At 47.0% G+C, this 64,545-nt stretch overlaps 1 protein-coding gene, 2 long non-coding RNA genes and 1 pseudogene across 4 annotated transcripts; 1 reads left to right on the top strand and 3 right to left on the bottom strand.

Moving 5' to 3' along the window:
• Positions 1-22,268: 22,268 nt before the first annotated feature.
• LOC123080623 (disease resistance protein RGA5-like) lies at positions 22,269-26,566 on the bottom strand (annotated as a pseudogene).
• Positions 26,567-28,127: 1,561 nt separating this feature from the next.
• On the bottom strand, positions 28,128-30,225 carry LOC123080622 (uncharacterized). Its single transcript, XR_006438498.1, has 2 exons — positions 30,055-30,225; positions 28,128-29,477 (listed from the first exon to the last, which is right to left on the bottom strand). It is a non-coding gene; the product is annotated as an uncharacterized lncRNA (long non-coding RNA).
• A 192-nt stretch (positions 30,226-30,417) lies between these two features.
• On the bottom strand, positions 30,418-34,824 carry LOC123080621 (disease resistance protein RGA5). The gene is made up of 3 exons (XM_044503553.1): positions 33,895-34,824; positions 31,633-33,413; positions 30,418-31,069 (listed from the first exon to the last, which is right to left on the bottom strand). The coding sequence occupies exons 1-3, from the start codon at positions 34,719-34,721 to the stop codon at positions 30,939-30,941; spliced, it is 2,739 nt and encodes a 912-aa protein (XP_044359488.1). The 5' UTR covers positions 34,722-34,824; the 3' UTR covers positions 30,418-30,938.
• Positions 34,825-46,339: 11,515 nt separating this feature from the next.
• On the top strand, positions 46,340-48,659 carry LOC123075582 (uncharacterized). Of its 2 annotated transcripts, XR_006436167.1 has the most exons (3): positions 46,340-46,559; positions 46,633-46,757; positions 47,693-48,659. It is a non-coding gene; the product is annotated as an uncharacterized lncRNA (long non-coding RNA). The 2 variants fall into 2 exon arrangements; XR_006436168.1 differs by lacking the exon at positions 46,633-46,757.
• Positions 48,660-64,545: the final 15,886 nt, after the last annotated feature.

Below are 64,545 nucleotides of genomic sequence, written 5' to 3'. Positions count from 1 at the left end.
CTTGGGATGTCAACAGACAGGGTCCTTACAATTACAACTAGAGATCTTATTTTCATCCTATACATTTGGCCCTCCAGCATTTGAGAGCAATCAGCAAACAATACCTGAGGAAACGATGAAGATAAAACACGCTAATCTAACTGGCGAGATTCTAGAAGAGGCAACGACAGGGCGTAGCAATACAGCAACACTCGACAAAGTATTTGCTTTAATAATCATCAATCAAAATATGAGCTGTAATATAACAGATTTAAAAATGATCCCTTCCATATATTATGATAGCTTGTCCGATAAAAATGCAGGAAGTCAAAGAATAAGGTGTGTGTTGGGGAACGTAGTAATTTTAAAATTTCCCTACGCACACACAAGATCATGGTGATGCATAGCAACGAGAGGGGAGAGTGCTTTCCTAGCACCGAAAGTGCATCTTCACGATCCACCGTAAGCGGAAGCGTTATGACAACACAGTTGATGTAGTCGTACGTCTTCACGATCGACCCATCCTAGCACCGAAAGTACGGCACCTCCGCGATCTGCACACGTTCGGCTCGGTGACGTCCCACGAACTCACGATCCAGCAGAGTGTCAAGGGAGAGCTTCGTCAGCACGACAGCGTGATGACGGTGATGATGAAGCTACCGGCGCAGGGCTTCGCCTAAGCACTACAACGATATGACCGAGGTGGATTATGGTGGAGGGGGGCACCGCACACGGCTAAGAGATCAATGATCAACTTGTGTCTATGGAGTGCCCGCTGGCCACGTATATAAAGGATGGAGGGAGGAGGAGGCCGGCCCTCATAGGGCGCGCCCAAAGTGTGGAGTCCTACTTGAACTCCCTAGTCCTAGTAGGATTCCACCTCCCACATGGAATAGGAAAAAGCGAAGGGAGAAGGAGAAGGAAGGAAGGGGGCGCCCCCTTTCCCTAGTCCAATTCGGACCAGTCCATTGGGAAGGGGCGCGGCACCCTTGAGGCCTTTCTCTCCTTTCCCGTATGGCCCATTAAGGCCCAATACGAATTCCCGTAACTCTCTGGTACTCCAAAAAATACCCGAATCACTCGGAACCTTTCCGATGTCCGAATATAGCCTTCCAATATATCGATCTTTACGTCTCGACCATTTAGAGACTCCTCGTCATGTCTGTGATCTCATCTAGGACTCCGAACTATCTTCGGTACATCAAAACACATAAACTCATAATACCGATCGTCACCGAACGTTAAGCGTGCGGACCCTACGAGTTCGAGAACTATGTAGACATGACCGAGACTCATCTCCGGTCAATAACCAATAGTGGAACCTGGGTGTTCATATTGGCTCCCACATATTCTACGAAGATCTTTATCGGTCAAACCGCATAACAACATACGTTGTTCCCTTTGTCATCGGTATGTTACTTGCCCGAGATTCGATCGTCGGTATCTCAATACCTAGTTCAATCTCATTACCGGCAAGTCTTTTTACTCGTTCCATAATGCATCATCCTGCAACTAACTCATTAGTCACATTGCTTGCAAGGCTTATAGTGATGTGCATTACCGAGAGGGCCCAGAGATACCTCTTCGACAATCGGAGTGACAAATCCTAATCTTGATCTATGCCAACTCAACAAGTACCATCGGAGACACCTGTAGAGCACCTTTATAATCACCTAGTTGCGTTGTGACGTTTGGTAGAACACAAAGTGTTCCTCCGATATTCGGGAGTTGCATAATCTCATAGTCATAGGAACATGTATAAGTCATGAAGAAAGCAATAGCATACTAAACGATCAAGTGCTAAGCTAACGAAATGGATCAAGTCAATCACATCATTCTCTAATGATGTGATCCCGTTAATCAAATGACAACTCATGTCTATGGCTAGGAAACTTAACCATCTTTGATTCAATGAGCTAGCCAAGTAGAGGCATACTAGTGACACTCTTTTTGTCTATGTATTCACACAGGTACTAAGTTTCCGGTTAATACAATTCTAGCATTAATAATAAACATTTATCATGAAATAAGGAAATAAATAATAACTTTATTATTGCCTCTAGGGCATATTTCCTTCAGTGTGATTGGAACTATTGAAGTGTATCAGTGGTTCATTTAGGTCAGGTGTGCTTACAGCTCTCATCGTGCCAGTGGTGTAGGTAAGACTACACTGATGGATGTGCTGGCTGGGAGGAATACCAGTGGATACATACAGGGCAACATTACAATATGTGGCTATCCAAAAAAGCAAGAAACTTTTACTCGTGTGTCAGGGTACTGTGACCAGAATGATATCCATTCACCAAATGATCTCTCTTTCATTCTCTGCATGGCTACGATTGCCAGCCGATGTTGATTGCTCAATAAGCAAGGTGATTACTCTACTATATGTTAGGGCTGCTGTAGGCCGGTGAGGCTGGTTCGGGTTTAGTCCCACCTTGCTTGCGGGAGGAGGCCACAACCAACTTATAAGGGGGAGATTTCCTCCCTTCAGTCTAGGCTTTTGGGATGGAGTGGGCTCTCTGCTGAATGCTGGCTTGTGTGCGCATAAACGTCCAGAACATGAGCAGAGTCTGGGCTAGGTCGAGTTGGACGCTAAGATCTGGTATCAGAGCCAGGTTCGCCATGCCTTCCTGAGGGGCTTCTCAGGGGGATGGGATGTTAGGGCAGCTGTAGGCCGGTGAGGCTGGCTCGGGTTTAGTCCCACCTTGTTTGCCGGAGGAGGCCACAACCAGCTTATAAGGGGGAGATTCTTTCCTCCCTTCAGTCCAGGCTTTTGGGATGGAGTGGGCTCTTTGCTGAATGCTGGCTTGTGTGCGCATAAACGTCCAGAACATGAGTAGAGTGTGGGCTAGGTCGAGTTGGACGCTAACATCTGGTATCAGAGCCAAGTTCGCCATGCCTTCCTGAGGGGCTTCTCAGGGGGATGGGATGTTAGGGCAGCTGTAGGCCGGTGAGGCTGGCTCGGGTTTAGTCCCATCTTGTTTGCGGGAGGAGGCCACAACCATCTTATAAGGGGGAGATTCCTTCCTCCCTTCAGTCCGGGCTTTTGGGATGGAGTGGGCTCTCTGCTAAATGCTGGCCTGTGTGCGCATAAACATCCAGAACATGAGCAGAGAGTGGGCTAGGTCGAGTTGGACGCTAACATCTGGTATCAGAGCCAGGTTCGCCATGCCTTCCTGAGGGGCTTCTTAGGGGGTGGGAAGTTAGGGCTGCTGTAGGCCGGTGAGGCTGGCTCGGGTTTAGTCCCACCTTGCTTGCGGGAGGAGGCCACAACCAGCTTATAAGGGGGAGATTCCTTCCTCCCTTCAGTTCGGGCTTTTGGGATGGAGTGGGATCTCTGCTGAATGCTGGCTTGTATGCGCCTAAACGTCCAGAACGTGAGCAGAGTGTGGGCTAGATCGAGTTGGACGCTAACACTATAATTTGGATACGATACTACGGCACAAGCTTATATTGTAGAAGAACATGATTAAAATCAGATTATTAGTCAGTCCCTTCTCCTTATTATACAGTTTATTAATTGTGTGATGTACTAACTAATTCATTGAACCAAATTTGGTAGAAAGATGATCATCAATTAAGTCATGGAGGTTGTGGAGCATACCCCCTTAAAGGATTCATTGGTTGGATTATCTGGTGTGAACAGACTATCAAGTGAGCAAAGGAAAGGCTAACAATTGCATATTTGAGTTGAGTCACTTATTTTTGGGGCGGAGGGAGTAATTTCTATTTAAGCCCTTATCTTTAATAATTAATGTTTGCAATTTTCGTTGTGTTTTAGGATGAACAAATAATTAATAAAGGAGCTAAGCACACCTCCTGAAGATTCAAATGACCCATCCTTTCCAACGCAGTACTCGCAAACCTTCCTGACACTATGTTTCACTTGCCTGTGGAAGCAAAGTCAATCATATTGTAGAAATCCCCCATATACTGATGTCAGGTACTTCTACACTATAGTAATGCACTGTTGTTTGGAACAATGTTTTGGGGCATTGGCAGGAAATGGTAACAAAATACACTAAAGAATCAACAGGACTCCAGTCCCCACGCATCGAAACTTACCGGAGATATTTCACTCTTGCAGGCAGAATCAACAGGGCTTGTTCAACGCCATGGGTTCCATATACGCCTCAGCTTTGCACATGGGGGTACAGAGAATTCCGCGATGGTTCTGCCAGTTGTGGTTGTTGAGCGCATGGTCTTTTATATGGAAAGAGCGGCTCAAACTTGCCATATGCATTAGGACAGGTACAGTTGCTTGGCATAAATGTTATTCGGTCACTTTATTTATATGCTAACAAAAAAGACCACAAATCAGATGTAATTATGCTCATAGGAGGCCCTGCTAAAATGTTCAAGACCAGATTGAATTCACAGAAAAGATGATCGAACCAATTTTTTTCTTATAAAACACTAGTAGAAAACGGGCCTTTAGTCCCGGTTCTGGAACCGGGACTAAAGGGCCGGGACTAATGGCCCCCTCTTTAGTCCCGGTTCTATTACGAACCGGGACTAAAGGCCCTCCACGTGGCCGCTGTCTGGAGCTCCACCTTTAGTCCCGGTTGGTAAATTTTTGAAAAAAAATTAAACTTATTTTTGAATTTTTTTCCTGATTTTCAAATTTCTGAATTATTTTACAGTTTAATCTCTAATCACCCCCTCATCACTACTCAATTTAATCTATAACCTCTATTCTCTAATCACCTCTCATCATTCCAAATCATCTAACTTCTCGGTCGGTCACCCATCCTCACTAGTAGGAAATGGGGCTTTTACCCCGGTTTGTAAGGGCCTTTTGTCCCGGTTTTCGAACCGGGACTAAAGGGTCGTTACTAAAGCCCTAACCCTTTAGTCCCGGTTCTTACACGAACCGGGACAGAAGGTCCTCCACGTGGCCGCTGCTGCCAGCCCAGGCAGGGGGGCCTTTGGTCCCGGTTGGTGCCACCAACCGGGACCAATAGGCAGGGCCTTTTGTCCCGGTTGGTGTCACCAACCGGGACCAATAGGCATCCACGCGTCAGCATTTCAGGGGCTGGGGTTTTTGTTTTTTTTGAAAGGGGGGGGGGTTGGGGGGTTTGGGGGTTAATTTAGGTGTTTCATATATTGTGTTAGCTAGCTAATTAATAGAGAGAAGTGTCCTCTCTTATCTCCGTGCTTGGTCGACGCTACGTACTATATACGTATGGAGAGGACTAGACACGCTAGCAAGTAATCAAATGAAGGAAACAGAAGATCGTCATGAACATATGCATACAGAGAGAAGTGATATCGACCACCTCTCCTTCTCCGAGAGATTGGTCGAACAACAAGTTCTCGTATATCTATCCGACACTACCGGCTACATATATACAATAATTATCTCTTACAATACAATCTCCTAATTAAATTGTAAGAACACAGGGTCCACATAGTATTCTCCGTTTTCAGCGATCACGTGGTCAAGGAAGAATGCCGCCAATTCCTCTTGAATTGCTCGCATACGATCTGGTGCTAGGAGTTCATCCCGCTTCCGAAACATCTAATTTGAAGAAGGGGGTCAATACATATATATATGAATAAATGAAACTCAACAGAAATGATGGTAATAAAATAAAATTGTGAATATTATTGCTTACGCACTTCATATTGTTCGTCAGAGTAGCCCCGCTCACAGGTCGTGTAGCGGATGGACTCGCAAACGTAGTATCCACAGTAATTATTCCCGGCTTCCTGCCACAACCACTTTACAAGAAATAGAGGTCAATCAAACTGATAAGCAAGCATGCTAAATGGTATTGATGAAACTAGCGCTTGAATCACTAGGAGATGCGCGGAACATGCTACTATAGTACTTACTTTCGGGTGTTTAAATTGCAGCTTCTTCGGCAGTCCCGGAGCTTTTGTGGTGAATTTTCTCCAAACCCTGCCAGACAAAGAAAACAATTACTTGATATCAGGAAATGAACAAAGTTGCTGATATGGTGGATAATGATCGATTTAACTTACTTCTCGAGCATTTGAGTCATGTTCGCATAGTCCTGGGGATCTTTTCGTCTCGAGTCTAAGACGGTTACTACTCCCTGCTCAAGCTTAATCTCTAGGAGAATATAGTGGAAGCTGCGCATGCATGCATAAGTCATCAATTACATTACCATAACCTGGACTAATAAGGGAAACCGAATATGCACAAGACAGTAACACTCACTTGAAGTTGTAAGGAAAGAGTATTATATCTTTGTTTTGATTTAATACCAACGATCGTAGCAAGTTGGCCTCGGCTTCTTTGGCATGTTTTTCAACCGTATATGCATCTATGAGATTTGTGTTAATGAACCCAATATCACCGATTTGTCTTTTCTTCAATTCGGCGATCTTCAATCTGCATAATATAGTGAGGATAATTATAAATACATGCAATGAAAGAGCTGACCTATATAGAGAGACTTAATGACAGAAGTAGTACTACTTACAGACAGTAGCAAGTGATCGTTGTTTTATCGAGGGCCTTTTGATTGTAAAACTGGAAGAAATCCTCAAATGGAACATTCAGCAGATCAATTCCAACGAGGTCATGCTCCGGTTTAACTCTCAGCGTCAAAGTATTCATCCCATCAGACTCTCTGCAGGTTTTCATGTACCAATCATGTAATCTTCGCATCATCGTTGTTAGAGATCTTTCATCTTTGACGAGAGGCTTCCCGTAATGGTATTTGTGTTCGTCGACCTCCATGATTTCATAATGTACATCGTCGGGCAGGTAATCTCCAAGATTGCTATAACCGGCCACCATCCTCGGATCATTAGCGACGATGTCTTTTGACACCTTGAGCGGGGGGCACGATTGGTTCGCTTGTTCGCCGAGCTGGGCAATTTTTTTCCCAGCTCGTCGTTCTTTTAACCTTTGATCACTGACAGTACTTCCCGACCGCTCCGCTTCGGCATATGTCTTTGCAAGAATGCGCTCATAGTTGCCTCTCGGCGGAGACTTTGGTGGTTTTGTCAGGGCAGCCAGAGTGCGCTTTGCTTTCACCGGATCTACCTTCTCCTCCGGAGGTGGATGTTTCTTTGCTTTCACCCCTTCAAAGAAGTTTGTCACTTCGGCTCGCACGATCTTCCTGGTTTCCTCCTCGGTCCTCTCGTATGGTAACTTCTCTGGAGTCTTCAGAGAAGGACCGAATCTGTATTGCCTCCCGCCTCTGGCAGCTGTACTGCTAGACGCCGGCAGAGCAGACGGAGCGGCTGCGGCTGTCTTCTTTCCTTGCTTACGAGGCGGAGGAGAAGGACTACGACGCGCCGGAGCAGCCGGAGCGGCGGCGGGTCTCTTCCGCCCTTGCTGACGAGGCGGAGAAGGAGGAGGCTGGCTGCTCTGGCGCGCCGGCGCAGGCGGAGAAGGAGGCGGAGTGCCGCCACGCGCCGGAGAAGGAGGCTGAGTGCCCTGATCACTCGCCGGAGGAGGAGGAGGCGGAGTGCCGCCACGCGCCGGAGAAGGAGGCTGAGTGCCCTGATCACTCACCGGAGGAGGAGGCGGAGGAGGAGGCGGAGTGCCCTTACTCGCCGGAGCCGTCCAGTTCGGAAGGTTGATGAGCTCCTTCCGCCATAGGCATGGAGTCTTCAGAGCAGAACCCAGCCGAGTCTCCCCTTCACCGGTAGGGTGGTCAAGCTGGAGGTCCTCAAATCCCTCCGTTATTTCATCCACCATCACCCTAGCATATCCTTCTGGAATCGGCCGGCAGTGGTAGGTTGCGCCGGGTTCAGGAGGTAAAACAGAGCCAACAGCCGCCTTGACTTTGAAGTTCTGCCATTCCGCCATAAGGTGGCAATGTTGAGACTCCGTGATAGCATCCACGGGGTAGCTAGCAGGAGCCGTCAAGACATGCTCCAGCTGAAGCAGCTCGGTGGAAGCCACGCTGCTTCTCCGCTGAGATGGCGGTGTAGCTTCGGGGGTAGTTTCGGCATGTCGATTGCCGTCTCGTTCCTCTAGCGCTTGAACCCTTTCGTGCAGCTTCTGAATTTGGATCTGCTCCACTTTTTTCCTCCTCTCCTGGCTTTTGTAACCGCCCGCGTCTGGAAAACCAGCCTTCCACGGAACGGAGCCTGGCGTGCCTCGTGTCCGTCCAGGGTGCTCAGGATTCCCGAGGGCCATTGTGAGCTCGTCGTTCTCTCTGTCTGGAACGAACGTCCCTTCCTGCGCTGCATCGATATATTGCTGAATCTTCTTGACTGGTATTCTCAAAAGCTCGTTCGTCCAAACGCACCTCCCTGATACAGGGTCCAAGGTTCCGCCAGCCCCGAAGAACCAAGTCCGGCAACGGTCTGTCCAGTTCATTGTCTGTGGTTCGATCCCTTTTTCAAGCAGATCATTCTCAGCCTTGGCCCACTTAGGTCGGGCTTTGAGGTAGCCACCTGACCCCGTGCGATGGTGAAGCTTCTTCTTCGCAGCATTCTTCTTGTTTGTCGCTGACATCTTCTTACTCTTTTCCGATGTCTTGTGGGCCACAAATGCGGGCCAGTGATCTCTGATCTTCTCATACCGGCCGATGAATTCTGGTGTCTCTTCTTTGTCGACAAACGTTTTCAGCTCATTCTTCCACCTCCTGAATAGGTCTGCCATCTTCTTAAGAGCATGAGACTTGATTAATTGCTCTTTAACTGGCTTCTCCGGATCCTCCTCTGGCGGTAGGGTGAAATTTGCCTTCAGCTCAGTCCAAAGATCATCTTTCTGCATATCATTGACATAAGACACCTCAGGGTCTTCCTTCTTAGGCTTATACCATTGCTGGATGCTGATCGGGATCTTGTCCCTAACTAGAACCCCGCACTGAGCAGCAAATGCATCCTTTGTCCGGATGGGTTCAATCGGTTGGCCGTCGCGCGCGATTGCTGTGATCTCAAACCTTTCATCCGAGCGCAACTTTCTCTTCGGGCCTCGTCTCTTTACCGCAGTTGTGCTCGATCCGGAGGGCTAGAAAAAAGAAGAAAGACGAGTGTTAATTAATATGTGTACATACCAAAACAATGAATGCATCAATTAGCTAGTCAGCACAGGCTTAACTAATATATTTACCTGGCCGGACTCTGTTCGGTCACCGGAGCCGTCACCACGGGCTCCTTCTTGCACCAGCATTGGGCCACTAGAGCCATCATAGTCATGTCTTTCCTCCTCCACTCTTCGATCACCGTAGCCTACTTCTTTACCCTGTTCTTCCAGACCATCATTGTCGTTAAGATACGACAAGATATCACCTCCAGCTAAGATTATGTCCCCCAACACCTCTTCTGCTTGCTCGTCTCGTCCGTGCTCCATTGTTTCTGCAAATATTACAACATGGCAATTATTACACAAACATGACAGCAGGTGGATATATTAGTGCAAACGTAGACCTAGCTTATTCCGGGTTTGGGGTGGCCTCAGCAACGCTTCAAGGGTAGGGGCGCGGCGGGAGGGGGTAGGAGACCGACATCGTTTTTTTCTAGGGTTTGGGTGTCCTCGAGAGTTTTGGTCGAGCGAGAGGGCCGGGGGGTGCTCCCGTGGTATAAGTTATCACGGTCGAGAGGGGGTATAAATATCGACCGTCCATCATGTCGAAGTTATCTGGGAGGGAGTTATATATATCGACAACGACGACATACATACATGGGAAAATAATGTTATCGGGGAGGGGGTATATCGACCCCCCCCCACGTGTTGAAGTTATCGGGAGGGGGTTATATCGACAACGACGACATACGTACATGGGAAAATAATATTATCGGGGAGGGGGTATATCGACCCCCCCTCGTGTTGAAGTTATCGGGAGAGGGGTATATCGACGACGACAGACCCGATAAAACATAAGAAAACGAAGAAGAAATAAAAAGAGGAGAAGAAGAAAAGGAATAGAGGAGAAGATCGAAGAAAAAAAGAAGAAAAAAAAGGAGAAGAAGAAAGGAATAGAGGAGAGAAGAAGAAAAAATAGAATTTTTTCTATTTTTTCTTCTTCTCTTCTATTCCTTTCTTCTTCTCCTCTTCTTTTTCTTCTTTTTTCCTCTTCTTATTTATTTCTCCTCTTCTTCCTCTCCTCTTCTTCTCCTTTCTTCCTCTTCTTATTTTCCTTTTTCCTCTCATTCATAAATAAATGTTCAAATAGAAAATTTCGAAAAAAGTTAAAGGTTTTGCCTAATGCATTGTTCATATGAATATACAAACATTTGCATATTCTACAATAATTAATATCACCAAAAAAATCTATGAACAGAAAAAAATCCTAACTTTTCTAAAAATCTATCTTTTGCATATATACATGAACATATATATATACACAGAGAACATATATACATACATATACTCATACATGAACATATCATCATATATATGAAAAGCATATATGTGCAGAAAAAACAGGGAGAATTAGAAAGGGCAGTGCCGGCCCTGACCAAGGCGACGGCGGCGCGTCGGGGCAGGGGCAGAGGCGACGGGGCAGTGGTCGGGGCTCGGGCCAGGGGCGTCGGCGGCGAAGGGCGGGGCAGGGCGACGGCGACGACGGGGACGGGCCGGGGCGGCGCGCGTCGGGGCAAGGGGCGCAGCTGACGGCGAGGGCGCGGGCAATGGCGACGGCGACGACGGGCACGGGCGACGGCGACGGCGACGGGGGCGGCGGGCGGCGTCGGCGTCGTCGGGGCGGCAACTGCTAGGTAACTCTGAAAATTTCCTAAGTGTTGAACTTATATAGCAAAGCCTTTAGTCCCGGTTCGTAGCACCAACCGGGACTAAAGGTAGGCATTAGTCCCGGTTGGTGCCACCAACCGGGACCAAAGCCCTCTTTTCAGCAGCCCAAAGGGCGGGAAGCGGCGGCCTTTGGTCCCGGTTGGTGACACCAACCGGGACTAAAGGGGGGCATTGGTCCCGGTTGGTGCCACGAACCGGTACCAATGCACCCTTTAGTCCCGGTTGGTGGCACCAACCGGGACCAAAGGCCTCTTGCTGCCCGCGTCGCGGCCAAAAGTTTAGTCCCACCTCGCTAGCCGAGGGGCGCCCGCACCAGTTTAAAAGCCCGCTGCGGCTGCTGTCTCGAACTCCTCTCTATAGCAGGCTTCTGGGCCTAACTTTGGCGCGCTGCCCGTTGAGCCTTCTAGCCCTTCTGGGCCTGTATTTGCAAACCTGAGGGTTGGAAGGCCCAGCGGCAGCGCCCCAACAATTTTTTTTGCTGTATTTAGTTTTTGTTTTCTTTTTTGCTTTATTTATTTTGTTTTGTTTCTACTTACAACAAAAACTTATTTATTTTATTTTATTTTGTTTCTAATTACTTATTTATTTTACTTTATGATAATTCTTTTTGCTATTAAAGTTTCTATCAAAAAAGTTCTTTATGAAAATTCTTTTTGCTGTATTTAGTTTTTTTGTTTTCTTTTTTGCTTTATTTATTTTGTTTTGTTTCTACTTACAACAAAAAACTTATTTATTTATTTTATTTTGTTTCTAATTACTTATTTATTTTACTTTATGATAATTCTTTTTGCTTTTAAAGTTTCTATCAAAAAAATTCTTTATCAAAATTCTTTTTGCTTTTAATGATTTTGAACAGAAAATACTTCGATAATTTTAGTTGCATCAATTTTATATGATTTTAGTTTCAATAATACTAGAGGTTTCTTATAATGTTTTGAACAGAAAATACTTTGTTAATTTTAGTTTCATAAATTTTATTAAAGTTTATTTTATTTTGTCGGAACACAAGAAGTCCGGAGTTGTAATAAGTTATTAAAAATAAAAAAGAGGCGCAATGCTCGTTGATTTGCTTCAAGCCTTTCGGAATAGTGTAGACTGCACTGCACATAGCTCCATGCAGTCTACCTTATTCCTCAAGGCTTGAAGCTAAGCAACGTGAGCATTGCGCCTCTTCTTCATCGTCTCTACACTCAGGGCTTATAAAACCACTCCTAGTGCCTCTCAGCTAGTGAGGTGGGACTAAAAAACTGCTTAGTAAGAAACTCTAGTACCGGTTCGTGCCATGAACCGGTACTAAAGGTGCTCGTGGGGCCACAACCTCATTAGTACCGGTTCGTGGCACCAACCGGGACCAAAGGGTGGAATTGGTCCCGGTTCGTGCCACCAACCGAGACCAATGGCCTTGCACAGCGGCGTGCTGGTGAGTTTAGTCCCACCTCGCTAGCTGAGAGAGAGCCGCACCTGTTTATAAGGTGCGGTGCGCCTGAGCTGTCGAGCTCCTCTCTAAAGCAGGCTTACGGGCCTAACCTCTCTGTACATGCCTGTGGGCCTACTGGGCCTTCTGCGGGCCTGAATCCTGGCCCATGGATGGGTTTCTAATCGTATTCAGGCCGTGGTGGCCCAGTAGGTGGCATAATTTTTAATTTTTGGCCTGTTATTTTTCATGCATTTACTAATTATTTTGAGCTATAAGACCCTAAAATTGAAAAGCATTTCAAATGAACTCTGAAAAGGTTGAAAGTTGGCATGGTATCATCATTTCATCCACATAGCATGTGCAAGAAAGTTGAGAGGGTTACGGCAAAAACTAGATGCACTTCGTGTACAAAACGGACAATGGTATCATACTCGTCTGTTACAAAGTTGGCATGGTATCATCATAATAGTTGCGGGAGAAAGTCTTCACTTTTTCTTCGCTTGTGTCATTTGCTTATTGCGCCGTAACCATGGATAATCTTCATCGTTTATCAGGATGCTTGGGTCAGCCTTGACTTTGAAGGGAGGAATTTCATGAAACTTTTCATAATCTTCAGACATGTCTGTCTTGCCCTCCACTCCCACAATGTCCCTTTTTCCTGAAAGAACTATGTGGCGCTTTGGCTCATCGTATGATGTATTCGCTTCCTTATCTTTTCTTTTTCTCGGTCTGGTAGACATGTCCTTCACATAGATAACCTGTGCCACATCATTGGCTAGGACGAACGGTTCGTCAGTGTACCCAAGATTGTTCAGATCCACTGTTGTCATTCCGTACTGTGGGTCTACCTGTACCCCGCCTCCTGACAGATTGACCCATTTGCACTTAAACAAAGGGACCTTAAAATCATGTCTGTAGTCAAGTTCCCATATGTCCATTATGTAACCATAATATGTGTCCTTTCCCCTCTCGGTTGCTGCATCAAAGCGGACACCGCTGTTTTGGTTGGTGCTCTTTTGATCTTGGGCGATCGTGTAAAATGTATTCCCATTTATCTCGTATCCTTTGTAAGTCAATACAGTCGAAGATGGTCCCCTGGACAACGAGTACAACTCATCACAAACAGTGGTGTCACCTCTGAGACGTGTTTCCAACCAACTGCTGAAAGTCCTGATGTGTTCACATGTAATCCAGTCGTCACACTGCTCCGGGTGTTTGGAGCGCAGACTGTTCTTGTGTTCATCGACATACGGGGTCACCAAGGTAGAGTTCTGTAGAACTGTGTAGTGTGCTTGAGACCAAGAATATCCGTCCCTGCATATTATTGAGTCCCCTCCAAGCGTGCCTTTTCCAGTCAGTCTCCCCTCATACCGCGATTTAGGGAGACCTATCTTCTTAAGGCCAGGAATGAAGTCAACACAAAACCCAATGACATCCTCTGTTTGATGGCCCATGGAGATGCTTCCTTCTGGCCTAGCGCGGTTACGGACATATTTCTTTAGGACTCCCATGAACCTCTCAAAGGGGAACATATTGTGTAGAAATACGGGCCCCAGAATGACAATCTCGTCGACTAGATGAACTAGGACGTGCGTCATGATATTGAAGAAGGATGGTGGGAACACCAGCTCGAAACTGACAAGACATTGCGCCACATCACTCCTTAGCCTTGGTATGATTTCTGGATCGATCACCTTCTGAGAGATTGCATTGAGGAATGCACATAGCTTCACAATGGCTAATCGGACGTTTTCCGGTAGAAGCCCCCTCAATGCAACCGGAAGCAGTTGCGTCATAATCACGTGGCAGTCATGAGACTTTAGGTTCTGGAACTTTTTCTCTGGCATATTTATTATTCCCTTTATATTCGACGAGAAGCCAGTCGGGACCTTCATACTGAGCAGGCATTCAAAGAAGATTTCTTTCTCTTCTTTCGTAAGAGCGTAGCTGGCAGGACCTTCATACTGCTTCGGAGGCATGCCGTCTTTTTCGTGCAAACGTTGCAGGTCCTCCCGTGCCTCAGGTGTATCTTTTGTCTTCCCATACACGCCCAAGAAGCCTAGCAGGTTCACGCAAAGGTTCTTCGTCACGTGCATCACGTCGATTGAAGAGCGGACCTCTAGCTCTTTCCAGTAGGGTAGGTCCCAAAATATAGATTTCTTCTTCCACATGGGTGCGTGTCCCTCAGCGTCATTCGGAACAGCTAGTCCGCCGGGACCCTTTCCAAAGATTACGTGTAAATCATTGACCATAGCAAGTACGTGATCACCGGTACGCATGGCGGGCTTCTTCCGGTGATCTGCCTCGCCTTTGAAATGCTTGCCTTTCTTTCGACATTGATGGTTGGTCGGAAGAAATCGACGATGGCCCAGGTACACATTCTTCCTGCATTTGTCCAGGTATATACTTTCAGTGTCATCTAAACAGTGCGTGCATGCGTGGTATCCCTTGTTTGTTTGTCCTGAAATGTTACTGAGAGCGGGCCAATCATTGATGGTTACAAACAGCAACGCGTGCAGGTTAAATTCCTCCTGTTTGTGCTCATCCCACGTACGTACACCGTTTCCATTCCACAGCTGTAAAAGTTCTTCAACTAATGGCCTTAGGTACACATCAATGTCGTTGCCGGGTTGCTTAGGGCCTTGGATGAGAACTGGCATCATAATGAACTTCCGCTTCATGCACATCCAAGGAGGAAGGTTATACATACATAGAGTCACTTCTTCAATACATAGGGCCGCATGTATCTTCTGCACCTCCAATCCTAGAGGGCATACGACCTTCTTTGCTGCGTATGTACTGTCGGGCAATTCGTTATCCTTTGGAAGCTTCTTCTTCAATATTTTCAATAGCTTCTCAAATCCTTTGTCAGGCACAGCATTCTCTGCCTTCCACTGCAGCAATTCCAGTACGGTACCGAGCTTTGTGTTGCCATCTTCGCAATTGGGGTACAACCCTTTTTTGTGATCCTCTAACATGCGATCGAACTTCAGCTTCTCCTTTTGACTTTCGCATTGCGTCCTTGCATCGACAATGACCCGGCGGAGATCATCATCATCGGGCACTGGTTCCTCTTGATCTTCAGCAGCTTCCCCCCTTGCAGCATCATTGGGCACATCGTCTGGTTCCTCTTGATCTTCAGCAGCTTCCCCCGTTGCAACATCACCGTATTCAGGGGGCACATAGTTGTCATCGTCCTCTTCTTCTTCGCCGTCTTCCATCATAACCCCTATTTCTCCGTGCCTCGTCCAAACATTATAGTGTGGCATGAAACCCTTGTAAAGCAGGTGGGTGTGAAGGATTTTCCGGTCAGAGTAAGACTTCGTATTCCCACATGTAGGGCATGGACAACACATAAAACCATTCTGCTTGTTTGCCTCAACCACTTCGAGAAAATCATGCACGCCCTTAATGTACTCGGAGGTGTGTCTGTCACCGTACATCCATTGCCGGTTCATCTGCGTGCATTATATATAATTAAGTGTGTCAAAAACCATTACAGAACATCATGAATAGATAATTAAGTGACCAAATTAAAGTTCATCACATTAAAACCAAAGTACATACATAGTTCTCATCTAACAACATATATAGCTCTCCAGAGCATCTAATTAATTAAACCATACATTGAAACTATGTAAAACATTTCAATGCGAAAACAAATGCGATCATAATCGCAACCAAGGTAACAATTGATCCAACGGCATAATGATACCAAGCCTCGGTATGAATGGCATATTTTCTAATCTTTCTAATCTTCAAGCGCATTGCATCCATCTTGATCTTGTGATCATCGACGACATCCGCAACATGCAACTCCAATATCATCTTCTCCTCCTCAATTTTTTTATTTTTTCCTTCAAGTAATTGTTTTCTTCTTCAACTAAATTTAACCTCTCGACAATAGGGTCGGTTAGAATTTCCGGTTCAACCACCTCCTAGATAAATAAAATCTATGTCACGTTGGTCGGCATATTGTCATAAACAATAAATGAACCAAATAGTTATAAAAAGATAATATATACCACATCCGAATCATAGACAGGACGAGGGACGATGGGGGCATATACCAAAACCATCGCACTATGTAATAAGAAGGAATAATAAAAGTAACAAAATTAGACAAGTAACTATCTAAAATAAGAATTTTTTTTCCTTTCAGAAAGAAGATAAGAACAAGAGGCTCACCACGGTGGTGAAGACGGGGACGGGACGTGACGGACCGCTAAACCTAGACAAATCTCGGGGGAAATGGAGCTCGGAGGTCGAGTTTCGAGAGGAGAAAGATTAACTAGTGTGGCTCAGACATTTCATCGAACACCTCATGTGCATAGGAGGTGAGCTAGAGCACCCAAATGCCCTCCCCTCGCCGGCCAGAAAAAACAGAGCACTGTGGAGTGCTCTACTGTGGCGATGGGATATATATAGGGAACTCTTTGGTCCCGGTTCGTGGCACCAACCGGGACTAAAGGACTTTGGTCCCGGTTGGTGCCACGAACCGGGACCAATGCCCCCTTTAGTCCCGGTTGGTGCCACCAACCGGGACCAAAGGCCTTGTGCTGCCCCGCGTCAAAAGTTTAGTCCCACCTCGCTAGTTGAGAGGGCTCGAGAGTGGTTTATAAGCGCTGCTGCGCCCACCCTCTCGAGCTCCTCTCAACTGCAGGCTTTCGGGCCTAACTGTTCTCTTTGCCTGTGGGGCCTTCTGGGCCTTCTGCGGGCCTGAATCCTGGCCCACGGATGGGCTTCAAGTCGTATTCAGGCCGTGGTGGCCCAGTAGGTGGCATAATTTTTTCTCTGTTTTTTGTTTTCTCTTTTGCTTTATTTGTTTTGTTTTGTTTCTACTTACAACAAAAAACTTATTTATTTTATTTCTAATTACTTATGTATTTTACTTTAATTATTTTATTTTTATTTATTTTACTGCTGCTATTTTTATTTAATTTATTAAGGTTTATTTATTTTAGTTACTATAGTTTATTTTATTTATTAAGGTTTATTTTTATTAAGGTTTATTTATTTTATTTACTATAAAAAATGAACATAGATGCGCCTATAGAGAAAATTCAACCTAAATTCATAATAAATTTCTATGAAATTCAAAGAAATTTACTGTGAATTTAGGTCAAATTCCCTGTATAAGGGCATCTATTTTCACTTTGAGAGGAGCTCAACAAGGCAGAGAGGGACGAGCTTATAAACTGGTGTGAGCGCCCTTCGGTTGGCGAGGTGGGACTAAACACTGGCCGCAACTAGGACCAGCCCTTTAGTCCCGGTTTGTGGTATGAACCGGGACTAAAGGGTGGTGGGCCAGGAGCGTGGCCCATTGGTCCCGGTTTGTCCCACCAACCGGGACCAAAGGGGCCGGACGAACCGGGACCAATGCCCCCACGAGGCCCGGCAGGCCCCTGGCCGCACGAACCGGGACCAATGCTCGCATTAGTCCCGGTTCGTGACTGAACCGGGACTAATGTGGATATTGCCCTGTGACCGAAGCCCAGTTTTCTACTATGCCTGTCACTACTCCAGCCTGAGCACCCTTAACTTCCGAGTTCTATTCCCCCTAGTTTCCAAGTCTGCACTTGTTGTTTTCCTGACAATAGTAAGATGTCAATCCTATTAACCCTCAGGAGTTTAGCTTGAGCATGAAGTCACACGTTTCACTGTTTGAGTTTGAAACTATCATTCTAAAAAACAATAATCATTTAGTAACAATAATATTTCTTGAATAAGTAGTTTGACCATAGTTTCACCATAGTTTGACCAGATTTGACCAAAATTCAAAAAAACTGAAATAACTATTTAGTAACACTAATATTCTTGAATAATTATTTAGTAATACTAATACTTCTTGAATAAGTAGTTTGACCAGATTTAACCAAAATTAAAAAAACTGAAATTTGAGCATAACTTTTTCCCTTTTAGAATTTGAGGATTCTAAAAATTTGCAAAACGGCCTACGGCGGTCAAAATCGGATGCGGATTTTCGTGCTGAACATTTTGATATATTGTACGTTTTTTTCTGACATCATATGCAAAAGTTATAGCCGTTTTACTTTTTCATAACACTTTTTTGCAAAACATGTCCAAATTTAAGTTTTTTAATTTTCCTAACTAGTAGATGTAGTAATATAACTAGATCTCAAAGGATTTATTTTTTGAAGTTTTTATCTTTTTTGTTCAAAACTAAAATGGCGATACACCGCGGGGGGGGGGGGGGGGGGGCTAGGGCGTTGGGAAGGCATTAGTCCCGGTTCAAATGGGCCCTTTAGTCCCGGTTTGAGATACGAACTGAGACTAAAGTGATCGCGCCCTTTAGTCCCGGTTCGTATCTCAAACCGGGACTAAAGAGCTCATTTGAACCGGGACTAGTGCCTTCCCGACGCTCTAGCCGCTGGAACCGGGACTAATGCTCATATTAGTCCAGGTTCGTAATGCAACCGGGACTAATGTACACATTGAGCTGTGACCAAAGCCCTGTTTTCTACTAGTGAAAGTGGAAAGAAACAAAAGAACACAAGTCCCCATGGCAATGTCCATGGCTAGATATCTCTCTCTCTCTCTCTCCTTGTAAGATTGCGGTAGTCTGGGGAGGAAGAAAGCTGGTATCTCCGTGCTGTTCTGTGAAGGTCTCTACTCGTGGTGTGTTTTCTCGTTGTTCTGGAGAAGATGAGAAGGTGTGTAGCTGGCTTGAGATTAATGGTGGTTTGTTGGGTAGTTGAGAATTAATGATAGTTTGTTGGGTGTAAGGAAGAGATAAATGGCACTATCTCTGTTTATTTTTATAAGACGTTTTAGACTTTCAGACACTGTTTAAAACAGCACATAGCAAGTTGTCTGAACGTCTTATAAAAACAAACATAGGAAGTAAAAGACTTCAATTTAGCCACCAACCGGACCGAGACATAACCGGCATGGTCATGTGCAGCTGCAGCCTGTGGGCTTCTGCACTATGCTGCTGTATATATACAGCGGGGTCCAGAGCTTTAATACTGGCCACTGTCAAGAGCGTTGGGTTTTAAAGCTGAGCATGGTACGTACCAATGTCAAGAGCGTTCACATCATGATCAACCAAAGAGATTCCTGCTTGACGCAACTCTCTGCAAAATTGCAGCTCGAGTTAAACGGATCACATATCACATACTACAAACTAAAATTAAACTTCAAAAGAGCATGCCTTGTTACGGAGACGTACTGCATGCGAAGAAAGCTGCAACATTCACTGGGTACATACGCCCATTGAGTTTTCTTATTTCCGAATTGTAAGGCTGGTTCTGGAATGGCGTGGAATGTTTACTGAGGTAAAAATTGTACCTGTCTCACATTTCTCAAACGTGAGTTACTATAACTTGTACTACTTGGGATGCCAACAGAAAGGGTCCTTACAATTACAACTGGAGGTCTAATTTTCACCCTATACATTTGGCCCTCCAGCATTTTTTTTCGACAAAGGGTGGATTTTATTAACTCAAAATGAAGCATCAAGGGGATACAAACACATTGAGCACACACCCGGCCTCTGCATAACCAGGATGCACACAGCCAACACCAACACACACAAAAGAGGAAAAAAAACGCAGAACTATAGTTTGGACGCAACCGCCCCCGCGTCGTCCGGACGGACGGCACGGGCGGCTCCCGATCCAGTTTCTTCGGGACCTCCCCACCTCTCTCGCTTCCCTCGCCGCCGCCGGACGACGCTGCCGGGCAAAGCCTGTGTGGCTGACGGCGGCGGCGGGGCTCCGGGCGATGGCTTCTACGCAAGGCGCTGAACGGCGCGCGAGGTGAACAACAACTCAGCAGCGATCTTCATGCAACGTCCGAAGGCTAGAGCGATCTGCGCATGGACATGCAGCGGCAGGCGATCTGTGCACAGGGACATGCATAGGTCAATGGCTAGAGCGATCTGGGATTCTGAACTGGGCAGCATGGTGATGCCTTGGCAATGGCCTGGGTGGAGATGACCATCCATTCTCCTCCAGCAGCCTGCGGTCAAGATCATGCAGGTTCGGACCGAAGCTTCCTCCCTCCAGCATTTGAGAGCAATCAGCAAACAATATCTGAGGAAACGATGAAGATAAAACAAGCTAATCTAACTGGTGAGATTCTACAAGAGGCACCGACAGGGCGTAGCAATACAGCAACACTCGGCAAAGTATTTGCTTTATATTCATCAATCGAAATATGGTATGTAATATAACAGACTTAAAAAATAACCCCTTTGATATATTATAATAGTTTTTCTGATAAAAATACAGGAAGTCAAAGCACAAGGTGTGAAAGAGAACTGGTTGGGACTATTGAAAAGGGTATCGGTGGTTCATTTAGGTAAGGTGTGCTTATTATAGCTCTCATGGGTGTCAGTGCTGCTGGTAAGACTACACTGATGGATGTGCTGGCTGGGAGGAAGACCAGTGGATACATAGAGGGCAGCATTACAATATACATGAAGCAAGAAACCTTTGCTCGTGTGTCAGGGTACTGTCGGCAGAATGATATCCCTTGCATTCTCTGCATGCGGCTACGATTACCAGCCGATGTCGATAGCTCAACAAGAAAGGTGATTACTCTACTATAGTTTGGATACGATACTACGGCACACAAGCTTATATTATAGAAGAACATGATTAAAATGAGATTAGTAGTCAGTCCCTTCTCCTTATTCTACAGTTTAGTTGTGTGTTGTACTAACTAATTCGTTGCACCAAACCTGGTACACAGATGTTTATCGATGTGGTTATGGAGCTTGTGGACGCACTATCAACCGAGCAAAGGAAAAGGCTAACAACATCTGTGTAATCCAACCAAACCTGGTACACAGTTCACATGTATTGATATCAACCGGAGATATTTCATTCTTGCGGGCAGAATCAATGGGCGTTCTTCACACAGTACATTGTCCAGGTGAAGCAGATTTGTAATGGAACAGTGCAGTTCCAACCATGTCCACTCTACTCTTCTACTAGTGTAGTGCAAAACAGAGCTTCTGAGCGTCAGCAAACAAAAGAAAAAAAACACAGAGCTCCTGCCATTTGTCAAACAAAAGCAGAACCAAGATGCTAATACAAAGATTCAGGCAAGTCCCAGTTCAGTTCTAAACAAAGAGAAAGACATGAGTAACAAATGTAAGGAGACAGACAAAACAAGTGATAGAATCAGATGGTGAAGATCTCACCAACTGAATGCTGGTGAGTCTCGAATTAAATTGGGTCTTTAGTTGCTAGGAAGAAAGCAGAGCAGCCAGTGATTCAAGTACATAAACAAGCCAGCAGTACAATGCAGACAAACCCCTGATCTAATCTTAGGAAGAAACTTAAATGTTGTTGAATGAATCGACAGCAGCAAGAAGAAGATTCAGACATGGGTGGACAGAATAAGAGCTTCCTCTCGTTGCTTAAGGAAGATGGATCAGACGGCAAGGCAAACGCAGACGCATTGTTGTTGAGTCTTGACTGTCCTGGTTGGATCGGAATCAGGACGAGAGTTGGAGCCTGGAGGCACACACGATCGAATCCATGTCGGCGAAATTTGTTAGCTCTGCGGAAGGACATATATACATGTGAATATCTCAGTTGGAAGTAAACAGAGTTCATCCAATCCAAGTGCAGAAAAGGGCAACAATATAACTAGCAGGCTGCTTGCTAATCTGAAGCACGTTATATGTGTAATCTCATGGCAGGCAGAGGTAACAATTCATGTTGTATATGTAACTATGCACCGTAATACATAAATAACCAGGGCGAAATTATATTCACGTTGCAATTTGCTTGCCACTCTAAATGGACGGAAACCTAAGCCCTTTCTGACGCACCAAACTTGCTAGCCATATTAAACGGGTTAAAGGACATAGATGCTGGAAAAATATTAATAGTACCTTCATGCAGGATTTTGATGATTCAATCGCTCCACCAGAAATGGGGAAAATGAAGGAAGATGAACTCTAAATGCTAGCAGAAACAACCGAACAAACACTTGTAGCTCGACCGCAACAAGAGTAACCACACACACACAAACAAAAGCAAGTCTGATGGGGGCAACATAACAAGATACTGTCATGATATCAGTCTACATGAACTTATTGAGTTGGTAATAAGCGGGCCTTCATGTGCATTACATCGTATGATTTGCATCATCGCGAGCAAGAAAAATCTTATTATTTGCTCCATGTATAATTAAGGTAGTCAGTTAAGGGATACCGAACTATTTATATCATCCAGAAATCATTGCATAAGTTCAGGGACAATAATCTTACAGAGTAGTACTGTATATGACAGTAAAGGCACACCGTAGTATCCAAGAGATATTCAAATTCCAGTTCTACTCCAATACAAAGATGTACTTAATACAGGCATGTTTATTTCATCATGAAACCAATACGGCAAACTGAACCGGGCATCATAGTTTACGAGTCTGAAACAAAACATTGAGCTGCTCCAAACAAAGCAGTGCAATGCGAAATGAGAGCAAGCAAAGCAGCCAAGCAGTACATCATAATTAATGGTTCATCGAGGGCGAAACACACTGGGCGCCCTCAACATAATGGTTCTTGAGTTGGCGGAAGCGTGAAGAGAATCCAAACATAAGCTGACAGAATGAGGCGGTTCATCTGGATGCAGAGGGGAGACAGGTCAAACAGTAGAGTACAGGAGGAGTTGTTGGAGGCACCCACGATCGAATCCATGTCGACGAGACGACAACTGCTAGCTCCTACTGTGCGACCTGCAATGCCATTTGGAAGAAACACACATTGAAATGCTTCAGTTAAATGTTTCGGAAAGGAAGAAAGCAGAGTTCATCCAAGTACAGAGAAAAAGGCACGTGCATCAGCAATTCAGTATTACTGTTGGGTTGTCTGTTACTAATTTTGATCAGGTTACGTGTAATTTTGTAGCATGCATAAATAACAACACTTCTGCTACTACGTATTTTTGCGGCATAAGTAACCACAGCGGAATTCACATTGCAATATTCTTGACTCTTTAAATCAGCAGTAATGCCAGGCTTTAGGGACCTGATTGATGTAGGCAGGCTAAAGAAATGATGAAAGAATAGTTCGGCGCTAGTAATTAATTGATGGAGTAAGTAGTACCTGCGTAAAGGATCTGATTAATCAAGCCCTCCTCCACCTGAAAAAGGAAAAGTGAAGAAGGAAGGATGAATACTGAACCTTGTAGAGAGAACAAAGGAACTGGAACGAATATACGTAGCCCGGCCGTGGACGAGATGGGAGCGAACCTTTTCTTCATGTTTCACCAGAATTTAAGGGCGGGACCATATCTTAAGGACGGGACGGTTGGGGTGGTCCTCCGCTGCGGCCCTCAGCGCTGCCTTGGCTTCTTCCATCTCCTGATGGCTAGTTCCCTTCCTGATAAATTCAACGTTGACTCGCTGGAGGGAAGGGAGGTGCCGCATGCCCAAATCAAAGTTTTCACGGGAGATCCACTTGGCTGGTAAGGCGAACCCAAGGCGTTTAAGCCTTGGCGCAGCTCCTTGTGGAAACATAGACGGCACGGCACCAATACCAATGAAGCGGCACTCCGTCGCACATGGGAATAACGCAGCACCAGAGGAAAGGACGGGCGCTTCCACCTCATGCGCTTCATTGTCCATGGAATAATCCCGTATCTCAAGAAAAACAAGAGCAGGCAGAGTCCCTAGAAGTTGGATGACCTCCGATCGCACTTCAAACAGCGTTATTTCCAGATAGGAGAGGAGAGGAAGCGATGAAGGATTAATCCATGACGGCAATGTCTTGAACCAACTTCCAATTGACGGGAAAGCCAATCTACGGAGTTGTGGAGGAGGCACCCAATCATCTCTCAGGCAATTGATGTGTCCATGACTGACATATACATCTAGACTTTCCAGTTTGTATATATTACTAATGGATTCCTCCAAAGCTTTACCCAGGCTCTCATCAAAATCACTACAGTCAATCCCAAGCACCCTGAGCTTGGTCAGATGGCCCAATTCTTTCACAAAATCAAGGTCCGCGTCAGATAACCCCAGGTTATCTAGCACTTCTAGGGAAGTCAGGTTGCCAATCCCAGATGGCAGCTTCATATCATAATCAACATACAGGCACATTAGACGTCTTAGTTGAACAACACTCGATGGCAGTAGTTTTATATTAGAACCTCTTAAGTCCAAGGTAAGCAAAACTGCAGCTTCCCTATTTCCATGGGGAGGTCCTTAACACGAGTACCTCTTAGCCCCAAGTACCTCAAATGCAACAGATTCCCCACATACCCGACATCTGAGACATCACGACAACCTTCTAAATCCAACACGCGCAGAACTTGAAAGCTTGAAATATCCAACACTTTCCCAACAACATCACTTGTGAAAACAGTAAGAGATCTCATATGCTCCATCCTAGTGGTATCCACATCTATCTTGGTATTTTGAATGGACAATCTGCGAACCTTGATCTCTGAGTTAGGTATTTTTCTTCTGGTGTCATCTAGTATTGTGACAAAGTTTTCTTCAACTGATAATGAGCATACGAGGTCAAGCACCATGTCATGTACACGGCAAGCCAATACCTTTTCTTCACCATCAATGCCCATTGGCTGGATCATACTTCTATTTACTAGCTCATTGAAGTAGCTGTCACCGATCTCATATAAGCTAATATCTTGCTTTTCACTATAAATAAAGCCTTCTGATATCCATCTCCATATTAGTCTATCTCTCCGAATCTCATAATCTTCTGGGAAGATGCTAAGATATAATAGACAAGGTTTCAGATATGAAGGTAGATCATAATAGCTGAATAATAATATCTTTTTCATCTGCTCCAAACTGCGATCTTCTGTGAGTCCATGACCAATGGAACTGAGCAAAGCATACCATTCATCCTTTGCTTTTATATGACCCTTATTAGCTAGAAGACTTGCTATAGTAATAATAGCTAACGGTATACCGCCACATTTCTTCAAAATTTCATTGGATACTTGCAATAATTCTTGAGGGCAGCCTTCTTCTTGTGAAAATACTCTTTTACAGAAGAGTGTTCTTGATACATCATCAGAAAGGGATTCCATTCTATAAATATCACCCTCAGAAGAGCAACATGCTTCAGAGACACTAACATTGCGGGTTGTCGTGATTAGTCGGCTTCCGAGGCTCTTCTTGGAAAAGGCACACTTAAGTAACTCCCATGCTTTTTCATTCCATATATCATCGATTACGATGAGGTACCTTTATGAATGCATTTAATAATTAGTTAATAGATCAATACAATGAGGATAATAAAATAATATATTATTATATTAGTTTGGATAAATTACTTCTAAGCAAACTCCATAATTGAGATCGTCAACTTAGAATAAGAAGTTTTCAATTACCTTAAAAAAATATGCACTCCATAATTATTACATGATATGATTTATATAATAACTATAGGAATTTACATGAAAAGTATAAATTAACAATATGCTATCAAGATGCATATGCACTAGTATACCAAGACGATGTCATTATTTTACTAGATGAAATGAAAATTGGGTTGTAAAAGAAAAAAAAGCATATGTACGTACCTCTTGTCATTAAGGAATTCAATTATATCGTCAATGAGATACTTTTCGTCCCTCGCTGCATTATGTATGTTTTCGTACTTGACCTTGTCAAGTCCATAGAGAATATCCTTCAAAACCTTTTTCATTTCAGGGTTTTGTGAAACCGAGACAAAAGCACCACAATCAAATTGCACTTTAATCTTGTCATATGCTGCTTTGGCAAGAGTTGTCTTGCCTAACCCACCAAATCCAACAATAGAGATCGTCTTCAATGGATGCTTCGACCAATCATCGTCTTCAGTCAACATGTTGATCAACTTGTCTCGTGTTTCTTCAATGCCGACGAGATCTGTCACATCTGTGTACAAGGCCATCATGCGAGGGTCAACACTAGTATTAGCACTAGTGTCCCGCATCTCTTGCTCGTACCTTTGACGTAGCTTGGCCAACTGCTTAGCTTGAAGAACCACTTCTTCCAGGGCATCGGATATTCGATGGAGATCCTTGCCATTCTTGAATAATCTTTTGACCTTCTTCAGTATCTTCTTGACTCTGTTCTTCGGGTTGGTGGACTCGCCACCATCCCCCACACGCACCATGAAGGCATCAACGATGTCCTCCATTTGGTAGGACAACTCCTTGACATTTCCTGCCCAGATCTTGACCCCTTCTTCCAGCTGGTCTGCGGGCACTTTCGACACCTTGCTAAGGACAGCATGCATCAATTTCAGCTCTGTTACGAGAGACTCGATACCTTTCCTTACTTGTTTCTCCATGGTGAGCTTGCCCATGAGCAGCTCACCGAGCTTCGGGAGGAGAGGGCCAATGGCCCCCATGGCGATCTCCATGGCTCGACCTCTCTCGTGGTGTTTTGTGTGTAAGAGAGCTGGAAGTGCTACGTTGTTGCTCCGGAGGCACTCTGGCCAATTATCATGTCCTAGAGAAGAAACTAGACTGGTATAGAAACCAGAGTTGGGGAGTACATAATTCTAATTTAATGATGAGATCCAAGATTGGATACGACCATAATGGCGTAGGCCGGCTGGCTTGCGGGCCTGTCAGACAGCTGGGTCCCATGCATCAGCGGTTGTGGTACTAGTAGATAATGATAGTCTCACAAGGCCCAGATGCAAACTTGAGACGGGAGAAAATGGCCTCGGAGATGCCGCTCGGACTGAACTGGCTGGGTTATAAACTAATTATACCGCCCCACCAATCACCAACCTAGCGTTGATTTAGAAAAATGAGAGAGATTCCTGCTGCTCCCTAAGCCATGTGCTCAACACTAACTAACACCCATTTGTGTGTTTAAGCTAGGTGGTACACACGGTACCAAGTGTCATGTCATAAGGATGAAGGTCGGTCGATGCGATCTTGAGATGGGAGAAAAGTTTCCTTGGATGCCGCTTCGACTGCAGTGACCTGTTAAATTACACTGCATCACCTGTCTCCATGCGCGCACTTTACTCGCGTGCTGTCGTGCCCAAGAAAAATGTGAGGAGAGATTCCTCGCTTGCTCCCTGATCGAGACCATTTGTACGTGTGAGCAACTCTAGTTAATTACTCCACTCACGCAATATTCAAACTCCCGCCCGTTTCTTTGGCGCTTGTGAAATGGTACTATGTGCCTGAGACGATCAAATTAATCTATGCCTCTGAGCATGTGCACTAGTTTAGTTACTATAAACTGCTTGGTTTGCATTACCTAGAGAGATGCCTCTGAGCAGATGCATTAGTTTGCATTAGACAGAAAGACTGACACCTCTGTTTGTGGGATTAATCAAATTAGGCACCACGCCACGCACCACCATGCGTACCCATTTTACCCATTCCATGTATATATATGGTTGCTGTGATAATTAAGATCAATTCCTCATGTGTCCAGGAAGAAAATGGCGCTTGCAAAGAAGACACTCGGATTGCCTACGGCCGCCGCTCATTCTCTTGCCCATGGTCACTCACTGATGCTCATTCTCTTGTGCAAATTAAACAGACTTCAATTTAGATATATCTGGGGAAACAACGACTGTGAATGACACGGTTTGCATCATCGGCATCTACAGCTATGAATTTATCATATCAAGTTGCTAGTAGACAGGTCTTATTTGTCTGCGGCACCATACGATTTGGTCGCAAAATAGCAAAATAAAACATCACATGATTTCTACCCCTGTATAGAGATCGAAGAGCCAGTTGAGTTGAGGGCACATCAATCATTCTTTCATCCAGAAAGCGTTGCATCAGTTGAGGGCCAATACTTCCACTACAGAGTGAATGACAGCGAAGGTACCCACGAGACGAAATGGCAAGTCAAGTTCCAGTTGTACTCCAACAGAAAGATGTACTCAATACAGGTCCTAAGCGGTTACATCAAAATGACACTGCTGACTTCTCTGTTTATTTGATCAAAATGACAAATAGAAGATGGAACTTCAGAGCATAGGACAAACTGAATGCGACATTTTAGGTTGCGAGTCTGAAATAAAGTTATTACAAACAATGGAGTGTAATGAAGAATGCAGGAGAGCAGGCAAACCAGACATCAGTACATATATAATAACTAATGGTTCATACGGCCAAATTGCACTGGCCAGCATACAAACTGGTTGTTGAATTGACAGATAATTAACCAGCCAGTCATACATCATTAGTACATAACTCTTCCTTACAAAAGAAAGAAATGGAGAAGGAAGTTCATCATTAGCAAAATGCAGGAGCGCTGCAGAAACTTGGTGCTTCTTGAGTCTAACTGAAGTAATAGCAGTATTCAGGCATAAGTGGGTACAATTACAATGAGAGTTTCATGTTGCTGCAGAAGACAAATCAAAACACCATGGCAAATGCAGTGTTCCTGAGCCTCACCATCTCAATTGGCAAGAATGGAAGTGCTCACCACACTATTCTAAATCTAACACATGTAGAACATAAACGCTCAACATACGCGACACTGAATCGACAATAGCACGTGGATATACAAGAGAGCTCACTTGTGGCATTGTTGCTTCTTCTGATGGTGGTCATATCTGACATTCTCTTTCGGGTGGATAATATTCAAATCTTGCCTTTGTATAGATCGCTTTCACTCAGTGCAATGTTAGTGTTTTTCTTCACTTGGCAAAAACATATTGGATCAATCATCATATCATAACACAATAAGATTTTTCATTCATTCATCAAATTGATGTCTATTGGTTGAATCATGCTTCTATTTATGATCTCATTGAGTAACTCTATCACCGAGCTTAAATAGGCTAATCTCTGGTTTTCCATGATAAACAAAACATTCGGCTATCAGTTTACCTATCAAGTGACCTTGCTTAATCTTCTAATCTTCTGAAAACATACTTAGATATAATAACTAATCCTATAGATGACAAGGTAGATCGAAACTAATAGTAAAAGAAGCTTGACTCTAGATTATCACTTTGACATAATCTACAAGTCAAGAGCTTCTTTTACTATTTCTTTGCTGCTTTCCATGTCATTTGTGTGTGTGGCTTCTGTTGTGTTCTATCTCTACTTCTCTAGTTTACCCTAACTTGCTTAAGACTAAAGATTATGGTTTTGTCCTATGATCTATCTTCACATCATTTATTATACGTAAGCATATATCCAGAAGATTAACCCATTTGAGCTAGGAGAGTTACTTCAGTGAGCTGATAAACAGAAGCACAATCCAACCCGTAGACATCACTATCAACGCAGAAAAGTCTTATGGTGTCCATGACATGATGCTTGATCTAATATATTCGTTGCGTAGAGAAACGATCATGGCAATGTTCAATCTGAAAGAACATCGATGGTAGCAGCCAAATAACAGGACATTCTTCATTTCCACCAGAACAATTGTGATTCCCATTCCATGCCCAAGTACCTATGCATGCGAAGATTTTGAAACAATTAGTTGGCAGGAAAGTCAACATGAGTATACTATTTACTCATAAAGAGAAGATAACAATGAATAATGAGCTATTTATCAAGGCAAAAAATAAGCAGAATCTAGAGTGAATCGCAACTGATTTGCACTTAAGATGGCAATGGCTAAATAACAATATCCTCTTCATTTCTTCCGCACTAGCATCTGTTTCAAGTCCACACACAGTTTAGTTTTGACTTCCATCCTAGGCTGACCTTATGAACTTTTTGTACCGTTTAGTTGGCAAACAAATCAAGATGCATCTGTTTCTTCACAAAGAGAGGTCAGTAGTGAATCATGTGCTAATTATCTGGCAACGAATGGCCTCACTAAAGCAGACCTTAGGAGTAAATCTAACATGGATAATCAAGGATTTGCACTGAAGGATTAAGATGCGCACAGTGGCTGCCTGGCCGGTACTTGAGGAAACTAGATTAAACAACCTAGAACGGAAGAAGACCAGAAATTTGAACTGAAGATGCACACCACCTCGTTTAAGTTCATCGGATCCAGATCAGGAAGAAACGAAATATACCTCATGTCCTTGTTCTGCGAGATCCAGCCTTGGGCACCTCTCCGGGCTGCTGCACGTACTCAACGACGAGGAGGTCGCCGGAGTCCGGCGCCGCGAGATCTACTCCACGGCTCGACCTCTGTCTCTGACTGACAGACTCCCCCTTCTCCAAACGCTGTAGAAATAGACGCCGGGAGCAGAGGGCCTGTTAACGGATCCGACAGATCACGTGCCGGCACAGAGCTGCTGCCATGTGGGTCCTCTGCCCGGTATGGCCCCATGTGTCATCCAGCTAAGACAAACATGAACAACTAAGTTGAGGTCTGATAGATCTCCTGGTCTCATCGTGCGTGATTTCGCTTTCACTGGAGGATCATTTCCACGCAGAAGTTGCTACAGACAGCAGAGGACCTGACCAGATGATTTCTGGAACGTGTGGTGACAAATCGGAATACCTCACAACAACGCCCACTAATTTACACCCGAATGTGTCCATGTATAACAAACGCTGCACAAACTGAGGCATCGCTAAATAATCTGTCTGACTGAATTTGGCGTGGCTTCAGCCTTACAGCTTCAGTTAGATTTCCGTCGAAACTGCGGCCGAAACCGATTGGCTAGCATCATCGACATCTACAGCACTACAGCACTAATACAGCTGACAGAAAAATAAATGCGTGTAGCTTTGATCATAACAAGAGTACTCTCACGCACCGTTCAAAAAAAAAGAGTAACCATGGATTAACTGAGGGGCAACATAACAAAACACTGCTATGATAATCGGTCTATGAGATCATCGTCTTTGTATGCGTCACTTCATACAATTTCGTTGCACGGTAACAAAAGAAAACATCAACATATGATTTGCTCCCCTGTATAAAGTTAGAAGAGTCGGTTGATTTGCTTCATCTCGTTGCAGGACGGAGACGGATCAAACGGCACGGCAAAGCAGTGTGCTTGACAATATTGGCTGGAGAAGAAGCGGAGGCCTGCGCGATCAAAGTACATTTCGACGACATTTGGTAGCTCATGCTGCCTGCAATGCCATGTTGAAGGACATACATGTGAGTGTCCCAGCTAAATGTTACAGAAGAGGAAAACGTACTTCATCCAACTACAGAAAAGGGCACACATATCTATACTAGTACTACTAGTGGATTGCTTGCTAATGTAATGTGGAGCACTTTATATGTGATCTTATGGCAAGTAGAAGTAACAATTGATGCTATGTATTTATGCACCATAAGTAACCAAGGAGAAATCCACATTGCAGATTTGTTGGAACTTCAGATAGGCGCGTGCATATACTGCTAGTAAAATACATGCAGATGTGGATCGTGCAAGCACAGGCACACAAATGGTTCAGTCGAATGTTCCGAACAGAAAATAAAAAACACAGGTTTCACCCAATAGAAACACATATTACTTAGTGGATTGCTCACTAATCTGAATTACTTCACATATGTAATCTTGTACCTTTGCAGCATAAGTAGTTCATAATACTGTACAATATTTTGGCTTTAGGGGCCAGATCGATTGACCTAGCTAGCCAAACAAAATATTGGAATCAAGAATAGGTCAATGCTGCTAGCATAATACCTGCTGAGTGGAAGATTTGGTGAATCCACTTAGCTGAGAAGGTGAAGCCAAGGTGCTTAAGCCTCGGTGCAGCTCCTCGTGGAAACATAGATGACACTGCACCAATACAAAGGAAGTGACACTCTGTCGCACACGGGAATAACGCAACAGAGGAAAGGGCGGACATTTCCACCACTCGCTCTTCATAGAACTTAGAAACATCCATTATCTCAAGAACACAAAGAGCAGGAAGCATCCCAATAAGTTGTATGACCTCCGATCGCACTTCAGCCACCTTTATATCCAGATAGGTGAGGAGAGAAAGCGATGAAGGATTGATCCATGACGGCAGTGTCTTGAACCAACTGAATGGCATTGGGAAAGCCAATCTACGGAGTTGTAGAGGAGGGACCCAGTCTTCGCTCAGGATATTGATGTCTCCACCACGGACAAATATATCTAGACTGTCCAGTTTGTACAGATTACTAAGAGATTCCTTCAAAGCTTTTCCCAGGCTCTCATCATCATCACAGTGAAATTGGAGCACCCGAAGCTTGGTCAGATGGCCCAATTCTTTCACAGCATTGAGGTCCATGTCATACAGCAACACTGTCCCTAGTACTTCTAGGGAAGCTAGGTTATCTATCCCAGACGGCAGCTTCATATGCAAATCAACATACAGGCACATTAGACGTCTTAGCTGAACAACACTTGACGGCAAAACTTTTATCTTAGTACCTCTTAAGTCCAAGGTAAGCAAAAATTGTAGCTTCTTGATTTCAGTAGGAAGGTCCTCAACATGAGTATATCTTAGCCCTAAGTACCTCAAATGTACAAGATTCCTCACATATCCAATATCTGAGATATCACAACCTTCCAAATCCAACACACGAAGAACTTGAAAACTTGATATATCTGACACTTTTCCGACAACATTATTGATGAAAACAGTAAGAGATCTCATCTGTGTCATCCTAGTGATATCGACGTCTATCTGGCTATTTTGGATGGATAATCTGCGAACCTTGCTTTCCAAATTAGGCATTTTTCTTCCGGTGCCATCCAATATTGTTACAAAGTTTTCTTCAGTTGACAGTGAGCATAGGATATCAAGCACCATGTCATGTACACGACACGCTTGTTTATCTTCTCCATCATCAATACCAATTGGCTGTATCATACTTCTATTTACTAGCTCATTGAAGTACTTCTTACCGAGCTCATATAAGTCAGTTTCTTGTTTTTCGCTATAAACAAAACCTTCTGAAATCCATCTCCATATTAGCTTGATTTTCATAATCTTATAATCTTCTGGGAAGATGCTAAGATATAACAAACAAGGTTTTAGATACGAAGGTAGATCATAATAACTATATAATAATATCTTTTTCATCTGCTCCAAACTGCGATCTTCTGTAAGTCCATGACCAATGGAATTGAGCAAAGCATACCATTGCTCCTTTGGCTTTATCTGGTGATTATTAGCAAGGAGACTTGCTATAGTAATAATAGCTAATGGTATGCCGCCACATTTCTTCAAAATATCTTTGGATACTTGCACCAATTCTTGAGGACACCCTTTGTCTTGAGAAAATACTATTTTACAGAAGAGTGTTCTTGACACATCGTCAGAAAGAGGTTTCATTCTGTAAACATCATCTCTAGATGAGCAGCATGCTTCAGAGACAGTAACGATGCGGGTGGTCGTGATTAGTCGGCTTCCCAAACTCTTCTTGGAGAAAGCGCAATTAATGAATTCCCACACTTTTTCATCCCATATATCATCAATTACGATGATGTACCTTTAAGAATACATTTTGGAATCGGTTATAAAATCAATACAATGAAGATATACTACCTCTGTATCATAATATAAGACATTTTGGCAGTTTAATTTGAACTACAAAAACGTCTTATATTGTGGTACGGATGAGTATTTTATTAGTAGATTAAATTAATAAAACATATTTATAATTCATGAACTAGCATATTATGAAACCTAGTTTTCAGCACACAAAAAACTCGTGTGCAATTATAGCTGTCGCCAGCAACGTGCAATTGTACTACAATTGATCGTTGACTTAGGCATACAAATTTCTTAGTTGATTAATACATGCACTCCCTTATCATTGAAAGATGGGTCATCGTAGCAACTACATGAATTTACATGAAAAAAATTAAACATTAAATCTACAATATGCTATCAAGATGCTTGTGTGCTAGTCTTTTATTTTACTAGAAAAAACGACAATCAATCTGCAAAAGGAAAGAAAACACATGTACCTCTTGCAACTAAGGAATTCGATGAGTTCATCGATCAGATGCTTTTCTTCCCATTCTTCATTACGAATTTGTGCATACTTGTTCTTGTCAAGTTCATAGAGAATATTCTTGAAAACTTTCTTCATGTCAGGATTCTGAGAAATCGAGGCAAAAGCACCACAATCAAATTGCACTTTGATCTTGTCATATACTGCTTTGGCAAGAGTTGTCTTTCCTAATCCACCAAATCCAACAATAGAGATTGTCTTCAACGGGTGCTTCAACCAATCATCGCCTTCAATCAACTTGGTGATCAACTCATCTCGTGATTCTTCAATACCAACGAGCTCTGCCGCATCCGTGTACAAGGCTAGTATGCGAGGGTCAACACTAGGACCAACGCTAGTGTCCCGCATCTCTTGGTCATACCTTTGGCGTAGCTCGGCCAACTGCTTAGCTTGATGAACCGCTTCCTCTAGAGCATTAGAGATCCAATGAAGAGTCTTACCATTCTTGAATAATTTGATTGTCTTCTTGAGTACCTTCTTGACTCTATTCCTTGGGTTGGTAGGCTCACCACCATCCTCCACACGCACCATGAAAGCATCAACTATGTCCTCCATTTTGTAGGACAAATCTTTCAGTTTTCCTGCCCAAATCTTGACCCCCTCGTCAAGCTGTTGTGGCGGCACTTTTGCCACCTTATGGAGGGCGGCATGCATCAGCGTGAGCTCTGTCACAAGAGACTCAATGCCTTTTCTCACGCGTTTCTCCAGGGTGAACTCGCCAACGAGGAGCGCACCGAGCTTGGGGAGGAGAGGGCCGATAGCCCCCACAACAATCTCCATGGCAAACTCGATCCCTCTTGCTACACACTGTTGCGGGCGTGTTTTGGGTCGAAAGAAGCTAAGTGGACGAGCTCTGTGATTACAAAGAAAGGTGTTGTGGCAATGTTCGTGTTGCTGTCCTAAAATGAGAAGCTATGTTTGTAGTGCATGCTCTTAATTTATCAGGCGAATAGCAAATCGACATGGCTGATCATGTGCACAGGCTCACTACCTTGTGGGCCTCTACAGGTCTGGGTCCCATGTAGTACTCCCTCCATCCGAGTTTATTAGGTCCCTTTTTATTTTGTGCCAAAGTTTGATCATGAATTTAACTAATAAAATGTAAACTATATGTCACAAAAATTGTGTCATAGAAAGCCTCTTTCAAATACAAATTCAACAATATACTTTTTATAGCATATATTTTATACATTTTTAGTCAAATATATGGTCAAAGTTGGACAAAAATACAATGGGGTCTAATAAACCCGGACGGAGGTAATACTAGCTAACAGTGCCAGTCTAGCTTTCCTGTCAAGGAATCAGATCCGATCCTGAGGCCAGCCAAAATGGCCTAGAGATGCCGCTTGGACTGTCATGCCAGAGTCAAATTACATTGCGGCACCAATCTCCGTGTGCTGACTTTGCGAACGCGTTGCAACACTCTAGTAATTAATACCCGGCCATGTAGGTGTCTCTAAGCGTATGGCCCCGTCCTTTGGTGCTTGCCAATGGTCGTCTGACCTCTGAACGCTTGCGCCGATGCGATTGATGCCTTTGAGCAGATGCATTAGTTTAGTTAGACATCTTAGTTTGTATTATCTAGAGACAAGCAGGCACGTTTGGTTGGATTAATCAACTTCCGCACCACGCACCTCCTTGCGTAGGTGGTGGACCAAGTTGATCACACGTAGCTAATTTTAAGAATGGTGGTTGATATAGACTCCACAACGACAATGTGGCTGCGAACTTCTCAGACTATTTCCTCGTGATGGTTGATTGAAAGGATAAGGGTGGTTACAAAATATATTTGGCGCACCGGGGCCGGTGATGCGCTTTTGGACAAACATATGCCATTATAAACTGATGAAGCTCTGACGAGATGATTTAAACAATGGTGCAGTTGTGCTCGTTTCCTACCGTCATGGGGTGGCACGCTTGTGCATACAATCAACTGGAGGAGGGCACGGTTGGTGGGAAGAAATTTGACAACGTCAACACAATATGCTATTATCGCACCACAAAATTTCCATTCTTCAAGTTTTCCAATGAATAAATAAAATAGGCAAATTGGGTTGTGAAAATCTCTACTCCTAATGGACGACTTGGTGAATAGTCCGCGCGGTTAATTTTCGCTGGTTTATTTTCGTCATACTCCCACCACCGTTTTTTTTTCGTCATCGCACCACCTCTGCCTTACTCGATCGAAAAAAACCGGTGCAAACAAAACCCCTGGGATCGATCCCTCGTTCACACAGCTAATCGATCTCCGCCGCCGCCCGACACAGCAGATCGATCTCCGCCGCCGCCCGATCGCACGCCCGAACCACCCCTACCCCATCGGCCCCGTCGGATCTCGCCGCTGGCGGACGACTCGAGAAGACCCCGCCGGATCTCGCCCTCGTCGTCAGTTCTGGATCGCCGCCGCCGCCGATCCCCTCCGGAAAACAACGCCGATCCCCTGCTCGCCCACGCACGCTGCCGCGGATGGAGGCCGCCTGCTCGCGATCACCAAACCTGCTGGCGCCGCGCTCCGTAGGTCAGCTCCTCTCATCCCTCACCCTGGGATACCCTGATCTCTCTCTCTCTCTCTCTCTCTCTCTCTCTCTCTCTCTCTCTCTCTCTCGGTGTGTGTGTGTGTGTGTGTGCAAGGGATCTTAATTAATTGTTTGCTTGGAGTTTAGGATCCAAGTACGCCCCTCTCCGTGGTGTTCACTGATTGCTTGGAGCAACAACGTACTGTTGGAGTTGCCGAAGCATTAGGTGATTCGATTGTGTGCGTTTGCTGGATTTGTTTGACGAAGGAAAGATGACGATGAAGGACACACAAAGGAGTGTGAGCGGTGATGGTACCAAGGTTACCGGCAGGTATGCATGCAGGAACTGACTGTACAGTGTTCCTATAATGCTACTGGTTTTAACGTCTGTACTGTGATGCTACTGGCAGTTTAAATAAATCTGCTATCATTTGGGATGTGAGTTGTCACAACTCGCTGTGCTCTGGTGTTCAGCTCAGAATTTCTTTTGGGAATGATTCCTCTGAATAGACTACTTATGCTTGACATTTTACTTTTGTTATTTCTATTTGTAACTCAATTTCGGTATCCTCTCAAATTGACAATACTTTTTCTGGATATGGTAGTTGAGAATAGTTATGGTATATAGCGGAGTTAGCCCATCCTCACCAATGACTCTTCCTCAGGGATTTGCTGAACTAGAGTTAGTAATGGGGGTATTGCAGACTGTTTAGAATTATGGGGGTATTGCAGACTTTAGAAACTGAATTAAATTTTTGTGCAATTGAAAAAGGTGTATACAACTTGAATTTATTAGGTATTATAGGAGAGATATGAAATTTTAAAATTGTTAGCCAGATTTGTGTGTTGTTTTGGGTAGTATTCAGTTTTGTTCCATCTTAGAGGCCAATAATGCACATGTGATATTATCTACATAATTCAGTTTATACGGCTTCCCATATTCCAATGGTTGTATTTTGCTAAATTGCCATCTACTTACTGGAATTCTCACAAATAGAAGTGCAGTCAGAAGGTAAAAAGGATGGTATGGTATGTCTCCATTCACATGGTACTGAACTGTTAGTGATTCTTTGTGTTATTCTGCAGACTTGAACTTAGTTTCTATGGTTTTCTTTTTTGTTCATAGACGAGAGTATAGTCTGAAGGGAAAAATTGGTATGCTCTGAAGGGTGTGCAAGAACAGTGAGATTTATATTACTGAATGTATTGTTAACAATTTGTTATTTTGCAGACTTGCTCTCAGTTTTTATTCTTGGCAGGTGATTCTTCATGATAGTTTTTTGTAGAGGAACATTTTTGGTAAGCGTATTGTAATATTGACTCCCACCTTTTTATTTACATGTAAAGATGACCAATTGGTAATTTTAAAATTTAAATGTAAATTTAACTTATTTTGTGAAATAACATCATGTCGTTCAGATAATTTGATTTCCCTCTATGATATTCTTTGGCTTTAGTATATCTCAGGACAAAGTTGTCAGAAGTTCTATGGTTCATAACCAAAACATAATCTCCTTTTTGTTATTTGATTTGCATCATGATGTGTGCCCATATGTTCCCCTGTTGCTTAAAAAAATCAACTTCCGGTGCAACACACGTGCATATACCTATCATGACAAATAAACCTCACGATGAAAGCATTTATGTACCTATTTAATTTGTGATGGCAGCGATGGGGCCTGGAACGGTGATCGGTGGTGCTGGTGTCGGCAGTGCGGTACAAGGTCAGGATGCGGGATGGGACGGCCATTCGTGTGAGGCAGTCGGCGGCGAGGGTTTGTGGCATCACGAGGAGCGCCCGCGGATTCAAGGTGTTGGCCCCAGACCTCCGACGAGGGAGGAGACGATGTTAGTATTTCCATAGGAAAAAACAAGAGAAGAAGAACAAGAACAACGACGGCAATCTCGGGTTCCAGGTACGATGGAGCCGGCGGCGAAGCGCATGGCGCTCGCAAACATGATAGTGGATGGCGACGATACCCTCAACTGCGGCATCTGCTACCTCCCTCTCAAGCCACTAGTCTTCCAGGTGCGTACACTCGTCGTCCATCCTAGGCCGATCCATTACAAGTTTGTGTACCAATAACACTTGAACATCATTTCTGCTCGGGTGCAGTGTGGCGTCGGTCATACCATATCCTCGCGGTGCCGCGACAAGATGGTGGCAGCAAGGAGGTGCCGTGTGTGTGTCACATCCGGTTGACCGGCGGCTATCGCTGGAACATCGCACTGGAGAGGCTAACAGAGTCCATCCGGGTGCCGTGCGCCAACGCCGCCCACGGCTGCACTGCCACGCCGGCCTACTATGACCACCCCGACCACCTCAAGGCATGCCCTCACGACGCCGTGCTATTGCCCGCAGGCAGACTGCGGTTCCGCTAGCTCCACGGCGGCACTCCTGGACCACTTTGCCGACACGCACGGGTGGCCGTGCATGACCGAGCTTGGGCCTGGGCGTGCGTCGAGGTCCAGCTCTGTGACGGCTTCAACGCACTACCGGAATCGCACCCTATGCCGACGGCCCTGGCCGTCGGCATAGCCATGACTAGCCGTCGGGTCAGGCCTATGCCGACGGCCCCCGTCGGCATAGGGCCGTCGGCAACATATCCGTCGGCGTAGCCAGGATGACCGTCGGCATAGAAAAGCCGTCGGCATACACCCTATGCCGACGATGGCCGTACATCTATGCCGACGGCCTTGGCCGTCGGCAACGTCATCGCCTAACGGCGGCCGCCGTCAAGTGCTGCCCAATGGCTTCTCGCCACGTGGCGAGACGCCGTTCAGCATGGGCGTGTCTATGCCGACGGCTAGGCCGTCGGCTTAGTTTGAAATTATGCCGACGGCTAGGCCGTCGGCATAGACACGCCACGTGTCAGATACTGGGCGCTCCTGGGGCAGGTCTATGCCGACGGCCTGGCCGTCGGCATAGACGTGCCACGTGTCGGCCACTGGGAGCTCACGCCAGGCCTATGCCGACGGCCTAGCCGTCGGCATAGTTTCCACGTGTCGTCCACTGGGAGCTCACGCCAGGCCTATGCCGACGGCCAGGCCGTCGGCATAGATTCTGTCCAGTTTTTTTTCTTTTTTCTGTTTCTTTTCAGCGCAATTCATTTGAATATATAACAAACAGCATATAGAACAAACAGCATATACACAGCATCACACAACAAATTGGCATCGCTAAGAAGCATCGCAAAGCATCACACATATAAGTATCATCACCACAAAGCATATAAGAATCTCACAAACAACAATAAGTATCATCACAAGCATACAAGTATCATAGCATCGAGAACAAGCAAGTATCATAGCATCTAGAAAGTCTTAAGCGCCAGGACGTCGAGCACCACGGAGGTCGTCACCGCCAAGACCGCCGAAGCCTAGGTCATCACTGCTAGCGGCAGCGCTACCGCCAAGACCGCCTCCGTCTCCGTCTCCGTGGATCGAAGTGGTCGGGCTCCGTTTCTCGGGAGTGTTGCGAAGACCACCGCCAACGGTAGATGCACATGTTCTCTGGATGTTGAAAAGATATATTAACGGGATATAAGACTGTGTTGAAAGGCATGACATGCTTTGGGTGAATTGATTGGGGATGAACTAACTGGCGAGGGGCCAGCGTTCTGTGCCACAAACTCCTCAAAGGTCAGCAGCACTGGTTGTGCTGGAGGACCCTCTGCTGATGGCCATTGAGGACACCTGCCGGCCACCATTTCCTGAAAAGCGTGCTGCATCTCGCGATCCCTCTGCTGATGGTATGCATGAAGGCGGTCGTGCCACGCCATGGTCTCCTGGCGTGTGTACTCCATTAGGCCTACAGTATGACATGATGAGACTCATAAAACTACTAAATGCAGAAAATAAAGGGAACAATGAAGATAAAAGGGAAAATACTTACAGTTTGCTGCTCCTGAAAGAGGGACAGTGACGGTGCACTGCTCATGCGCGTGCTCGTGCGCTGGCTCAGGGTCGGGTCGATCCGACGGAGCTGTGTGTAGGAGATAGACGGAGCGATCACAACATCGAGAACCGCCTCCCGACCGTGCTCCTTCGGCCCCATGCCCACCACCACCCTTTCGTCCAGATCCGCCGCAATGGGGTCAGGTGTGTCAGGATGTAACGCCAGATACCCTTCGGAGTAGGCCTTCTTCCTCCCCGCGGTCTTCTTGCCGTAGTACTTGGGCTCGCCAGGCTTGGGGTCCTTCCGCGTATGGGCGATCTCCCACGCCTGCATGTGTGAGAGCGGCCGCTTCAGTTTCTCCTCCTGCACCACCAAACAGAGGTTAGTCATACATAAGAAAGTGATGGTAAATAGAAGAAGAAGAATGTTTAATGGGGTTAGCTAGTCATACATTAACTGCCTTGTGGAGATAGTGGTTTCGGTTTCCCTGAGCATGTACTCCCTCCTTCCCTCGGTTAGCCTTGTTTTTGACTCTCATAGCCGCCCAGGCTCCAGCCTCATCACACCAAAGATCCACCAATGCCGCCCAGGACTCGTCTTTTCCATAACACCAATTTGGACACACCTACATAATAAGCATGTCAACACGAAACGGTGAAATGTACCACAAGGTAATGAAAGCATAATGAAAAATCTTTTATACTTACCGCCAAGAACTCGTCCCTCTCCAAGGTAATGGCCCATCCTCCGCGCTTCTTCCTTGGTCATCTTCACACCAAGATAGTCGTGGTAGTATGTCGAGATGGCCACATAGCGCACCTCGTACTGCATCTGGCGGGCCTTCTTCTTGCATTGGCGTAGCACGATCTGGTCCGCTCTGCCCCTGTGCTCCGGGAGAACTCGATAGAATTTCTACAATCATGCACGAAACAAGAATGGAAGAAGCCATGAGTTAAATCATTCATGAAACTAGAATGGACTTGTGCTTCTGAAGAGAACTCACCCAGAAAGTGGTGATCACGGCCTTGGCATGGGTCCCATGCTCCGCGTGGAGGGCCGCTTCCCAGTGCTCCCAGCTCGTGGCCAAGACCCGATGGTCCGGGTGCCTGACTGGATCCGGACAGTACAACCCCGGCCAGTGTAACTTCAGCAGGACGGTGATGAGGCCGTTGGGAATACGGACCCCTTTAGAATATATCCAGTTGCTGCAAAAGAATGAACTATTAGCATGTGACAAGCAAAATAAATAACAACCGGAATGAGCATGTGACAAGCAAAATAATGAAATTATTATAAAGTGGCACTTACTCTTTCCCCGTGGGCTCAATGAGCCACTTCTGCTCCTCAGTAGCAGGAACCTGCTTTGGTAGCTTTGCGTTACCACGCAGCCACCCCTTGTTGTCAACCCCCTCCCCGCCAGCACCATCATCCCCGCCACCACCCTCCTCCTCGCCTGCCTTCCCCTCCCCAACCTCCTCCTCATCCTCCTCCTCCTCGTCCTCCTCCTCCACCTCCTCCTCGGCCCCATCCCGAACCTCCTCCTCCTCGCCTGCCTCGTCCTCCTCCTCCTCCTCACCAGAGGAGGGTACCTCACTAGAGGATGGCCTCGAAGACAACACCCCTAAGTCGGTGAGGGTGCGCTCTTTCTGGTCGCGACCCCCTGTAGTGGCTCTCCCCCCACCTCGCCCTCTAGGGGCTCTCCCCCTGCCCCCTCCTCCTCTAGGGGCACCTCTCCCTCGACCTCCCTGTGAGGAGTCATCGTCAAGTAGCCGGGGGGGGGGAGGATTACGTGCTCGACCACTCCGACTAGGCAGGCCAACGACCTTGCGTAGGAAACCCACGCCGTCGGCCTTCCCCTTGCCCATGTTCCACGAACCTGCATTGAAAAGAGAATAAGCAATTAGTGAATTAATGAAATGAAGGAAAAGGCATGAAAATAAACACATTAATAAAAAGGCATAAAAGGCATATTCCTAAACTATAGAAAAAAAGACTTGACACGTACATCTGCTAGAAACCATATGAATCATCACTGTTGTAACCTCTTTCTCGGTCCGTCTCATCATCACTATCAATCATATCATCTTCGTTGTCTGACGGAGGTGGAGGCTCTTCCTCGTCGTCAGCGTCTAAGTTTAACTTTTCTAGCATAAGTATGTCATTTTCATTGACAATGGTCTCACCATCATTCCGTGCTTCGTTGTCGTTTGGATCCACATCATCATCACCCAATGGTCTAGCGTCATCGTTTCTAACCACATCATCATCATCAGGTTGCTCTTGATAGAACACTCCCTCGTATGTCATGGGGCTAATGTTGCAGTAATCGTCTTCATTCGGGTTCGGTAGCTTACCATGTGGCGACACATTGAACACAACTTCCCAACCCTTTAGGTACTCTTTCTGGCATGGGTAAGGCAGATAATATACTTGTGTAGCTTGGGTAGCCGCAATGAAGAGATCGGCTCCGGCATAGACGGTTGATGGTTTAACTTCGACCAAACCAATGGAAGGCGTATGTTTTACCCCCTCCCGCGGATCGAACCATCGACATTTGAACACAGGCAGACTTAGGGTCTCGCGCCCCTGGTGGAATTTAATCTCGTATCTATTTTGTACCCTTCCGTAGTAGTCTACTGAATTTTGACCGGGGGTGTACACTCCGGTATTTATAGTTTTGGGATCAGGCCGGCTGTTCTGGTGATCCTCTGTATGGAAGCGATACCCATTCACATCATACTTTTTACATGTCATGACGGCAGGGTCAAAACCCATGGAAACCCATCTCAATTCATCATCCATATATATGTTCGGATCTTTTCCCTACAAGTATAATTGAAATTGTTGCGTGCATTAGTTAACTAATAAATGTTGAACTAGGTATTTAATAGGGGAGTGTGGACAATTACTTTCTCCATGAACCAAGCAACAAAATTTTTACGTCCAGGGTTTCCATGACGGAGAAGAGTAAGTGCCTCCGCCTCAGTAGGAGGATTCATTCCCGTCCATTCCTCTTGAACGAAATCACTAAAAAAAGAAAACCGGTGTTAAACCGGGACTAAGTGAACATAAAACATGATGATGTGGAAGACATAAAGGAATGGTGTAGTGGTATTACCTCATCCACACTTCCTCAACTTCCCTGATGTTGTGCAAGATATAGAACATGAGGTCCTCCCACTCTTGTCGTGGCATGTTATAAGGTTTCGAGGCCACAGCCCTCCCACCTTGCGCGTTGAATAGATAGAGCTTGGGTTGATAATTCGGCTCTTCTATATTGTATCGAGGCACCTTGTTATGCAGATGGGGAACGTGGTCTGGATAGTATGATGTCCTGAGGTCTGACACCTCCTCTAGGATAACTGCCTCAGCTATGGAAGCTTCAATCTTAGCTTTGTTTCCACATTTCTGTCGGAGATGCTTGTTCTGTCTCTCAGGACCTTTGACTAGTTGCCTGTTTATCTTACAGATAACCCTTTTGGTAATTAAGCCTCTTATGGACTGACCTACCACAACCGGGTGGATAGGTCCACTGCTCAAAGCCCGTCCGTGCAAAGTCAAAGGGCTAGATCCCGTGGTCAAACGCTACAGGGTTAGGCGGGACGGGGGCCCTGGGGGGTAGCAATGCCACCCGAGCGTCGCACCGGGCCCTCATACATGCGGGGTGGTGTGGTGGCATGTCCCAAGAGGCGGCACGCGTCTCCGGGGTGTGCCCCCCCTCACGGACGGCGCCGCCGCCGGCACCTGGAGGGGGGAAACGGGCGCGTCGGGTCTTCACGGAGGGGATCTTGCCGTGGGTCTGGCCCGGATGTTGCTCCAAAGTGTTCTTATGGACTGACCTAACACAACCGGGTGGATAGGTCCACTGCTCAAAGCCCGTCCGTGCAAAGTCAAATGGCTAGATCCCGTGGTCAAACGCTACAGGGTTAGGCGGGACGGGGGCCCTGGGGGGTAGCAATGCCACCCGAGCGTCGCACCGGGCCCTCATACATGCGGGGCACGCGTCTCCGGGGTGTGCCCCCCCTCACGGACGGCGCCGCCGCCGGCACCTGGAGGGGGAAACGGACGCGTCGGGTCTACACGGAGGGGATCTTGCCGTGGGTCTGGCCCGGATGTTGCTCCAAAGTGTTCTTATGGACTGACCTACCACAACCGGGTGGATAGGTCCACTGCTCAAAGCCCGTCCGTGCAAAGTCAAAGGGCTAGATCCCGTGGTCGCTACAGGGTTAGGCGGGACGGGGGCCCTGGGGGGTAGCAATGCCACCCGAGCGTCGCACCGGGCCCTCATACATGCGGGGTGGTGTGGTGGCATGTCCGAAGAGGCGGCACGCGTCTCCGGGGTGTGCCCCCATCCAAGTGACGGCGGCACTGCCTTGCGTGCAGGGGGGCACACCGCGGAGCCCCAAGACGGGCGTCTACGCATGCCTGAACACTTTCACATATGCATCGGGACCCGTGCGATGTTTCGGTGACATAGCTACACCCCGAATCCCCCTACCAACTAGAATTCCCTCCGTGTCGATCGTTTCCCCCCTCTGTGACACGGCGATAGCGACGTTCGTAACGGGGGGCAATCGATATACAATCAGGGTATGTTTTTTTAGATAAGGCATAATTATCTTATGCAAAAACAAAAACTAAAATAAAGTAAAAATGAGAAAATAAAGTAAAAATAAAAAAATTGTATGCCGACGGCGAGGCCGTCGGCATACCTGTGCACACACGGAGGTGCAGTCCCACGGATCGATGACGTGGCATGGCGCACGGATCGATGACGTGGCAGAGGGGCCTATGCCGACGGCTATACCGTAGGCATATATTTGCCATAGGTTGTATAAAGCGAAATTTAAAATAAAACTAAAAAAATGTATGCCGACGGCTAGGCCGTCGGCATATCTTTGCACACACGGAGGTGCAGTCCCACGGATCGATGACGTGGCATAGCACACTGATCGATGACGTGGCAGAGGGGTATGGGCCAGGTCTATGCCGACGGCTATAGGGCTGGCACGGGTATGCCGACGGCCGCCGTTACCACCCGTCGGCGTAGGCTCAACGTCGTCAAACGGTCAGCGCTGACGGCAAGGGCTATGCCGACGGCCGCTCTTATGCCGACGGGCCCCATAGGCGTACCTCGAGTGGTCCCGACGGCCTCGTATATGCCGACGGCCCCGTCGGCATATATGTATTTATGCCGACGGCTTTTCTACGCCTACGGCCTGCCCTTGGCCGTCGGCATAGTGGCATTTATGCCGACGGGTGCCGTCGGCATAGATTTGGCCGTCGGCAAACGGAGTTTTTCTGGTAGTGACGTCTTCTCGACCCGTGCCCAATGCCGGCAGTACCTGTTCCTGCTGAACGTGGCGTTGAACGCGTTTGGCCGAGCGGTCTCCGTGCTCTCCCTGCATCCTGGGGCGTTGTCGGCGGCGCCATGTTCTTTGGAGTTCGAGGTAAGATTCAGGTACTGCTGCAACATCAACCACCGTGGCGACACCAGGAAACTACGTTTGAAGTAGGGTGCACTGATCTCTCCGGTGGGTTGTCGATATCCGAGTACTCGTCCGGTTATTCCTGCACAATTACGTCCATCCACATGACATCCGTACTATCATGGCCAGTTTCGGCGTAGTACATGTTTCCTTGGATCTATCATTATGTTGTATTAACGGACTTTCTTTCTTTTTCATATTGTGCAGAACTCAGATTTATGACAAGGACACAAGCAAATTTATAGCATCCGTTGTGATGATACAAGGGAAGTAAGCATAGATGCGCTCAACGTGATGATAGATGGGAGAGCTCGGCCTATGCTGCCAACTGATCTGCAGCGGTGCAGAAGGAGATTTCAAAAGCAGGGCAAGCGAGAGCGACTGTTCTATTGATGGTCAAAGGGAGGGCTTGGCAAGAGAGATTGAGGGAGCTCTACTACCTCGATCTTGGCATAGAACCTGATGGCATCATGCTGATGTGATCAGAGACAAGGTTTGAATTTTATTTATTTTTAGTTTTCCAGATAATGTGGTTCATGCTGATGTGATCAGAGACATTATGATTGATGCTACATCCTCTCTTTGTCCATAGATCTAGGTTTTTACACATCGCTGGTACTTGTTATATTGTTTGGATCTGACTGTTCTGCGTAATCACCAAAATTAACTGTGACCAGGATCCATGCGGGAAACATGCAGTGTACAGAGAAATCAGGTCAGCTACCTTGCCTTTGGAATTTTTGAGAAAGTGAATAGAGGATGTAACAAACCAACCCATGATCTTGCAGCGCTTTCACAGGCTGATAGGAGAAATTTTTGGGTGGGGCCTGCATGTTTGGAGAGAATTGTCGTGTCATAGTGCTAACTAGGAAAATGTTGAGGAGGTCCTGTTGCGTCCCATGTTCAATATAAGGTAAAAGAAATAATAAACTCCTGGTTCTACCAAATGTGTGAACTTAAAATGAAATCACGCGTACTAGGGCATGTACAACGCGGCCGCTTAGCTCGGGCGCCAGGGTTGATTTCCTGGCTATTTTGCCTGGTTCCCGCCCGTGACCAGGATTTGGCCTGGCGCCGATGCCAGGTCTGGCGCCGAACGCTCCAGCTCTTTTGCGTTTATTTTTTTAATCACTAAGCGTCTATAGACCTCTACTAGCGTTGGACAGACGGGGACGCTACGCTTAAGATCCCATTTTCTCCTTTGCTCAAGCGCCTGAATAAGCGCCGCCCATTGAAGATGCCCTGACGCCACTATACTATATTGTACTGTTCTATCAAGAAAAACACCCTCCATTTGGAGGGAATAAATCTCTTACATATACCAATGACACATGTCCAAGCAAGAGCAAGCTATTATTTTTTAAGTACCAAATGCTTTCTCCTCTTTTACAACCGGTTGTGAGAAGATATATTGCTGAACTGAAATTTTTGTATTATTTTTAACATATGTGAACTGGGTGGTCATTTTAGATCTAAGACATTAGTCATATATTTAAACTACAAAATGTAGTTCTATTCTCCAAACAAAGGGGACAAGATATATGTCCATATTACAATTTCTGTAATTTTTGTAAAAAAATGTGAACTGGGCGATCATTTATATCCAAGACATTAGTCATACATATGTTACATTCAAATCAATTTTTGTACTTTGTCAAGGGATATAAATATAAAATATGAAACGTTTAGCCATGTGATCAAAGTAGATTTTGTCCGAACCGATCTAATTCTGGAAATTATCTGTTGTTTGAAATATAAATATTTAAATCAATACGAAATTAAATATTTACATTCATATATTTGGTTAGTATGTGAATCAACTAACCAATCAGCTACCAAAAATTACAGGGGGTGTTAAAAGGGACTCGAAGCATTTTCATGTGTCGATGGCACGAGAGATCCTCCCGATACTCTCCTCAAGGTTGACCCAACTAGATCCTGATGCGCCAGCGGCACGGGTGGTCAGGCCTGAGCAGCGAGCTCTTCTGCCCCCTCCTCATTGGATCGGCGGCCAGGGAGGCCAGATCGTGTGGCACGAGAGAAGGCTCATGTGTGAGGAAGGGGAGCAGCAACATGCGTCGATTGGGGAAGGGAGGAGCAACGGGTGCCACTGAAGGGAGGGGAGCAGCGGCAAGCGCGGAGGGAGGGGAGCACGGGAGCCCCAAGGGAGGCGGAGCAGCGGCAGGTGGCGTGGAGGTTGGAGATCTTGGTGAGGACGGCGCGACGCGAGGTCATGGTGGCATGTGTCGGAGCAGTGGTAGGTGGCGTGTGCAGGTAAATAGCAACATCACTACCTCTTTTATTATGTGCATATTACATTTTGAATATTTCAAGTAACCAGATGGACGTGAACATATACACATAATCCACTTTCCGGTTGAAGCTTATTTTCTTGCATGAGTGGTGAAGAAAATGAGTGACAAGGATGATGAGAATAAAGGGAGTGCAATGTGGTTATTGAAGAAGGGCAAGGAAGAGGAAGACACATGTTAGTCGGGTGAAGTCAGCAGCGATCGCTATCAGTGATGTTATTGGCCAAATAGGTTGTCTAAACATTTTGCTAGGTCTCCCTCAGGGATGATGGTGTAACCTTGTTTCAAGTAGATAAACAGAAGTGGGCTAAAAGAGTGTCATATTACAACAGATCAGTTGGTGTGAAACTAGATGTTGGACTAATACGTAATGTAATGGGCATGAATGCATTCTTTTGAGGATTGGTGGTTGCAGCAGCGCCTGATCATGGTTATAAATCTTTTTGCTGCTAAAAAGACGTTGTCACTTGGAGAAATATATGATAGGGCCTGATTGGAGTTTATCATAACTGGTAAGTATGGATACTTAATTTTCTTATCTTATACAAATTACATAGGATTCCATTTCCTTGCTTGCTTGTGCGTATATTATGGCAACAAAAACACACCGCAGATTTTGCTTTTACTTTTCCATATTAACACTGAAAAGATGACCCACAAAGACACATAAATAACTAGATTAAAGGGTGGACATATAAGTTTGAGACCTGGTTATGGCCGCCGTACTCGGGGAAGGTGCGATGCTGTGATGAGCAGCAGGTTGCATCGTCATGGTGGTCACCCTCAGCTACGATAGAGTGCACACCTTGGCACCGGGAATCGGCCTGGGATGCCGTGGAGGGAAGAGGAGGGGGCGGGCAACGACTTGTCACCAAAATATAACAAACCCTAACAAGTCATTTGTACTAAAACTTGGGATACGACTCACTATAATAAAAAGCATGATGACACTCACTCTGACTAAAAGTGATCACTTGCTTGCATCTAGCAGCTGATCAATGTATATAAGCCATTTATTTTTATTATATGTTCACTTGTAGATCAGAGAGAAAACCCGATGGCTTCGGATGATGCTTTGAAAATGTCGATTGACAAAGTCACAGACGTAACTAACCGAGCGGACTGAAAACTAATCGAAATTTTAGAATTAGAAGGGATGCATAGAAATAATTGTTCTTTACATATACTGTATATTGCATGCGATAATACAGAAGATGTATTTCTGTATATGTTTATTTTGCAGATTATGAGAGAGATGGAGGTGGATTATGTGGACGCCCAAAAAGATCCATTGGCAAGGGTCCTGACGATATCGTTGGAAGGGGATGCAACCAGAAAAAAGAGTTCAAAAGCCCGTAGCAACGCATGTGCCTGAGATTGTGGCACGATTTAGAGGGTTGGCCGGCGGCGGAGGCGGCGACTCGGGTAGGGGGCGATGACCAAAATATTTCAAAAGCCCGTGGCAACGCACGGGCATTATACTAGTAATCAGAAAAGATGGGGGTATGAAAAGTGCAGCCAAACTAGAGGCGAAAACACGCAGAAAGCAAGAACTACTGAATAGGTGAATAGGTGCTCATGACGGGTGTGCACGTCATATTATGTAATGTTATCTTTCAAAACTAAATTTATTTATTTTGATGATTTTGTATTTCCTATTGCTTGCTTACTGTGTACCTTGTCATCCTAAAATCATGCTTATGTACCATCATGGCATGTGGTGTAAACTAACGTCTAACGAGCAGCTACATTAGAAAACTAACAAGTTGCATCATATGGTTTGCTCATGAAATTATTCTTAACTTCAGACACCGACATCAATTCATGGTCACTAACACCCACTGTCTTTCCGAGTATTTTTTGGTGAAATTTGTACCATGACAAGGCGATAAGAAACAAGAAACACAGCAGCTACAGTTAAAAGCGAAATTTCAGAAGATTTTATCAAGTGAACAACCTTTTATCAAGCCTCGAGTAAAACAAGTCTGAACAGGCAAATTAACCAACCAGCAGTTGTCGGCGTTCTGGGAACGGGGGTCCCCAGACTTGTCTGCCTGCGGCCCACGGCGTGGCTGTGCTAGCAAGCCTGTACGGCCCATCTTCATCAACAAGGCATTCAAGACCCTCGCGAGGGGCCAAGCCTCGCGAGGCAGACGACACAAGACCTCTTCAGGAGCAACCTTGCCAGGTTGGCTCGCGAGGGGCGGAGAGATCAAGGCGAGGCAAACCTCACGAGGCTCTCGCGACGTGAGCCATGACGATCGAGATCAGGCGGGCGCCAGACGGGCACCAGCGCGTGCGGCGTCCTTGTTTCCCCTTTGGTGCTAAGGGGGGCAAGCGCAGGCACGGGGTACCGAGGCATCAGGCAAAGGTTTCCATATCAGTGCAACGAGACCAAGACCATGAGGATAGCAAGACGGAGGTCACCATGGAGCCCAAGGAAGCGTCATGACCAGAGCCTTTTGCAGGCGAAGACTGCTTTTGTCAGGATAAGCTGTACTAGTTGTCCCCTTTCGAATTGGCCGTTGTTGGCTCCCTTCACGCTCAATGTTTGGGAGGAGGACCAGGGCCTATATAAGTAGAACTAGCCACCACAAAAGGGATTCTGAGCCGATCCTTAGCCACACACAAGCACAAGAACACCTCAACCTCAGGAGGCTGTTCTTCCCTTTGTACTGTTCATCATCAGCCCAAGAGGCAATCCACCACCACACACTGGAGTAGGGTATTACATCACAATGGTGGCCCGAACCAGTATAAATCTTCGTGTCCTTTGTGTTGCGAGTTCGTCCGCGAGATTTAGCGAATCCAGGGCTTAGATCGGTAGGAAGAAAGATCTTTGCGCGCACCCCAGAGTTCGAACCTTAAGGGTTTTGCCGGAACCCGTGATCCGACATTTGGCGCGCCAGGTAGGGGTGCGCCGTGATTTTCCTTCTGTCGATCTGCGCTTCGTCACCACCGCGCACCGCCCGCATGGCAGGCGTCCCGCTCCCGGCTCCGACGGCAGATGCCGACAACGCGGCCAGGGGGCTCCGAGCCCTGGACCCCGCCCTGCGACAAGTGCAGTGGCCGCCCAAGTTCAAGCCGGAGATGCCGTCGCGCTACGACGGAGCGGCGGACCCGTCAGCTTTCCTGCTGGCATACGAGGAGGCCGTCCTCAAGGCCGGAGGCGACGACAAGGTCATGGCCAACTGGCTTCCCATGGCCCTCGCTGGCGAGCCGCGCTCCTGGCTGCTCAACCTCCCCGGATCCACAGTGGCATCTTGGGAGGAGCTGCGCGGTCTCTTCGCTGCGCGCTACGCGGCCCCGGCGCACCACGCGGTCGTGGCCCTCCTAGGCGGCTCCCAAGCACCGCCCTCAGATCGCCATATCAAGCCATTCCTTCGCCAGGTCGGAGCCGCTTCCAAGCGCTCGGTGGCTCTGCCGGGCTGGGCTGCCCCCGAAGCCGACCTCACCTTCGACTCAGAAGACCACCCCGTCACCACCGTCGGCTTGGGAGTGCTTCCGATGCTCTGCACGCCCACCATCTGCAACGTGGCCGTCACCAAAACCCTCATCGATGGCGGCGCCGGTCTCAATGTGCTCTCCGTAGAGGCCTTCAGCCTTCTTCACGTGCCACTCGAGCGGCTCAGCCTCAGCAAGCCTTTCTCAGGAGTTGGCGGCGGCGCCGCCCACTCCCTGGGGCAGATCCGTCTCCCTGTCACCTTCGGCACGCGCGACAACTACCGCATCGAGCTGGTCGACTTCGACATCGCCAGCATCGGCCTCCCGTACAACGCCATCCTCGGGTACCCAACACTGGCCCAATTCATGGCGGTGACCCATCCAGCCTACAACCTCATGAAGATGCCTGGAAGCAAGGGTGTCCTCACCATCAAGGGGGACACCAAGGAGGCCCTGGCAGCGCTCAAGCTTGCCTTCAAGACCGCCGCGACAGCGCAGCCCGTCGACGCAGGCACCCCCGAGGCCAAGGAAGCCGCGCCAACAAAGAAGAAGCTGCTGTTCACCCAAGACAAGGCGGAAACTAATCAAGTGCCGGTCGATGAGGACGGGACCTCAGGAGCCACCTTTACCATAGGTGCCGGCCTCGACCCAAGCCAAGAGAAAGCATTGGTGAAGTTCTTGCGCGCCAATAAGGATATATTCGCATGGGAGCCCAATCAGCTGGTGGGGGTCCCGAGAGAGGTGATTCAGCATCACTTAAGGGTATGCCCCAACATACGCCCAGTGAAGTGATGTCTACTACACAACCTTCTTCTTGTAGACGTTGTTGGGCCTCCAAGTGCAGAGGTTTGTAGGACAGTAGCAAATTTCCCTCAAGTGGATGACCTAAGGTTTATCAATCCGTGGGAGGCGTAGGATGTAGATGGTCTCTCTCAAGCAACCCTGCAACCAAATAACAAAGAGTCGCTTGTGTCCCCAACACACCCAATACAATGCTAAATTGTATAGGTGCACTAGTTCGGCGAAGAGATGGTGATACAAGTATAATATGGATGGTAGATATAGGTTTTTGTAATCTGAAAATATAAAAACAGCAAGGTAACTAATGATAAAAGTGAGCACAAACGGTATTGCAATTCTAGGAAACAAGGCCTAGGGTTCATACTTTCACTAGTGCAAGTTCTCTCAACAATAATAACATAATTGGATCATATAACTATCCCTCAACATGCAACAAAGAGTCACTCCAAAGTCACTAATAGCGGAGAACAAACGAAGAGATTATGGTAGGGTACGAAACTGTCACATCCCTAGTTAGTTCATGCATTAGAGTGTTGCATCATGTCTACATTTCACAGAAACCTGAAATGGGGATGTCAGAAACCCCCAGCACCCCCCCTGGAACAACTAGGGTTTACTAAAATTCTTTTCAATGAACCTGAAATGCCCTCCATAAATGTTCACCACCTTTGGTCTTGGCTAAAACCTCTGCCAAAAATGGTTTCATATTTTTGGAGGCCATCTTGGATTTTTGCACAAGCCATAAGTATTTGCATTTGGGCATTTTAAATGCTATAAATATTTTCAAATGTCCAAATAATCTTGAAGGTATTTTTAGGCTGTTGGGAATAATCTCAAAGGTGCCCCAGAATATTTTCAGGATTTTTCCAAATGAAATAGTATTTTTACTATTTCAAAACACAGTACAGAAATAAATAAAAAGAGAAAGGAAACAGAAGGCAGAGAACTCACCTGGCAGCCCACCTGGCGGCCCAGCACTGTGCTGGCCCGCGCCAGTCAGCTGCCTGCTCTCGCCAGAGCAGGCAGAGAGGTGACGCCGGCGAGCGCGAGCTCGCCACAGCGCCACCTGCTTGCCGCCCTCGCCGCGGATGAGTTGGCCGACCTCCCTCGACGCGCCCCGAGCCCCTGGACATCGCCATTCTTCCCCGTCGCCTCTCCCTCGCCTTCTCCCCACCATGGCCGACGCCGCCGCAGCCACTCCACCGGAGTAACCGCGCCCACCGTCGACCTCGTGCCATTCCACCGTGTCCTACAGCACCTCCGTCGCCCACTCCTTCGAGCAAGCCGAGCCCCGAGCGCCCGGTTGCCCCGAAGCTCCGTCACCGACCTCGCCTTCGCCGCTCACCGTCGGAGATCCCCTCCGCCGTCGCCACCGCTACAGCTCGTCTCCGACCTCGCCGCCTGCTCCGTCGCAACCGCCGTGAGCATGGCCACCTTCCCATCCTCTCCTCTCTCTCTCTCTCGAGCTCTGTAGCCACCGCACGAAGCTCACCCGAACGCGCCGCCGCACGAGCTCGTCGCCGACGAGGCTCCGGCCATCCAACGGCCACACCACCGTAGCCATTAGCTTCACCGCAACGCCAGGAACCTGTAGCACCCTCGTACGTTCCTCGCCGTGCTCTCCAGCTACGGTTTCAACCACGCCCGTACCCCGGCAGCCGCACGGCTCGTCGCCGGCGTCGATTCCGGCGACCCCGAGCTCCACTACCACCACCAGTCGACGCGGTACGCCCCCAGCTACACGTAGGTGCTCTCCGCCGTCCTTTTGGTCGCCGGAGGAGCAAACCCGCACTCCACCGCCGCGTCTGGACGTCGCCGGCGGCTAAACGCCGGCGAGTCAGCGTGGTTTGACCATGGTTTGACCCCCCAGGGTCACTGACAAGTGGGGCCCGCCTGCTAAATAAATCTGGGTTAGAGTTAAAACTAATCCTAATTAACTAATTACCTAACAGTGACACTGACACAGGGGACCCACACGTCAGGTTTGACCTGGACGACCCCGTTGACTTGCTGACGTCACACTGACGTCAGGCTGACGCAGTAAAGCATTTACTGGAATTATTCTTATATTGGAAATTCCAGAAATTATCACAAACTTCAAAAAATCATAGAAAATAATCTATAGCTCAGAATGAAAAGATTTATATATGAAAAATGATCAGAAAAATCCATTCTATCCATCTGTACTGGTTTCATGCATGATTAAGCAAGTTAACCTACTGTTTTATACAGAACAAGATAAAGCACTAATATGGGCCATTTATGAACTTGGAATTTGAATCTTTGATTCAAATTAGTCCAAACCCTTCTGGCCTTAGTTGCATTAGCCCAATACATCCATTTTGCCATGTCTCATGCATGCATCATATTGTTGCACTTGCTTGGTGTTGATTGTGCTTCGATGTGTTCATTGTGGTAGGTCCTGCCTCCGAGGATATTCACGAGTATCCAACTGAAGGGCAGTATCCCACCACCACTCTGTCAGGCAAGCAACCCATTGATCATTTCGATACAAACCCATCTTCTCGCTTCTGCTCTCGTTTACTGCATTAAGACAACGCGATTCAAACTGCTGTGTGTTGCGGTAGTTGAACCCACTTTCCTTTGCATGACCTGTCATTGCCACAGTAACTAGATGAAACCCACTAGCATGTGTAGGAGTTGATTGAGCCATGTTGTGTTCCTACAATGCTATGCTTGCTATGCTTAGAGTTGTGTCAGGTCTGGCTCATCAGGGTGATGAACTAGAGTGAAAGTGTGTGTCGGTAAAGAGAGTGAAGTGTTGAATACGATTTGGTAAAGGTATCGATGGGAGGCCATGTAGGAGTACATGGTGGGTTGTTTCATTGAGACCGTCCCTAAGAACTGAGATCTGTATGCGTGATTTAAGATTCAGCTACTACCACACATTGGGCCCGAAACCAATGGACCCCCTCGGCTTCTTATCACCCTTGTCCTCTGTCCAGGAGTTGCACGTAGTTTCTGGTGTTTGTAGTAAGCTGGAGGCCGTGGACAGCGCTGACCAAGGGGTGGGCTGTGATGCGGTAGGCTCGTGGCCCGGTGTACCGAGTCGCCCGTTTGGTGACCGGGAACCCTGCACACATCGTTCGGGGCCGTATGTGGAAACCTCGGCCGGACTCCCTGCGGATGGAACCTGAATAGGCGATAAACCTGGACTAGAGACTCGAGTGTTTAGGTAGGCTGTGGCCGACACCCACGTTGGGCTTCCGCTTGAAGGTTGCCGAGTACACGTCGTGTAGCGACGATAAGTGGTGAGAGCGTGTGTGACGAAGTACACCCCTGCAGGGTATGAAACTATTCGAATAGCCGCGTCCGCGGTAAAGGACTACTTGGTCGCTTATGCAGTTCATAGACAAGTAAATGGATACTACTAAAAGCCTCAAGATAAGTGTGAGTACCGCGGATGGCCCTCTCGTTGGATGACGAGGGAGGATCCACGGTGGAGTATTGAGATGGTGATTAGTGGACTCGTGTGCGAAAACTATTTCACAAGTGGTGTATCGTAGGATAGCTTAGCCAAGAGTCAAAGCTGGCTTGCTGCAATAACCCCACTACCTTCTTGAGAATGAACATGTATAGTAGGATCTGTTGTAAGACTTGCTGAGTACCTTTGTACTCATGTTGCTTTAATTACTGTTTTCAGACGACAACACCGCCCCTTCTGACGGGTTCTACGTAGAACTCGACGACGACGAGTGACGCGCCACCCAGGTGGTGATCTAGGCTTGTGAAGGGCCTATGTAGATAGACAGGCTTCGTCAAGCCTTCTTTCTTTCTAGTGTCTGTACCCAGACAGTTTGCTTCCGCATGTGCTTGTATGATTGTATGACTTGAGTGTCGGGTCATGTGACCCCTATCTGTATGAACAAGTTATGTAAGGCTCTCCGGAGCCCTTTAAATAAAGTACTTGAGTTGTAGAGTTTTGTTGTGATGCCATGTTGTATTTGCACATATCGAGCATATTGTGTGTATGTTTGAAATGCTTGGTATGTGTGGGATCCGACAATCTAGTTGTTTATCTTTAGCAGCCTCTCTTATGGGGAAATGTAGTCTAGTGCCTCCTTGAGCCATAGTAGTCCGCTACAGCCCGGTTCACCGGAGTCCTGCTAGCCCAGCACTACTGCTCTGGACACTCGACTGGCCGGCATGTGAGTCATATCGTTCCTGTGTCTGTCCCTTCGGGGAAATGTCACGCGGTGACATCCGGAGTCCTGCCTAGCCTGCTACAGCCCGGGTTCCCGGAGTCCTGTTAGCCCAGTGCTACAGCCCGGATTCACACGCTGCTGACCGACACGTTCGATGTTGATTCATGTATGCCTGTCCCCATACGTTAGTGCCGCTTTGGGTTCACGACTAGCCATGTCGGCCCGGGTTCTCTGTCATATGGATGCTAGCGACATTATCATATACGTGAGCCAAAAGGCGCAAACGGTCCCGGGCCATGGTAAGGCGACACCCGTGGGAGTACCGTGCGTGAGGCCGCAATGTTATATGAGGTGTTACAGGCTAGATCGGTGTGACTTGGAATCGGGGTCCTGACAGCGTTGGCATCAGAGCCGGACTGCCTGTAGGTGCGATAAGCCAAACTGGTCGATGTCGAGTCTAGAAATGCTTTAGTTATATGTAGGGGAATTGATTGTGGGAGGGAACGTAAGGTGCTTTTACTCCTTTACCTCATGCCCTCTGATCTGAGTCATACTCTTCTCATTCTACGCGGGTTAAGGACTAGGCTCTCTCCTCTCTATCAGGTTCACGTGTTACTAATCCGTAGTAACTTATAGGATTGTTGGTTCCATGCTTCGGTTCAGTTTCTATTACCCTAGTATGTTGTCGGTTGAACCAGAACCTTGACATGATGTTGTTGAGTGGTATTGCAAACTGTTGCGAATGTCTCAAATCCTTTTTCGAGCATTTACAACCGTTATGCTGTCCAAATTCTCCTAGAAATACTAATGCCTTGCATTATTTCGTGCTTTCAGATGGCCACCCGTTCCCAGAACCAAGTGGTTCGTCTGACCCGGTGCATCGGCGTACCTGGTCACACGGCCATGTTGGTCCGAGTGATGGTTGAGACAGGCTATCGTTGGTATCCCGAGTATACCGTCGAGGAGCAGTTCCGAGACTTTAATCAAAGTCAATATCTTTGCACCGTAAGGATTTACCCATCCTACCCTGGAGCCACTGAACCCCTCCATTGTTCTTATGGACTTGGGGTTACTATCGAGATGTCCGTGCAGGACGCAGCTTACTCAATGATGACTATCATGCGAGCCAGAACTGCCTTGCTTCAGAACACCGACTTCTGCTATATGCCAGCAGCACTCCCTGGGGCACAGGGGTACTATCAGGCCACTTACTGTGATTCTACCCATGAGGGCTCACTACTCCGTACCACCACCGAGATGCTTGAGGACAAGGACCGTGAGAATCGTGCCTTGCGAATGGAGCTCTTTAATGCTCGTGCTGATCATTGGGCCACTCTGACACGGTTTGCACCTGCCGTGCAAGCTGGGTTCCTGGACATGAGGGACATATACCCCGTGCGATCTGGTCTGCCAGAATGTATGGAATGGCATGATGTAGGAGGCTTCACCCCTCCTCGTGGACCCCGTCTGCCACCGTTTGTTGGACCAAGGCCACACCCGAGTCCCTATGGACCGCAAGCTCCACAGGACCGACTGTTTCCAGATGATCATGTTCAGCTTCCAGGACATGGTGGTGACTTCTATGAGGATTACTACGGGGACGTCTGAGTTGGTAGTAGTTCCACTAGTAATGTAACAGTTGTAATCTCCACAGTCCTGCGTGTCTTGTGGGATACGACTTGGTGTGTATCACGTTCCGGAGGTGTAGAAAAATAATGTATAGGAGCTTGGAATGCCTCTGATGAGATGTATCGTCTTTCATCGTAGTTGTACCTTAGCCTGGGCTTGTACTAAACTATGTATGGCGTGTATGACCGTTGGTGTATGTATGTAGCTATGTTACCATGTCATACTGATGGTCATCTCTGCATTCCGTGTTATCCATTACATTCCGCTTTTCCCTATCAAGATTTAGCCATCCTCGTCTAAACCGCTGCTTTGTTTCTCCTAGGATGGTTAACACCCGCAACAACCCTGCTGTCCAGGCGCAGGATGAAGCCAATGCAGCCAGGGCGGAGGATCTGCCCCAACCGCCTTCACTGGCCGAAGTTATGCTGGAGGCAGAAAGAAACAAGCGTGAGACTAACCGCTTGCTAGAGCGAATTGAGCAGAATACTGCACGTCACCAGAGGAATGACCTGGTGTCCATCAATGACTTTATCAAGCTGTACCCACCGAAGTTCAACCACTCCGTCGAGCCCCTTGATGCGGATGATTGGCTTCGCAGCATCACCCATAAGCTACGTTCTGCCAACGTAGCCGAAGCTGATAAGGTTACCTACGCTGCCTATCACCTCGAAGGCCCTGCTAGCCTTTGGTGGGAGAACTTTGAGGCTATGCGCCCAGCTGGCCAAATCACTACTTGGGCTGAATTCAGTGAGGCTTTCCGTGAGCATCACATTCCGGAGGGTCTCATAGATCGTAAGCGGGAAGAATTCTGCAACTTCACCCAAGGCAGACTGACCGTGGATGCTTACAGCCGTGAGTTTGGAAATCTAGCACGCTATGCTCCTGAAGAGGTATCCACCGACGCCAAGAAGCAGGCAAGGTTCCGCAAGGGACTTAGCCCCGAGCTTCGCCGTGATCTCCGTCTGCATGAGTGCACCTCTTTCCAGAAGTTGGTCAATAAGGCCATCAGTGCCGAGACAGGACAAACTGACTATGACGCTACACGCAAGCACTCTCGTGACTTTGGTTCCTCATCTGGCTCCGGATCCCAGAAGCGCCGGGTCTGGATTCCAAATACTGCTCTGCCACCCAGGTTCACTCCGAGGCCATCCTTCGAGGCGCCTCGCCCCAACCAGCAGCATGCACCGCCCAAGGTTTATGGTGGCCCCGCTGCTAATGCTGCTCCACGCCCCAATATTGTGACATGCTTCAAGTGTGGAGAAACGGGTCACTATCTGCGCGAGTGCCCCCGAAACAACCTCAATCAACCTGGACAGTCCGTTGGCCGTGGTAAGCCAGCAGGAAAGACTTACTACGCCAAGCCAGCCACCACTGCACGTGGCCATGTCAACTATGTTTCAGCTGAAGAAACTCATGAGGATCCCAACGTCGTCCTTGGTACGCTCCTTGTTAATTGCCATCCGGCAACTGTTCTTTTCGATACTGGAGCATCTCATTCATTTATCTCTGAGAGCTATGCTCGATTACACAACACCACATTTAGTGACATGCCTACTTCCATGGAAATTCAAACTCCTGGTTCTAGATGGCAAACCTCTAAGATAAGCCATGGAAATGAAATTCTTGTTGACAGACTGGTCTTCCTTGCATCACTAATAGCTCTCAAGTCCTCGGACATAAACATCATCTTGGGTATGGACTGGATGTCAGCCCATTATGCTAAGATTGATTGCTCTACTAGAACTGTTCAACTCACCCATCCGTCGGGCAAGACAGTCAATGTTTTGACCCGAGTGTCTAAGCGTCAGCTCTACTCACTAAATGCCAACCCTCTCCCAGACCTCGAAGATGTGCCGGTAGTCCGTGACTTTCCGGATGTCTTCCTGAAGAACTGCCAGGTATTCCACCTGACAGGGATGTTGAGTTCGTGATAGACCTTGTTCCAGGAACCGTCCCAATCTCTAGAAGACCCTATAAGATGGCACCCCTAGAGCTAGCCGAGCTTAAGAAACAACTCGATGAGTCCTTGAAAAAGGGTTTCATCCGTCCTAGTTCTTCTCCGTGGGCTTGCCCCGTCCTCTTCGTCAAGAAGAAGGATGGTACAGATCGGATGGTTGTAGATTACCGACCCGTCAACCTAGTCACAATCAAGAACAAGTATCCGCTTCCCAGGATCAACGACCTGTATGATCAGCTCGCTGGATCCTCAGTCTTCTCTAAAATGGATTTGAGGTTGGGCTACCATCAAATCAAAATCAAGAACGGGGACATACCTAAAACGGCCTTTGTTACTCGTTACGGCCAATACGAGTATACAGTCATGTCCTTCGGGTTAACCAATGCTCCAGCCACCTTTTCTCGGTTAATGAACTCAATCTTCATGGAGTATTTGGATAAGTTTGTCGTAGTTTACCTCGATGATATACTCATCTACTCCAAGAACGAGGAAGAACATGCCGAGCATTTAAGGCTAGTACTGACGAAACTTCGAGAGCATCGCCTTTACGCTAAATTCTCTAAGTGTGAATTCTGGTTGCCAGAAGTGACCCATCTAGGCCATGTAATCTATGGTAAAGGTATTGCTGTCAATCCCGAGCGAGTTCAAGCCATCCTTGACTGGACTCCCCCTGAATCGGTCAAGCAAGTTCGGAGTTTCCTTGGCTTAGCGAGCTACTGCCGCCGCTTCGTCGAGAATTTCTCCAAGGTTGCTAAACCTCTAACCGAACTCCTCAAGAAAGATAAGAAGTTCGAGTGGACCCCACAGTGCGAGTTCAGCTTTCAGGAACTGAAAAGACGCCTGACATCTGCCCCGTACTCATACCACCAGATTTTTCTAAGGATTTTGTTATCTATTGCGATGCCTCGCGACAAGGACTAGGTTGCATACTCATGCAAGACCGTCATGTGATTGCCTACGCTTCCCGACAGTTGCGTCCACATGAGGATAATTATCCCACACATGATCTAGAGCTTGCAGCCGTAGTCCATGCACTCAAAACATGGCGACATTACCTTCTCGGTAATCGTTGCGAGATTTTCACCGACCACCAGAGTCTGAAATACATCTTCACCCAACCGGATTTAAATCTCAGGCAAAGACATTGGGTCGAGTTGATCTCAGACTACGACTTAGAAATAACTTACACCCCGGGCAAAGCCAACGTCATGGCTGATGCGCTAAGCCGTAAATGCTATTGTAACAACTTGATGTTACAACAAAGCCAACCACTTCTCCACGAGGAATTCTGTAGGCTTAACCTTCACATTGTTCCTCAAGGATTTCTATCCACCCTGGTGGCGAAACCTACCCTTACGGATCAGATCATCAAAGCTCAGAAGGTAGATCCGGGAATCTCCCGTATTAAGAGAAACATCAAGAAGGGAGTTGCGGATTGTTTCTCCGTTGATGACCAAGGTGTTGTGTTCTTTGGAGACCGCCTAGTGGTTCCCAAGGTACGCAACCTGAGGCGATTGATCCTTAAGGAAGCTCATGAATCTCCTCTCACCATTCATCCCGGTAGTACTAAAATGTATCAAGACCTACGCCAGAGGTGTTGGTGGACTAGGATGAAGAGAGAAATTGCTCAATACATTGCTAATTGCGACGTCTGCCGACGTGTTAAAGCAGAGCATCAACGACCTGCTGGCACCCTTCAGCCTCTAGCTATTCCTGAATGGAAATGGGATAAAATCGGTATGGATTTCATTACCGGGTTTCCCAGGACCAAGAGAGGGAATAATGCTATCTTCGTTGTTGTCGATCGTCTTTCCAAAGTAGCCCACTTCCTACCTGTTCGTGAGAGTATAACCGCTAGCCAGCTAGCAGACTTGTACATCTCCCGAATAGTGTCTCTTCATGGTGTTCCATTGGAAATTAACTCAGACCGTGGAAGTCTCTTCACCTCTCGATTTTGGGAAAGTTTCCAAGATGCTATGGGAACTCGTCTCTCTTTTAGCACCGCCTTTCACCCTCAATCAAGTGGTCAAGTAGAACGAGTTAATCAAATTCTGGAGGATATGCTCCGAGCTTCTGTCATCTCTTTCGGCATGGATTGGGAGAAATGCCTTCCATTTGCCGAGTTCGCTTATAACAATAGTTATCAAGCTAGCTTGGGCAAAGCCCCTTTCGAGGTTCTCTATGGACGAAAATGTCGAACACCTCTTAACTGGTCAGAAACCGGGGAAAGACAACTCTTTGGCCCGGATATGATCCAGGAAGCAGAAGAGCAGGTTCGCATTATTCGTGAGAAATTGAAAACAGCCCAATCTCGCCAAAAGAGCCATTATGATCGCAAACATAAGGCTATAACTTTTGAGGTTGACGAGAAGGCTTACCTTCGGGTGACTCCTTTAAAGGGAACCCATCGATTCGGTATCAAAGGCAAATTGGCCCCTCGCTACATTGGACCCTTTCGCATTCTTGCCAAGCGAGGAGAAGTTGCCTACCAATTGGAACTACCCCCGCATCTTTCCAAGGTTCATGACGTCTTCCACGTTTCCCAACTCAGGCGTTGCTTCTCGGATCCTATCCGTGGAGTGGACCACGAAATGCTTGATCTCCAAGATAATCTCACATATCGGGAGTATCCCGTTCGAATCCTTGATCAAGCCGAGCGTACCACTCGACGCCAAAACATCAAGTTTCTCAAGGTTCAATGGTCACACCATTCCGAGGAAGAAGCTACTTGGGAAAGGGAGGATCGTCTTCGACTTGAGTACCCCACCTTCTTCCCAACGGATCCTAAATCTCGGGACGAGATTCTTTTGAGTGGGGGTGAGTTGTCACATCCCTAGTTAGTTCATGCATTAGAGTGTTGCATCATGTCTACATTTCACAGAAACCTGAAATGGGGATGTCAGAAACCCCCAGCACCCCCCCTGGAACAACTAGGGTTTACTAAAATTCTTTTCAATGAACCTGAAATGCCCTCCATAAATGTTCACCACCTTTGGTCTTGGCTAAAACCTCTGCCAAAAATGGTTTCATATTTTTGGAGGCCATCTTGGATTTTTGCACAAGCCATAAGTATTTGCATTTGGGCATTTTAAATGCTATAAATATTTTCAAATGTCCAAATAATCTTGAAGGTATTTTTAGGCTGTTGGGAATAATCTCAAAGGTGCCCCAGAATATTTTCAGGATTTTTCCAAATGAAATAGTATTTTTACTATTTCAAAACACAGTACAGAAATAAATAAAAAGAGAAAGGAAACAGAAGGCAGAGAACTCACCTGGCAGCCCACCTGGCGGCCCAGCACTGTGCTGGCCCGCGCCAGTCAGCTGCCTGCTCTCGCCAGAGCAGGCCGAGAGGTGACGCCGGCGAGCGCGAGCTCGCCACCGCGCCACCTGCTTGCCGCCCTCGCCGCGGATGAGTTGGCTGACCTCCCTTGACGCGCCCCGAGCCCCTGGACATCGCCATTCTTCCCCGTCGCCTCTCCCTCGCCTTCTCCCCACCATGGCCGACGCCGCCGCAGCCACTCCACCGGAGTAACCGCGCCCACCGTCGACCTCGTGCCATTCCACCGTGTCCTACAGCACCGCCGTCGCCCACTCCTTCGAGCAAGCCGAGCCCCGAGCGCCCGGTTGCCCCGAAGCTCCGTCACCGACCTCGCCTTCGCCGCTCACCGTCGGAGATCCCCTCCGCTGTCGCCACTGCTACAACTCGTCTCCGACCTCGCCGCCTGCTCCGTCGCAACCGTCGTGAGCATGGCCACCTTCCCATCCTCTCCTCTCTCTCTCTCTCTCGAGCTCTGTAGCCACCGCACGAAGCTCACCCGAACGCGCCGCCGCACGAGCTCGTCGCCGACGACGCTCCGGCCATCCAACGGCCACACCACCGTAGCCATTAGCTTCACCGCAACGCCAGGAACCCGTAGCACCCTCGTACGTTCCTCGCCGTGCTCTCCAGCTACGGTTTCAACAACGCCCGTACCCCGGCAGCCGCACGGCTCGTCGCCGGCGTCGATTCCGGCGACCCCGAGCTCCACTACCACCACCAGTCGACGTGGTTCGCCCCCAGCTACACGTAGGTGCTCTCCGCCGTCCTTTTGGTCGCCGGAGGAGCAAACCCGCACTCCACCGCCGCGTCTTCCGTCCTTTTGGTCGCCGGAGGAGCAAACCCGCACTCCACCGCCGCGTCTGGACGTCGCCGGCGGCTAAACGCCGGCGAGTCAGCGTGGTTTGACCACGGTTTGACCCCCCAGGGTCACTGACAAGTGGGGCCCGCCTGCTAAATAAATCTGGGTTAGAGTTAAAACTAATCCTAATTAACTAATTACCTAACAGTGACACTGACACAGGGGACCCACACGTCAGGTTTGACCTGGACGACCCCGTCGACTTGCTGAC

The sequence above is a fragment of the Triticum aestivum genome, chromosome 3D (assembly GCF_018294505.1).
Source record: "Triticum aestivum cultivar Chinese Spring chromosome 3D, IWGSC CS RefSeq v2.1, whole genome shotgun sequence".
Taxonomy (NCBI): domain Eukaryota; kingdom Viridiplantae; phylum Streptophyta; class Magnoliopsida; order Poales; family Poaceae; genus Triticum; species Triticum aestivum.
Note: the sequence above shows the minus strand (reverse complement) of the source record. Positions and strands in the feature narration are given on the sequence as shown.

What these genes read in the sequence shown, in the direction of transcription:
- LOC123080621 (XM_044503553.1), bottom strand. Translation starts at nt 34,721, where the DNA reads ATGGAGATTGTTGTGGGGGCTATCGGCCCTCTCCTCCCCAAGCTCGGT. An exon ending in GAATTCCTTAGTTGCAAGAG is followed by an intron (nt 33,414 to 33,894) that starts GTACATGTGTTT and finishes GTATTCTTAAAG; the next exon opens with GTACATCATCGTAATTGATG. An exon ending in CCAAATCTTCCACTCAGCAG is followed by an intron (nt 31,070 to 31,632) that starts GTATTATGCTAG and finishes ATGGCATTGCAG; the next exon opens with GCAGCATGAGCTACCAAATG.